The 72,089-nt window shown below is 39.1% G+C and overlaps 2 protein-coding genes across 2 annotated transcripts; one reads left to right on the top strand and one right to left on the bottom strand.

Annotated features, from left to right (window-relative positions):
• The first annotated feature begins 20,518 nt into the window (after positions 1 to 20,518).
• LOC133105221 (lithostathine-like) lies at positions 20,519 to 22,747 on the top strand. Its single transcript, XM_061211198.1, has 5 exons — positions 20,519 to 20,594; positions 21,170 to 21,288; positions 21,501 to 21,638; positions 22,279 to 22,405; positions 22,680 to 22,747. The coding sequence occupies exons 1-5, from the start codon at positions 20,519 to 20,521 to the stop codon at positions 22,745 to 22,747; spliced, it is 528 nt and encodes a 175-aa protein (XP_061067181.1).
• Positions 22,748 to 28,006: 5,259 nt separating this feature from the next.
• LOC133105224 (lithostathine-like) lies at positions 28,007 to 30,235 on the bottom strand. Its single transcript, XM_061211200.1, has 5 exons — positions 30,160 to 30,235; positions 29,466 to 29,584; positions 29,116 to 29,253; positions 28,349 to 28,475; positions 28,007 to 28,074 (listed from the first exon to the last, which is right to left on the bottom strand). Exons 1-5 carry the CDS (start codon positions 30,233 to 30,235, stop codon positions 28,007 to 28,009), a joined length of 528 nt encoding a protein of 175 aa, XP_061067183.1.
• Between the last annotated feature and the right edge of the window lie 41,854 nt (positions 30,236 to 72,089).

The following is a 72,089-nucleotide window of genomic DNA, read 5'->3' on the forward strand; positions in this document are numbered from 1 at the left end:
CCATGCCTCAAACATGTTGGATGTAAACATCTGCATTTTAGTAGAGAGAAGTCTGAAGTGGTGAAGTAAGCAGAGGGTGAATTTTGTATCTGGAGTCCTTACCCTTTCGTAATCTCCTAGACCTGGTCCAATACCCTGGAAGGAACGGACACACACTGAGGACTTTCTATGGCTCTTCTACCTTGTTATATATACGGTATAGTGTCCTATGGCAGCTGTAACAAATTTCCAAAAACCTGGCAGTTTAAGATGAGAGAAATTTATTCTGGAATGTTATGGGGGCCAGAAATCTGATATTAGTATCACTGGGACAAAATCAAGATGTTGGCAGGGCCGAGCTCTCTCCAGATGTTCTAGTGGAGCCCCCTCTTGCATATTATGTGCACAATGGGATAGTAATATTACTTGCTTCATAAGGTTGGAATGATGAAAAAATAAGTCAATATAAGTAGAAGCTATATAAATTTCTGGTAGGTGAGCAAAACCTAATATGTAGGTAATAACAATATTATTTGGATAAGAGCAGTGTCCATTCTGAAGTAATATCCAAATGAATACACTTTTCATAAATTACTGTCAAGTGTGTCCAAAGCCTAAAACAATCCATGGGACATTCAGTTCCGAGGATAAGTGCATCATAGTAAAAGCACAACTATTGAGGCAGAACTTAAAATTTATGCCAGTTGTGCTCTGTCCATAGGAGAGGCCTCAGGATACTTTTTGTGAATAATTACCTGAGTGGGTTTCTTTAGTCACATTTTCCCAAGAAATGTAGTCACACACCAGGGAAGGAAGGAAGGAAAAATAAAAAGGAGGGGGGTAGACAAAATACCAGTATTATAAGTCCTATGCATTTCATTGATTTAACCAACTCTGGTCCTGAAAGACAGAATTTAAGGGAGGAGTGGGGCCAATATTCACTTAGGATTTCGGGACCTTCTGGAGGAGAGAGTCTCAAGACCCCAGAAACTTCTTCCCTGAGAGTGAATCGAAAATAGTTTGTGAAAGACCATCTGAAGGGCAGGCTCTGCTGGTGGGTCACTCAGTAACCAGAGTCAAAGTTGATCCTTGGTGTCTCTGTTTTCCTAAAAGATGGGTTGCAGCACTACCTTTGGAAATCAGTGCTTTGAATCCTCTGGATTCAGTGGAATTTTCTTGGGAAGATTTCCTTAGCCTAAGCCACCCGCCAATTGCTTCCAGGCCTGCTCCCTCATGCCGGGACTCCTTTTGCCAGAGATAAGATTTTTTTACTCTTATTCCAAGACAGGAAGGCTAAGCTGAAGTCTGTGATAGTGGGGGGGAGTAAAGTGAGGGAACGAGAACAATGTCATGAAAACTCTGGAACCTTTATAGAATCATGAAGGGGCAAAGCAGCCAATGGCTTTTGTTCAGTAGAGGAACCAGTTTTCTAACCTGAGAGAATCTGCAGGTTTCCACAGATCTTAGAAACTTGGCAGCTGCATGTGAATACATTTAGATCTGGGAGAGAAAAGTCAGCCTGTGTTGATTTGAAACACTTCCAATGGTTGCTTCTTCCCTGTCATAAGACAGCTTATTTGGAGCCCGATGGTGTGGGGAGCCGTCAGCCTGAAGCTGGCAAGAGTTAGCTACCAGCTGTTTTCACTTCATGCCAAGATCCGGAGAGTGGCTAGGATCTACTGAAAAGATTTCACACTTCCCTTTCTTGGTGAGCATTCCTGAGTTTCTCCTCAAGGGACAGCTGGCACTGCTGGGATGGAAAAGCAGATTGTCTCTGTGATTTGCCGAGCTCAGATGATGTTGGTGGGTGGGGGTGGAGGAGTGTCCCAGGTGCCAGGAGTCTAAGTGGTGACATGCCACATTTAGTAAGCTGCCAGCATGTGCATATTTTGTTTAATCAGCAGTTTTGTAAGTCACAGCATATGCTTTGTCACTTCTTGTTGTTTTATTGGTAAGTTACTCTGTTCTTTAGTGAAATCTTACGTCTTCTCTGAGCGAGATTTGCGTATCATCAGCAGCTCAGCACCACGTGTCATGCCCAGACTTTCCTGTACATGCCTCCCACCCCCTTGCTCCAGCACCTTGTCTCTTGCCATCCTGAAAATACAGATTCCTCTTTGAGCTTCCCTATGGGAATGGAGTAGGGGAATGTGCCAGAGAAAGCTTAGAGACCAAGAGTGAAAAACATTTATCCAGAATGAGGGATGCAGCCTGTTAAATTCTGGTAAGAATGGCAGTGGAAACCAGAGGCTCACAATGGAGTGGGTAACAAAGACAGCGAAATCTGGGGGCAAAATCTAGACAGAGACAGAGAACAGACCAAGGATGCCACCAGCAAGAATAGCACCTGATGCTGAATTGAAAAGTTTCTGAGTAGGGGTCCTTGTCTGTGCTCCTAGGTTGTCAGGTCCCCAGAAGTATTTGACCACCAAATGAGGTGACACTGCCCAGTTCACCAAAATGAGCTGTCATCCCACTTGACTCTTTGGAACCCAAGTTTTTATGAAGTTCCCTACTTGGCTTATTCTGGGGATTCCCAAGAACATGCCTGCATGTTCCCCAGGAGGGGTCTCCTGAATCTTCAAAAATATTCCAACCAATGCAAAGCTTTATGAAAGTCAGAGCTATCAGTAAAGGTTTCTTGTTTTTTTCTCTTCTGAATAATTTAGTCTAAGATGATACTGCGGCTTTCTCAAAGGGAGGAACATAAATGAAGAGGCAGAAGCTTGTCCTTTTTCTAACCTTCACTACAATCAAGATACTTAACTGTATCACAAGACTCTCTCTTGTTATCCCTGAAGAAACTCACCTACTCTTCTCCCTCATCCATAAACCTTTGCTATCACTGATCTGTTCTCTTTCACTATAATTGGGTTATTTCATGAATGATTTATAAATAGAATCAACTAGTATGTATCTTTTGATATTGGATTTTTCACTTGCATTAATTCCTAGAGGTTTTCCAAATTATTGTCTTTATCAATGTTTGCTCCCTTTTCTTGCTGAATAGTGCTTGTGGTGTGGACAAAAGGTAGTTTGTTAAACCATTCACATACTGAAGGGCATTTGGGTGGTATCCAGTTTTGTGCTATTACAAATAAACCTGCTATAAACTTTTCTTTACAAGTTTCTATGTGAAAATACATATTTTTTAATTTCTCTAGGATATTTGTTTAGCAGTGCTCAGGGGGAAGCTACAGCATTAAATACCTACATTAGAGAAGAAGATAGATCTCAAATCAACAATCAATGTTGTTACCTAAAATCTAAACTAAACCCAATAGCAGGAGAATAAAGGAAATTATCCAGATAAGAGCGAAAATCAGTAATTAACGTTCTGATAGAAACGCAGCTTAAAAGACTTTGATAAACTCCTACACCTCTCAAGAGAGGAATACACATTCTTTTCAAGTGCACATACACATGTACCAATATCAACCATATTCTGAACCATAAAACAAATCTCAATAAATTTAAGTATTCAAATCATACAAAATATGTTTTCTGACCTGAGTTGCAAGCAGAACAGTAATTGAAGCCATAAAACCCAAAGATAGCTCTTTAAGATGGTCCATAAAATTGACAAAACCTCTAACCTAACTGAAGAAAAAGAGTGAGATCCCAATGGCTAATACTAATAATGGGAACAGAGACATTACTGCAAATCCAACGAAACTTAAATGGCACTGGAAATGTTATAGGTATCTTCACATCAACAAATATGGCAAATTTATATGAAATAGACAAGTTCCTTGAAAGACACAAACCAAAAAGCTCATTCAAGCCTTCCCATAAAGAAAACTTTGCAAAGAAATTACTTCACTAGTGAATGCTACCAGATAGTTAAGGAAGAATTAATGTCAATTCTATGTAAATTCTTTCATTAAATGGAAGATAAAAGAACATTTTATAAAGTCAGCATTATCCTGATATGAAAACCAGAAAAAATATATGAAAAAACTAAGCAAAAATACTCATCATGAACAAAACTATAAAATGTCCGACAAAATTTTAGTATATTGAATAAAGAAATATATTAAAGAATAAACCATGACCAAGGATTATTTACCTCAGAAATATGGGTTGTTTTATCACTCAAAAGCATCACTATAATTCACCATACTAATAGAATATAAAAGAAAAATACATCTGGATATTATTCTTTTAAAGGAGCAAATACTCCAACTGTAATCCAGAATTACAAGGTTCTCTCTAGAATTCCTCCTTATCTTATTTGTAATTCATTCTCCCACAGACAGAAAACTGGCTCTGATTACCTACAGTATATTTACTTATGTATTTACCCAACTCCAGTATCTATATAGTGTATTTTCAGATTGTTATTCTAGATCCTTGTGAGAAACAAACTTACCTACTAGAGTACAGTGTGTGCAGTTCTTTTTTGTCATTAGTGTGTATAAGTATCTGGCCAAAATATTGTTTTCCAAAGTCACTTAAATCAGCTCATTTTCCCCACCCTCCTAGTATGGTTATTTGGTTTATTGTAAAGGAAGTTAGGTCCATTTGCTTTCATCTGCATTCTATCCTGGGTTCCTTACAATTTTATCAAAACATCATGTTGTATATCTTAAATATATAACATTTTTATTTGTCAAATACATGTCAATAAAGCTAAGGGAAAAAACAACAGAAAAAATGGCCATACAATGGGTAGTCTTTTGAGAAATGGTGTGAGAAACAATTTGATGTCCACATGCAAAATAAATTGTCTGACCAAGACTCACATCTTATTCAAAAATGAACTCAAAATGGATTTCAGACCTAAACACAAAGTATAAAATTATAATAATTGAAAAAGAAAATATAGGAGATAATCTTGTAAGTTAAGCAAAGATTGAAAAAAGAATACAAACTACATAAGAACAGAAATAGATAAGTTGTACTTGATAAAATGGAAAGCTTTTGCTCTTCATGGGTCCCTGTTTAGAATATGAAAGGCAAGCTACCAACTGGGAGAAAGTATTTCCAAAACATATATCCACAAAGAAATTTTATCTAGAATATATAAAGAACTCTTATGACTTGATAATAAGACAAACAACCCAATACAAAATGGGCAAAAGATTTAAATAATTATTTCCCTGAAAAGATATGCAGATGGAAAATTAGCACATGAAAACTTTCTCAACATCATTCATTTTAAAGATAGGCAGATTAAATCACAATGAGAAGTAACTATGTGCTTATAAGAATGGCTAAAATTAGAAAGCTTGACCATACTGAGAATGCAAAACAGCTGGAACTCTCAAACACTGCTGGTGGTGATGTAAATAATATTATGACTTTAGAAAATGTGTGGCAGGTTTTAAAATATTAGCGATATGCCTGTTGTGCAACACAGGTATTCCACTCCTAGCTATCTACCCAGGATAGATGAAAGCATTTGTCTCTACATAAATTTGTACACTAACATTCACAGCAGCTCTATTTATAATACACAAAACTGAAAATCACCCAACTGTCTATCAATAGAAGAATAAATTGTGCCATATCAACACAATAGAATTTACTCAACAATGAAAATAAATGAAGTGTTGAAACAAGCAATAATATGAATGAATCTTGAAATAAAATTGCTTAGTATAAGAAACCAGGGAGGAAAGCATGCCATGTATTATTCTACTTATATACAATTCAAGAAAATGCAAGTTAAACTTATCTATAGTGTCTGAAAACAGATCAGTGGTTACCTTGGATTGAGGGGATTGGAGAAGTTGAGGGTGAGAAGTAGGGGTGGGAGAGGAAACCTTCATGGTGATGGCTATGTTTATTATAGGGGTTACTTTGATGGTTTCATTGGGTGCATCTGTATGTCAAGACATCAATATTTAAATGCACTTTAAATATGTACCCATGACTGCATCTCAGAAATACCTTGAAAAATCTGAAAAGTAAAAACAAACAAAACATAAAGGTTATTCATTGGATCAAAGTTTCACTGGGAGGCTGGAGCACCAGGTCCGGACAGCAAGAAAGGAACCAGGAAAGTCTGGCGGCTAAAAGCAAGATCATGTAGTTAGAGCAAGTTGATGATGAAGTTCTGTGTGAGCCACAACCACTGAACCCTCACTGCCAGCACTGCAGGGCCCCCAGCTCCATACCCACTGGGAATGATCTCTAATTGCTTCTTCCTCTTTGTGCCACTACCTGGTTGGGTGTCCCATTGTCATGCCTCCATCACAATGAAGGATATCCTAGCCTCCAGAGAACTGGAAGGTGGAGGATATCTGTCACCTTTGCTTCTGTACTGGGACCTGTGACCCTGCCTCTTGCCATGACCCACACCAAGGGGTGTCCCTCGACACAAAGGAAGCACTCTCATTCTGAGTAGCCAAGAGGGGAAAAAGACAAATGGCTCCCTGAGCATTCACATCAGTCATCGTTTCTGAAGGATCAGGAGCCCTCGAATCCCAGGTCTCTCTCTGACGCACTCCTGTGTATACAGCATTCTGCATCACACACAAGAGGTAAAGCCTGCCTCTTTACTTGCTTAGAGACACAGCTCAGCTACCCAATTCTGACCCTTGTGTTATTACAACCCTGCATTTTCATTTGCGAGATGTGTTTCCTCTGTCCCCTGCGATGTGCAACTGTGGCAGTCATTTAATCTTAGAGGATGCAGGAGTAGATTAAACTTTATTTTTTCTCCTGATGCCTTTTTCTAATCCACTCTGTATTTAGAAGCAGCTTGCTCCTGCTTCGAGTTTTCCCCAACACTAAACCGTGTGCTCAGCCAACTCACCCCCTACTGGTAGTTTGTTTAATCCACCCATAGTTACCTAAAAGCCTATTCTTTAGAATAGTGGGTTTTTGTTTGCTTGTCTTGTTTTGTTTTTGTTTTTGTTGTTTCTGATGTTGTTGTTGTTGTAGAGCCTCTAGTTTATTATGAAAGGGTTCTTCCAGTATGTACACAGGAACGAAACTTATCAGTTTATCCTTCCCACCCCGACTCCCAAAGCCATACCAGCAACAACAGAGTTCCTTCGTGTTACCTAGAAGAACCGCAAAACTGCTGGGGTAAAAACGTTATCTATGCACCCTGTGTTTATGACTTTACATACTCTGGGGCAGTGTGATAAAGCTCTCAACACAGCGGTCTATCCAGGTAAGGTCATCAACCAAATGCATTCTCCCAGGGCTAAGAGAGAATCTCACTACACATGAGGGTACTGAGACCCAAACTCCAAGAGCCAGAGCTAGGGTCCAGGGCACTGGTTCTTCTACGGCACCAGCGGGACACATCAGAATGCCTGGGAGGCTTTCAACACTACACCTATAGGACCCCACTCGGAGTCAGAGGGTTTGAGGACACCCGGGCAGTCAGATGGCTCTGCCCCGTGATCTGTGCAGAAGAATGAGTGCTCAGAGAGCAGGGACACAGGACATCGTTGTCATTCCTTGTCTTCCTTTCTTCCCAGTTGTATATAACCAGATATATACGAAAACATACAGTTAGCTTTTATTTATAATCAAATGGGTTCTATACTTTCAAGTGCCTAATTCCCACTTTAAAACTTCGTACTGGATGCTGTTGGCAAGCCGAGATATTAGTTTTCTATGCATTAAATCCCACACTGGGCTTCAGGAGATAGATTATAAGAGAAAATAACTCACTATCATCCCCCTTTGCCATGAGACCAGTAGCTCTGGTCTGCCAGGTATTGATAAAATAAGAGAAGGCAGCAAATCAGTGGACCAAAATCTTATGGGAGAGACGCCTGGCTGAAATACCGGACCACACCCCAGAGGAAGACTGGCGATATTCAAAAGTTTGGCTGCTATTTACAGTAAGAAATGTATTTTATATTTCAGCACTTTTAAATCATATGTATGCTGAAAATCAAAATTAAAATTTCACAAAACACTGTTTACCCGCTTTATGTAATATACTGTGGAATTTTCTATTCTATTCTCCTTGTGTTTACAAAGAATATGTTAGTTATTACCCACTAAATTGATTTAATAATTTCAGACACCAGTAAGTTGCAAGCCATGATTTGAAAAGCAGTGCTTTCAACTATTAAAAAAACTGAAGTCACGTAGGAATACACAAACATGCCCACAAAAACCTATGACCAAATGCCTGATGAGCTGCAAACCCTATTACTTTCCTTCATTTTTGTGCATTTGCACACAGAGTCTGAGAATAGCCCTGAGTAAAGAAACTTGCTTAACTTTGCATAACAGTGTTTCCTGAACTTAACCATGGAACAAGCATTTCCAAAATATTTGCAGACAGCAAAATGAAACAAATCTAGGGCTAGCTCTTGAAAGAGTGTTTGAAGGAATGAGATTCGGGGGAATTCTGCTTTAGACATGAAGTAGAAATTCATAAATAAATCCAAGTACCAAACATGCTTATAAATTGTAGCACAGACCTATGCAGCTGGGGTGCAATGGTCCTCCCGAGGTGCACTCTAAAAACTACTTGGGAAGAGTAGACAAATGTGGTTTGGTGGTGTCACCGGGTTGACGTGCGTTGTAACAAAATAGCTTCAACGGAGGAGGTCAACGGAAGACCCGGACCAGCGATCTCAGTCCCACCGTAGTAAGCAAAGAATCGCCAACTACCACTTTAAGCTTAAGCACATAGCAAAGTTTATTTAAGCATAGGTACACTATAAAAGAGGGAGTGAGAGAAAGAGAGAGAGCGAGAGCGGGCTGTTTCTGAGAGCGGCCTGTTTCAGCGAAGTGAAGAAAGCCCAGAGCAAAGTTTATCTAAGCAAACTTACACTCTCAAAGGGAGAGAGCGGGCTGTTTCTGCGAACTGAAAGCAGCATTCCTGTACAGGTTTAAGGGCGCCTTTAAGGAGCATTCTGCAGGGAGGCGGGGGTGAGTGACAGGGGGTCATTATTTGATTGAAGGTCCTGATCCATGTAACAAGTTTACTGCTGCGCATGCTCTCAGCCTTAAATTGCTAAGAAATGCCCACGGGGTGGTGGGGGGGGCGGGGCAAAACCACATGGAGATTTTATTATAATGATGGTATAATGAGTTTGGGTTTACTATAGGTCATACACCTGTCTGGTCTGGGCATGCGCAGCCCAGAGAAGTTCCCTTGTGTTACTGTGTCCCTCTATATCAGGATAAGCTGCCCACCACACGACCCTAGTTTCGCCCGTTCTGGGCGGGGTCAGGGGAGAGTCCTCGGATGGTTGGGTGCGACTCGATGACTTCTTGTCTTTCTTGCCACTGTCACCTCCTTGCTGCTAATGTCTGACTAACTACCTAACATTGGTAGGAGGTTTGGAGGTAGAGAGAGAAGAACGCTGTTAAAAGTAAAAGGGGTGAATCACTAAGGTACATTCAGGGATATTAGGATACTAGAGTCACTTGGTTTACAGGTCTCTTATCCAGATGTTCTCTGTGTCTGCGATTGCTATCAACTTCTTTTGTCTCCTGAACTCTAGATGGAAGGTAAAATCAATGATAGAGGCACCACCAGAGACCCAGGAACCTGTGGGGGTGTACTGATCCAACTGCAGAAAAGGTTTTGTTCTCTTCTTTGCCTCCCAGTGACTGGCAGATATCCACATCAGGACAGGTTAAATACATCATTCTTGACGCAGAGGAGGACTGAATACATACCATAAGAGCAGTGAATACAACAGCCAGCTGGACAACTCCTGCAAGTCTGGAGGACAGTCCAAGGTCAGAAGCAGATGTGGTGTGTGGGGCAACATCCAAGGAAGGAATCTAGGTCTGAAAACAAGCCAAGGTCAAAACAAGAGGCTGAGACAATTAAGTCTTGTTTGCTGCAGTAAACTTCTGTTGGGGTGCCTTTCTGGCTCCCTTCTCTAAGAACTAGGTCTCATCCACAGGTCCTACTTAAGTGGTGAGTGCAGTTCCCAGAATAACACCAAGTGACTCAAATTCCTTGCCCCAGTTGATTGGCCTGGTGTGAATAACCAGGCCTAGCTAGATGAATCAGATAGTCTCCTGAAAATGAATTTGTTCACCAAGAACATAGTTAACCTTTTGAGTCCCTGCAGTGAAGGTTTGGAAGAACTCTAATGAGTTAACCATGTTTGATCATGCTGCATGTATCCGAAAGACAAGGAAACTGACTGGATCAAAGAGAATGACCCAAACCCAGTGAAATAAAGAAAGAAAATGAAGGAGAGCGTAACTTCACTTTCTGACATTTTTCTTCCTTTTTCTAGGCCTTTGTGAGACTTGGTGGTGCCCTAAAGTTGGGTGCATTGAGATAAGCCCATATCCTTCTAAAAACATCCCCTTTTGCTTGAGTGAGTAGCAATGTATGTCAGCATCTTATATGCGAATAGCCTAAACTTATATGCAAATAAGCCAACCTAAAAGAAGCCTGTGCCCTATCTCAGTCAAGGCCCCTTTGAGCCATTAGTGACCCAATAGAGTATGAACTGTGGAAGAGGAAATTGTGGGGAACTCAGGAATTGGATATGACACAAAGTTTCTCATACAAATTTCATGCATCGGGGGATCACACACAAATTGGAGAACCCCCACCTTATTACACCCAAACTGAGATGGAATAGTTTCTAGAGAGAGAATATAAGAGCTAACAATTATTAGGAGGGAGCGACTTTTTTATCAAGTGTTTCAGGAGAAGAAGAGCTCTGGTCAGCTTGAAAGGCACTAAATTATGGAGGGTTCAGTGGGATAGAATGGAACCAGGGGGAGGAAGGATAGAAACAGCTTTCGTACCTCTGTTCTAGACTTCTAGACGGAAAGCTTCATGAGAGTTTACCAGGGGAAGAAAATTTATGACGTGGTTCAGGACACAAACTGGTCAGCCATAAAGACTATGAATTTAGCAAATGATCCTCTGTGATCAGTATCTCGGGAACTTAAGTATGACCATAGGTACAGTAGACAATGTTAATTGACTTGACAACAGCTATTCTTATATATAGTGGTGTATATCTATTAATCCCATACTCCTAATTTATCCCACCCCCCCTTCCCCTTTGGTAACCAAAAGTGTGTTTTCTGTGTCTGTGAATCTGTTTCTGTTTTGTAAATAAATTTATTTGTATTTTTTTTTTAGATTTCACATATAAATGATATATTATGTGTCTTTCTCTGCCTACTTCACTTGGTATGATAATCTCTTGATCTATCCATGTTGTTACAAATGGCAATATTTCATTCTTTTTATGGATGATTAATATTCTGTTGTGCATGTGTGTGTGTGTGTGTGTATGTATATTTATATGTGTATATATATATATATATATATATATATATATATGTATATATATGTATATATATATATATGACACCTTCCTTATTCATTCATCTCTTGATGGACACTTAGGTTTCTTCCATGTCTTGGCTATTGTAAACAGTGCTGCTATGAACATTGGTGTGCATGTGTCTTTTCATATTAGAGTTTTTGTCTTTTCCAGACAGATGTCCAAGAGTAGGATTGTTAGATCATATGGCAACTCTATTTTTAGTTTTTTAAGGACCTCTATATTGTTCTCCATAGTGGCTGCACCAATTTACATTCCCACCAACAGCGTAGGAGGGTTCCCTTTTCTCCACACCCTCTCCAGCATTTATTATTTGTAAACTCTTTAATGACAGCCATCCTGACCAGTGTGAGGCGCTACTTCACTGTAGTTTTGATTTGCATTTCTCTAATAGTTAGCAATGGTGATCATCTTTTCATGTGCCTATTGGCCACCTGAATGTCTTCTTTGGAGGAATGTCTATGTATGTCTTCTGCCCATTTTTTATTGGGCTGTTTGGTTTTTTGTTATTCGGTTGACTGTGCTGTTCATATATTTTGGAAATTAAGCCCTCGTGGGTCGCATCATTTGCAAATGTTTCCTCCTAGTCCATAGGTTGCTTTTTCATTTTGTTGATGGTATCCTTTGTTGTGCAAAAGATTATAAGTTTGATTAGGTCCAATTTGTTTATTTTTGCTTTTATTTTTCTTGCCTTATTTTTCTTACTGACCTAAGAAAACATTGCTAAGATTCATGTCAGAGAATGTTTTTCCTAAGTTCTCTTCTAACAGTTTTCTGGTGTCATATCTTATATTTAAGGCTTTAAGCCATTTTGAGTTTATTTTTGTGTATGGTTTGAGGGAGTGTTCTAACTTCATTGATTTACATGAGGCTGTCCAGCTTTCCCAGCACCACTTGCTAAAGAGACTGTCTTTTCTCCATTGTATATTCTTGCTTCCTTAGTTGAAGATTAATTGACTGTAGGTGTGTGGGTTTGTTTCTGGGCTCTCTATTCTGTTCCTTTGATCTATATGTCTATTTTTGTGCCAGTACTACACTGTTTTGATTGCTATAGATTTGTAGTATTGTCTGAAGTCTGGAGGGTTATGCCTCCAGCTTTGTTCTTTTTCCTCAGGATTGCTTTGGCAATTCTGGTTATTTTGTGGTTCCATACAAATTTTAAGGTTATGTGTTCTAGTTCTGTGGAAAATGTCATAGGTAATTTTATAGGTATCCCATTAAATCTGTAGATTACTTTCGGTAGTATGGCCATTTTAACAATATTAATTCTTCCAATCCATGAGCATGGAATATCTTTCCACTCTGAGTCATCTTCAGTTTCCTTTATCAATGTTTTATAGTTCTCAGCATACAGGTCTTCACCTCCTTGGTCACATTTATTCCTAAGTATTTTTTTGATGCATCTTAAAAGGAATTGTTTCTTTTCTTATTCTTTCTGATATTTCATTGTTAGTGTAAAGAAATGAAACACAGTTCTGTATGCTAATCACATATGCTGCTACCTTGCCGAATTCATTTATCAGTTCTAATAGTTTTTGGCTGGAGTCTTTTGTGTTTTCTATATAGAGTATCATGTCATCTGCATTTAATGACAATTTTACCTTTTCCCTTCCGATTTGGAAACATTTTATTTATTTTTCTTGTCTAATTGCTGTTGCCAGCACTTCCAATACTATGTTGAATAGAAGTGGTAAGAGTGGTCATCCTTGTCTTCTTCCAGATTTTAGAAGGAAAGCTTTCCACTTCTCATCATTGAGTATCATGTTGACTGTGGGTATATCATAACTAGCTTTTGTTATGTTGAGATGTGCTCCCTCTATATACACTTTGTTTAGAGTTTTTATCATGAGTGAATGCTGAATGTTTTTTAACATCCTTATTGGAGTATAACTGCTTTACAATGTTGTGTTAGTTTCTGCTGTATAACAAAGTGAATCAGTTATACGTATACATATACCCCCATATCCCCTCCCTCTTGCATCTCCCTCCCACCCTCCCTATCTCACCCTTCTAGGTGGTCACAAAGCACAGAGCTGATCTCCCTGTGCTATGTGGCTGCTTCCCACTAGCTATCTATTTTACATTTGGTAGTGCATATATGTCAATGTCACTCTCTCACTTCATCCCAGCTTACCCTTCCCCCTCCGCATGTCCTCAAGTCCATTCTCTATGTCTGCATCTTTATTCCTGTCCTGCCCCTAGATTCTTCAGAAACATTTTTTTTTTTTTTTAATTTTAGATTCTATAGGGATGCTGAATTTTATCACATGCTTTTTCTGCATCTATTGAAGTGATCATGTGTTATTTGGCCCCTCTTTTCTTGACGTTGTGTATCACATTGATTGATTTGCCTATGTTGAAACATCCTTGTGACCCTGGGATGAATTCAACTTGATCATGGTATATGATCTTTTTTATGTGTTCTTGGATTTGGTTTGCTAATATTTTGTTGAGAAGTTTTGCATGTATATTCATGAAAGATATTGGCTTGTAATTTCCTTTTTTGGTAGTGTCTTTGTCTGGTTTTTGTATCAGGGCGGGCAATTCTCCCTTTTTTTTTAATTTCTAAGGTGTAGGTTGTTATTTGTCCTCTTTTGTCTCTTATTTTTGTTAATTTAGATCCTCTCTCTTTTCTTCATGGTGAGACTGGGCCAAGATTTGTTAATTTTGTTTACCCTTTCAAAGAACCAGCTCTTGGTTTTACTGATTTTTTCCATTTTTTTTTTTTTTTTTAGTCTCCATTTTATTTATTTCATCTCTAATCTTATTATTTTCTTCCTTCTGCTGACTTTAGGCTTTTTTTGTTCTTCTTTTTCTAATTCTTTTAGATGGTAGTGTAGGTTGTGTATTTGAGATTTTTCTTGTTTTTTGAGGAAAGCCTGTAGCACTAGGAACCTCCCTCTATGAACTGCTTTTTCTGCATCCCATAGATTTGTATGATTGTGTTTTCATTGTCATTTGTCTCAAGCTATTTTTAAATTTCCTCTTTGACATCATAGTTGAGCCATTTGTTTCCTAGTAGCATGTTGTTTAGTCTCCATGTAATCAATTTTTCTCATTTCTCTTTATTTCGTTGATTTCTAGTTTCATGCTGTTGTGACCAGAAAAGAGGCTTGAAATAATTTCTACCCTCTTAAATTTGTTGATGATTGTTTTGTTTCCTAGTGTGTGGTCTATCCTAGAGAATGTTCCATGTGCACCTGAAAAGAATGTGTATACTGGGTGGTTTTGGATTTAATATCCTGATAAAATAAGTCTAACTGTTCTATTTTTGTCATTTAGGATCTCTGTTTCTTTATTGATTTTCCGTCTGGAAGATCTGTCTATCAATGTGAGTGGGGTGTTAAATTCTTCTACTATCATGGTATTCCCATCAATTTCTCCCTTTACATCTGTTAGTAGTTATTTTATGTACTTAGGTGCTCCTATATTGGGTGCATATATGTTAACAAATGTAATATCCTCTTCTTGTATTGATCCTTTTATCATTATATAGTGTCCTTCTTTGTCTTTCTTTATGGTCTTTGTTTTAAAGTCTATTTTGTCTGTTAGGAGTATTGCTACCCCTGCTTTCTTGTCATTTCCATTTGCATGAAATTTTTCCCACCACTTCAGTTTCAATCTATATGTATCGTTTGCCCTAAAGTGGTTTTCTTGTAGGCAGCATATTGTAGGTTCTTGTTTTATTAGCCAATCTGCCACACTATGCCTTTTGATTGGAGCATTTAGTCCATTGACTTTTAAGTTAATTATTGTTAGGTATGATTTTATTGCTATTTTAAACCTTGTTTTCCAGTAGATTTTGTACTTCTTCTTCGTTCCTTTCTTTTCCTTTTTGTTTTTCATTTTGTGGTTTGATGCTTTTCTTTTGTATTATACTTGTGTTCTCTTCTTTTTTTTGTTTTTGTGAATCTATTGTATGTTTTTGATTTGTGGTTACCTTGTTTTTCAAGTGTATTAACCAATTACTATGTCTACTTGCTTTAGACTTGTAGTCATATACACTCAAACACATTCTTTAAAAAATCTACATTTTCTTACCCCCCTCCCACCATTTTATGATTTTGATGTCCTCTTTTACATCTTCATGTTTATCCTTTTGCATTTCACTGTTGTTATCATTGTTTTCACAAATTTTTTTCTTATTTTTTTAAAAATCTGTGTACTGGCTTATTTAAGTGATTTACTTTACAATTTTGGTATTCTCTTTCCTCTAGATTCTTACTTCTTTTCTATAAAGAAAGACCTCTCAATATTTCTTTTAGGAATATTTAGTTTAGTATTGCTGTATTATTTTAGGTTTTGCTTTTCTGAGAAATCCTTTATCTCTCCTATACTGAAAAATTAGCTTTCTGGGTAGAGTATCCTAGGTTGCAGGTTTTCCCTTTCTGGATTTTAAGTATATCTTGCCACTTTCTTCTGGCCTACAACGTTTTTGTAGAGAAATCAGTTGATAGCCTTACGTGGGTTCCCTTATAATTGATTATTTATATTTCTCTGCTGCCTTTAGAATCCTCCCTTTATCTTTAAATTTTGTCATTTTAAGTATAATATGTTTTGATGTACATCTATTATGTTCATATTGTTTAGGACCCTCTGTGCATCCTGTACCTGGATATCTGTTTCCTTTTCTAGGTTTGGGAATTTTTCATCCATAATTTCTTCAATTATATTTTCAATCCCCTTTTCTCATTCTTCTCCTTTTGGGATCCCTATTATGCGTAGATTGGCATGCTTTATATTATGTCATAGGTCTCATATACTGCTTTCATTTTTTTTTTTTTTTTCATTTGTCTTTTTGTCTGCTGTTCTGATTGGGTGATTTCCATTGTTCTATTTTCCAGGTTACTCATTCATTCTTCTGCATTATTTAGTTTGCTATCTATTGCCTTTAGCTCAGCTTGGTCTTGGCAAGTGAGTTTTCTAATTTTAAGTGGTTTGTCTTTAAGTTTCTAGTTCCTTTTTACAGTGGTCTCCCTTTATACTGATTGCTTTTCTTAATTCCTTTAGTGTTTTTATTACCTCCTTTGTGAACTCAGGATCTAGTAGAATGGAAAAGTCTGTTTCACTGTTTGTTCTTTCAGGGGACTTCTCTTGTTCTTTTAATTGGGAGTGGTTCCTCTCCTTCTTCATTTTACTTATATTTCTCTGACTCTCTGAATTTAAGAGAAACAGTTATCTCCTGTGGTCTTGAACGGCTAATTTTAAGTGGGAGCATCCCTGTGTAGCCTGCATGAGTCTCATATTTTTGGTGCAAGGGCTGTTTTTTTATATGGATGCCTCCATATCTTTCCTCAGTGTGTGCTGGGCAGATCGCCCAGATAGGGGGTGTGATTGTGGTTGTGGTGACCAGAGCCTGCACTTGACATTGAGCAGGGTCTCCTCTTTGCTCTGTGGTTGTCACAGCCCTGTTGGGGCATGGTCTGCTCCCCAGTTGTTGGAGTAGAACCCCCCATATCCATTTCCAAGCTTTGGTGTGAGGTAGGCAGGACTGGAGCACTCCTGCTGGGAGGGGAGCCTACTTAGTATTCCTCTGCAGGAGCTGTCCACTGGGAAGTGTGGTCTGTGGTGTCACCTGTCACCCTTTGTGTGGCCTCACAAAGTACTGTTGATGGCATTGCCCTTGGCCCAGCCTCAACCATGGGAATGCAGGCAATCATCCCAGGTGTGCCTCAGGGCTTGTGCTCACAAAGCCACCAGCGCAGATCCACAGGCGCACATCCACTGAAATCTGGCTCTGGGACCACAGGAGTCACATCTAGAAACAAAAGACATGGTGATCCAAATACTGCTTAAAGACTTCTGGTGGACTACTAAGTCTGCTTAACTGAGCAAATAAGTGTAGGGTCATTTGTGGTATAGTCTGATGCTACTAGACAAATCATGACCCACTTGAATACTTCCTGGATCTGTAACTCAGAATGTTGATGTTTAATGCTTTGCCAAGCACTTTTTGTTTTATGTCATGTATTATAGAGTGTTAGAGCTAAGTGTCATTATAGATCATTTAACCCCAATGGGAAATCACATAAAACAGATACCAGGAAGAGAGTTCAAGGGTTTAGCTCACAGCAAAGATCTTGGGGCTAGTGGAAAATAGGAATGAAGTATTAATAAAGCTAAAGGTAGAAAAACATAGATGGCGGGAAGTGGTTTCAGTAACTGCCAGTGTTTGCAAATCACCTTCCTGGGCTGGAAAGGGCATTGATAGGCTGTCTCTCTTAAAAAACGAGGGGCAGCATAGACACATAGCTAAGAAGAGGTATAGCAGAAATTAAAATCCAGTTTACCAACTTCCAGTCCATTTCCTTTTCCACTTTATACCCATTGTTGAGCTAAAGCTGTACAAAGGATGGTAAAGGTCATAAATTGGTGAGTTACAAAATCAGACCAACCCTGGAAAGACCCCAAGGCTTCCCACATCAACCTGCTGATGTGATCAAAATCCCATCTGCTTGAGAACTTAAATCCTCTTGAAGCTGAAAGCCAAGAGTTTTCTCTCATGCTCAAGTCATTCAGCCCTCCTGGCAACACAGTGCTGAGAGATACCACTGGGAAAGGAGCTTATCTTCTTAAGGGAATGTTGTTTTTTCTTATTAAATCATTGAGTCCATCTTGTGGTTTTTAGGGGGAGGTTTGTTTACTTTTTGTCTTTGATTTTTGGTTTTTGTCATTTCTGAAATTTTGGTAGAAAAATGACACAAAGGACCCTTCCCTAGAGGGGACAATGTTTACCTGTTCCCCTTTCTGTCTTCTGGCTCTCCCATGAGCGTGACCCTCCCCTAGGGAATGTTATCACTTTTAATTTAGTTACAAGTAGTCGAATTGATAGTAGTTCGGTAGTTTTTCCTCTTTTCTTGTACTTAGGAAAAATATGTCAATTTTTGAAAAATAGGTCAAAAATTCAGCAATGCCCTCTTCTCATTCCTTCTAACCCCATGAATCCAGCCCTCTCCACCAATGTGAGTGACTTTAAAGACAATGGCTAATGGATACGTGTTTTGCTCTGACAGAGGAAGAAGAAAGGAACAGTGCATTTACTGACTATGGATCAGGCTGGGGCTGCTGCCATTGCCTTCATTCATCAAATTGGGGTGATATGCTACAGAGCCACCTTCACTCATTTAGTTTTCCCAGGATTGGGGAATACGGTCACTGACACAGCCCAGAGCCTTGGATGAGCTCTTATATTCCTTTGCAAGACACACCCATATTTAGAGCAAAGAGAGGGTTGGAAGTTTCAGTCACCCACCTTAAGGAGTTGGAGGGCAGGATGCCTGTCAATTTAACTATGACACTTTTGCCACAAGAAAGAAATGTGAAAATTCTGTCATTATCAAAAATGAGTTCATATTCATATTTCACAATTGTCCCCCAAAGGCATACTTTATTAATCAAGACCCTATTACAATTTACTCACTAGGATAGATTGTTATATCTTTTCAGAGTCTTTTAATCTAAATGGCATCTTTCCCCACAACACTGTGTTTCTCAGGAATTCAAGAAACATGGGCCATTCTGGGTTTCTGATTGCTATTATTTACTTTTTCTCAAATAATTGTTTTACTGTAGCAAGATTACTTCTCAACTCTTCCTATCTATCATATTTCCATGAAATATTGTTTTTCAAACTTGAATTTCCACTGAGCTCTAAATATAGTTATGCCTTTGCATTTAAATATTTTTTTGTGCAGTAAGTTCTTTTTCCTTTGTAACAAAAGTATCTGTTGGCTGTCCTTTTCCTTCCTGTTAGATTATTTGTGTGTTCTACTGACTTTTGGATTCTGAGGACACGAATCAAATACAAGCTCAGTTGCACTGACTCCATCGCACACAAGCTGACCTACAAAAACCACTTGAGAGTCAGGGTCTGCAGAGAATTCCAGCTTAACATATTCCCAGACTGACCAAAATAAACCTGAGCCACTTAGTATGTATCTCATACTTGCCAAAATTGCCAACTCAGAAGTAAACATGACTAAGGAACTTTTCTCAGTATCCCCACATGAAGCTGATCACCCTTCCAGGTAGAATGCAAAAAGAAATGACACTTCTTCTACAGCCAAATGACAGTTTGTGAGGCGGTTGTCAGCAGCCCAGGGGAGTGAGCACCTTGGTGAAGTAGAGCTCTAACTTACATGCAATGTAGGATCAGGTCTACAATTTCATCCAGCTCTTGCTCTTACCCTTCCTTAACCCTCTCTCATTCTTCCTTTGACTCTGCATCATTTGACTCTAGTCCTCCTAGGCTTGAAATTCCTCCATTGCCTCTTCTTATATCACATTATTATTATCCATCAAGGAAGTTCCATCTCTCAGAAGATCAGCAAGGCAAGTTTCCACATTTCATTTTCCTTAAGATTTTGGCTCACATATTGAGTTGTGAGATGATTCTGAAGTTGCTTTAAAACTAGCTACCATGTAGAAGAGGCAACCCTGAACCACCGTCTCCTCTTACTTTCATTTCCTTCTCTGACCTCACTTATCTGTGACACTTGTCATTCCCATACTCACCTCCACTTATCATCCAACATTTATTTAATTCTACTGAACAATTAGAAAGAAATACATGTGTATGCCTACAGGAGTGAGCACTTGAGACATCAACCAGAAGAAATACTCCAGTAGATGTGCCCCTTAAAAGTTAATACCACGTTTTCTGCCACAGTTGCCTATCAGGGAAGAGTCGGGGAAAGAATAAACTTCACCTGTTCCTGGAAAAGGTGCTGACCTGCTAATGAGAAACAGGCAATATCTGTGGCAATTCCCAGGCTTTGCTGGGAAGAGACTCCTCCCCATGGCGGGAATCTCCTTGAACCAAAGCCAGGCCCTTCCCATGACGTCCCGGCTCCATCGTCCTGTTATTCATTTCAGTGCCCCTCCCTCACATCCTCTTATAAAAACCCATTCTTTTCTGCCCCAGCAAACCAGTGCAGATCCCTTGCAAGAGAGGTGAGTGGGAGCTGAGACAAGATGAGACCCCTGACAGGGGTTTCACCTCACATATTTCAGGGAAGGTATACAAGGATCCCTGTCCTCAGAGAATGCAGGAGCTCTGAGACCAGGCAAAGGCAGTTCTGGGAGGCCTCGGGTGTAGGAGGATGTACAGATTTTCAAATTCTTTACAGAACTAAGGAAGGGGATGGATGCCATCAAGATGGATTTATTCCTAGGGAACTAGACAGAGGAAAAGACAAGAGGTACAACAGGGTGTTTCTCATATCTTCTCTCTGACCGCGCTTCCTTTAGTTCTCTGGTTGTCTCCGCACATCACAGACAAAATGATGTCTTCCATGGGCCTCCCCAGCCTGTCCTGGATGCTGCTCTCCTGCATGATGCTCCTGTCTCAAGTCCAAGGTGAGACTTCTCTGCCTCTAGCACTGGGTTCCCAGTGTTTGCTCAGGGCCAAGAAGAGGAGGAAAGCTCCTGTGTGCCTCCCGTGGTAATGGTACATCCCCACACAACAACACTGCCTGCAATTCCTGCATCATCGTCCTTCCTTCTGGGTGACTAGTGGTGGGAGGCACCTCAGTGGTCCAGTAACAGTGGGATGAGATGATTCTCAATTTTCAGTAGAGTGTAATTTATGTGGGTAGATTAAGGAGGGAAAGCATAGAGTGTCATTAATGAGATGAGTAGAAGGAGAATGACTGGAGGATCCAGTGTAGAAACAGTCAGCCAAGACGAGGAGAAGGCTTGGACTTTTGAATAAGGCAGATGAATAAAAAGAAAACAGACCATCTCCCAATTACTAGGTCTAGTTCATGATTAAGAAAAACTCCTGGAAATGTTGACATTGGTGACAGGCAGTCAGGAGTTTGGTGTCACTGCCCCGAGCCATGGCCCCACAGATATTCCCCGAGGTCACCTCCTCACTCCAATCCCCTCTCTCCATTTCACCCCATCCCTCTCCTTTATTTCTTCCTCCCCAGGGGAAGATTCCCAGAAGAAACTGCCCTCTGCACGGATCAGCTGTCCCAAAGGCTCCATGGCCTATGCGTCCTACTGCTATGCCTTGTTTACAACACCTAAAACCTGGATGGATGCAGACGTGAGTGCTGGGATTTGCAGTTAGGGCTGATAAGGAGAAGCAAATTAGAGACAGGGTTTGGGGGCTGGGAGTCTCCATTCTCTAGAGTTTCTTGAGGGTGAGAATGAGCACCTCATCTTTTGCAAACACAACCCCTCCTCACCTACCTTGTCTCTGCCCTTCCCTCAGTGAGGGTCTCAAGCTCCTCCTCAGTCTCTCCCTTCTCCACACAGATGACCTGCCAGAAGAGGCCCTCAGGCCACCTTGTGTCTGTGCTCAGTGGGGCTGAGGGATCCTTCGTGGCCTCCCTGGTCAAGAACAACTTGAAAACCCTCTCAGACGTCTGGATTGGGCTCCATGACCCCACAGAGGTACACTTACATCCTCTCTAGTCTGTTACCTCCCAGGATGCTATGGCCACCCAGGCCTGCTCGCTGTCCCCTGTGCCTGCCTAGGAAATAACGTAGAGATCCTTAGAGCTTGGAGATCAAGGGGGTAATTGGAGAATGGAGGGCCTTGAGACCAGCCGCAGAGCTGAATTCTGTGCAGGTCTCCAGTCTCCAGCTAAGGTTAATCTGCCTCTTGTCAAGCTTTTACACAATTCACACACCATGCCTTGATTCAGTTCTCTACGCTTCCCTGAGTCTGCACATGCTGCGCTTAGCAAGTGCTAAATGAATATTTAGGATTGATGCATTTTTCCCTTATAAAACATATGTTGTCTTGGAGGTTCAGAGGGTAATCACAAATGTACCACCAAGTGTAGTTCACACAGTGACAAGTTACTCTGAGGGGTTCTATTCGTCTTTGTGATTACTGACTTTTGAATTTGCCAATAGAAGCAAAGAGTTACGGAGTGTTTCCCAGAGGAGAGCTGTGGGGCATCACCTGGTAGAGCATAACTAATTCCGTGATGCTGGGGAGGGTATCAGGTGTTCCAGCTGAGGGAATCAGGCCAGGAGAACTCTAAAGGCCTTTCCACCTCACCTGACTCCATCCTCTGCTCTATAGGGCTCTGAGCCCAATGCCAGTGGATGGGAGTGGAGTAGCACTGATGTGCTCAATTACGTGGCCTGGGAGAGAAATCCAGCCACCATCTCAAACCCAGGCTACTGTGGGAGCCTGTCCAGAAGCTCAGGTAGGAAACAGAGGAGATCACTTCTGCCCAGCCTTTTCCATCCCCTCATCCCCTATTTCTGGGTCTGGTCTTCAGAGATTCCTCCTGGGCTGGACCTGCTTGTCTGTTCCCATCCCCTCTCACCTGTCCTTTCTTTCTCTCTCTTTCCCCTGGAGTGGGACCCTGGTGAAGATGAGGGAGAGCCTTTGAGTCCTAGGCCAGAATCTGGGATGCGTCCCCATTGGGTTCTCAAGCTCCACCAGCCCCATTCACTTGAGCTCTTCTGTCTCTTCAGGGTATCTGAGGTGGAGAGATTATAACTGTTATGTGAACTTACCCTATGTCTGCAAGTTCAAGGGCTAAGTCAGATGGGAAGTCAGTAGCCTGAGTCTGGTGTGCAGCTCCTCATGGACTTGGAACCAAGTATGAAGACCCATCCCGGAAAGGGAAATCCTCCCCACACCCCCAACCTGACCACCTCATTCTGGCCTTCCCTGTCTCTCAGCCTCATTTCAGGCATTTGTGTGTGTGTGTGTGTGTGTGTGCATGCCATGAGGCATGCCTCAGGCATGGCCTGAGGTCTTGAAGAACAGTAATAAATATCCTATTCCAAAGTTACCTGCTTTTGTGCTCTTGTCTTATAACAAGACTCTGAGGAAGAAGTTTGTATGGGAAGAATCTAGGGGTGACCTCTGTCAAGTTTCATCCAGTTTCCTTGGAAAATGACTGAATGTACATTCCCACCAGTGTATTTGTGATGAGTATGTAGGCCCTGTACCCTTAGGAATTGGGTTGTGTTATACAAAGGCATTGCTTCCCCACACACTGTACTGTCCATTCCTCCTGATGGTATGGCACAAGCAGCCTTAGTGGGGTCCCATGCTATTTATTATAGAATGCACTTCTGAAATCATTTGCTGTGAAGGATCATGAAGGATCTATTCTTTTTCTTTAATGTGCAATCCACCTTGGATCATGACTTTTATAAAATATAGTCAAGAAGAAATTACTTGGACTGACATGCAGATCATTGGATGTTGTCACTCTGTTTTCAGAAAGGAGCAAACTGTAGGTGTGGCACTCCGTGATCCCAAACTTCACTACAAAGCAACAGTAATAAAAACAATATTGTACTCGAACAAAAATAGACATATAGGTCAATTGAACAGAATAGAAAGCCTTAAAGTAAATCCATGCTTATATGGTCAATTAATCTTCAACAATGAAGTCCAGAATATACGATGGGAAAAAGACCATCTCTTCAATAATGGTATTTGGAAACTGCCAGCTTCATGCAAAAGAATCAAACAGGACTGCTTTCTCACACATATACAAAATTGAACTCAATATGGATAAAAACTTGCATTTAATACCTGAAACAATAAAACTACTAGTAGAAAAACATAGGCAGTATTGTCTGTGACATCCTTCTTAGCAATATATTTATGGATCTGTCTCCTCACACAAGTGAAACAAAAGCAAAAATAATCAAATGTGACTAAGGCAAAATAAAAAGCTTTTCCACAGTGAAGGAAACTATCAACAAAACAGTAAAACAGCCTTCTTACTGGGAGAAAATATTTGCAGTAGGGGATCAATGTCCAACATATTCGAAGAACTCATGCAACTCAACATCAACAAAAATCAAGTACTCTGATTAAAAAACAGACAGAGGACCTGAGTAGATACTTTTCCAAAGAAGATGGCCAATAGGCATATGAAAAGATGCTCAGCGTCACTAACCTTCATGGAAATGCAAATCTAAACCACAGTGAGGCACCACCTCACAGCTGGCATAATGGGTATCATCAAAAAGACAACAAATCACAAGTGTTGGTGAGGATGTGGAGAAAAGAGAGCGCTCATGCACTGTTGGTGAGCATGTAAATTGGTACAGCCACTATGGAAAACATTTCTTCACAAAATTAAAACTAGAACTGCCATGTAATCCAGCAAATTCACCTCTGGGTATTTACCTGAAGAAAAGAAAAACACTAATTTGAAAAGATAGGTACACTCCAATGTTCATTGTTGCATTATTTACAATGGCTAATGTACAGAATAAACCTAACTATTCATTAACATATCAATGGATAAAGAAGATGAGGAATATATATTTTATATGTATAAAATATATATAATGGAATATTACTCAGCCATGAAAAAAACTGAAAGATTTTGTGACAATATGCATAAATCTAGAGGGTATTGTGCCAAGTGAATTAAATCAGACAGAGAAAGACAAATACCATATAACCTTACTTATATGTGAATTCTAAAATATAAAACAAACAAATGAAAAGAAATAAAATCATTCATAGATACAGAGAACAAACAGGAAGTTGCCAGTGGGAAGGGGTGTGAAATATGGGAAGGGGATTAAGAGGTGCAAACCTCCATTTATAAAATAAATAAGCCATGGGGATGCAATATATAGGAATATGGTCAATAATATTGTAATAACTTTGTATGGGAACAGATGATTACTAGACTTATCATGCTGATCATTTTATAATGTATGCAAATGTCCAATCGTTATGTAGTACAGCTGAAACTAACGTAATATTGTGTGTCAACAATATTTCAATTAGAAATATCAGTAATAATGTATCAGTATGGTTCATCAGTTGTATCAAGTGGTAAGTCCCTGTATTACCATTTCAATAATTCCATACATCTAAAACTATTCTAAGAATTAAAGCCTTTTTAAAAAATGAATTACTAAAATTGAAATATAAAAAAGAGTTACATATGTTAAGAACCCATTTATAAAATTTTAGATTTCATAGACAAAACTAATCTGCCAAATTGCTATAAAAACTTCTAAGATTTTACTCTGGATTTCTGTAGTTATCTTGCACAGGTACGGCAACAAACAGTTTGAGGACTAGCACCATCTCATGGACCACACAATTAGCTCCTTATCCCTATAGTTGCTGAATGGTATCACTTTCCTGAGTACTTGCAAGAAAAGCCCAGTGGGTTTTCTGTCCTGTGTACTGGAAACATGCTCTGGCCTCAGTCGGGACTAGAGTTGGGAAGGCTTAATATCCTGCGGGGTTTCTACTAATATTTCTTGAATAAATAAAAAAGTGAATAAATGATGATTTATTTGAAAAGAACCACTTACATGAGTGAAGACGGTTGAAATTTTCATTGAACCTAAATATTTTTAGACCATTATACTACTCACTACCTCATTTCCGACACATTCTCAGCCTCATATCTTGTGTAAAAATATTTGGCCAATTGCCTCATCTGAAAGGGGGATGTCACCTTGATCAAAATCTTCTATGTGAGCCAAGAGCCACTCAGCATTGCTACATAGGTATGTTTGCCAGATAAAATAGAGGACTCCTAGCTAAATTTGAATTTCAGATAAGCCACAAATTGTTTCTTGGTATTAGTGTATATTCAAATATTACATCTTTGCTCAATTTGACAGATATTACATATTTGCCAAATCTGGTGATACTACATATGGAGGTTTTCATTCTCAAATAAATAGATCAGATGAATTGACAGTGTCTACTTTCCTTAATTGACATTTGGCAAGTTTCCTATAGCCTTTTAAGATAGGCAATCTTTCTTCAAAGAGAGAGAATCACCCATTACGTCTGAAACTAGGTAAAAGCATATCTTTTCCTTTCCGTAGAGGATTTTTTCTATTATTATCTGTCAGAGTTAGGAAGTATTTTCCCTTTATTCTCTACAAGCCTGTATATAAGATTTAAAATATGTGTTTTGGGGTAGTTTGGTGGGACTCTTCCAAAAACACTCTAGACCTAAATATTTCTTTGTAAGAAGATATTTTTAACATAGATTAATTTTTTTAAGATGGATATAGTAGATTTTAAGATTTTCTTGATTTCCCCTAGAAGAATTCAGAATTTTTCAACCTAGATATTGAAAAAAAAAAAAAAAAGCTCATTTAGGGATGGCATGATCAAAAAAACAATAATGACAATGATTCCTGGCACTCTGTATTAAATCCAGGATCTCAGCAGTAGTGGTGCTCCATAGTTCCTGGATTGTGTTCCACTTTTATTACAGCTTTATTGAGGAATAGTTGGTAAACACAAAAATCTGCACATAATGTATATAATTTGGATAATTTGGACATATGTATACACATGTGTTACTATCACTGCAACCTAGGTAGTAAATATATCCATCACCTTTGAAAGTTTCCTTGTGTCCCGCTTCTTTGTTTGTTTCTTTGTTCCTGTGGTAACAACACTTAACATGAGAAATACACTCTTAATAGTTTTTTTCTTTTTTTTAAACAGTTTTTTAAGTGCACAATATCTTATTGCTAACTATAGCCACTGTGTTGTACCACAGATTCTGTAAGCTTTTTCTACATCTATTGATGATTGTGTGCTATTTACCCTTTATTCTATTAATGTGGTGTACACTGTTGATTGATTTGCATATGTTGAACCATACTTGCATCCGAGGAATAAGAACCACTTGGTAAGGGTGTATTATACTTTCAATGTTCTGTTGAAATCGAGTTGCTGATATTTTGTTGAGGATTTTTGCAACCATGTATGTCAAGAATATTGACCTGAAGAGTTCCTTTTTTATGGTGTCTTTATCTGAACATATTTCAGAATGGTTACTTATCTCTTCACCACAAGAATCTGGTGGGTTTCCAGAAAGAAAAAACCATGAAAGAGTGGAGACTCCCTAGACAGGGGTCTCCAGGAGTCTCTCACTCATAAAGCCAATCCACACTCAGCATCCAACAAGTAGTCAAAATTGCAATTTCATGTTTCTAAAGTTTATAGATCTAGCAGTTCTGATCCAGCTAAGCAGAAATGAGAAGGTATCTGTGTAATACGGTGCCTGTGCAGATTCCCCAGGAAAAGGAGATTACCCCAGGAAAAGTTGTTGGTGCTAAAATTATTCAGACTTTTTCCTGTTTTAAGAAAGAGAGTGACAACTTCCAATGATCTGCATGTCAGTCCAAGTAATTTCTTCTTGACTATATTTTATAAAAGTCATAATCCAAGGTGGATTGCACATTAAAGAAAAAGAATAGATCCTTCATGATCCTTCACAGCAAATGATTTCAGAAGTGCATTCTATAATAAATAGCATGGGACCCCACTAAGGCTGCTTGTGCCATACCATCAGGAGGAATGGACAGTACAGTGTGTGGGGAAGCAATGCCTTTGTATAACACAACCCAATTCCTAAGGGTACAGGGCCTACATACTCATCACAAATACACTGGTGGGAATGTACATTCAGTCATTTTCCAAGGAAACTGGATGAAACTTGACAGAGGTCACCCCTAGATTCTTCCCATACAAACTTCTTCCTCAGAGTCTTGTTATAAGACAAGAGCACAAAAGCAGGTAACTTTGGAATAGGATATTTATTACTGTTCTTCAAGACCTCAGGCCATGCCTGAGGCATGCCTCATGGCATGCACACACACACACACACACACACAAATGCCTGAAATGAGGCTGAGAGACAGGGAAGGCCAGAATGAGGTGGTCAGGTTGGGGGTGTGGGGAGGATTTCCCTTTCCGGGATGGGTCTTCATACTTGGTTCCAAGTCCATGAGGAGCTGCACACCAGACTCAGGCTACTGACTTCCCATCTGACTTAGCCCTTGAACTTGCAGACATAGGGTAAGTTCACATAACAGTTATAATCTCTCCACCTCAGATACCCTGAAGAGACAGAAGAGCTCAAGTGAATGGGGCTGGTGGAGCTTGAGAACCCAATGGGGACGCATCCCAGATTCTGGCCTAGGACTCAAAGGCTCTCCCTCATCTTCACCAGGGTCCCACTCCAGGGGAAAGAGAGAGAAAGAAAGGACAGGTGAGAGGGGATGGGAACAGACAAGCAGGTCCAGCCCAGGAGGAATCTCTGAAGACCAGACCCAGAAATAGGGGATGAGGGGATGGAAAAGGCTGGGCAGAAGTGATCTCCTCTGTTTCCTACCTGAGCTTCTGGACAGGCTCCCACAGTAGCCTGGGTTTGAGATGGTGGCTGGATTTCTCTCCCAGGCCACGTAATTGAGCACATCAGTGCTACTCCACTCCCATCCACTGGCATTGGGCTCAGAGCCCTATAGAGCAGAGGATGGAGTCAGGTGAGGTGGAAAGGCCTTTAGAGTTCTCCTGGCCTGATTCCCTCAGCTGGAACACCTGATACCCTCCCCAGCATCACGGAATTAGTTATGCTCTACCAGGTGATGCCCCACAGCTCTCCTCTGGGAAACACTCCGTAACTCTTTGCTTCTATTGGCAAATTCAAAAGTCAGTAATCACAAAGACGAATAGAACCCCTCAGAGTAACTTGTCACTGTGTGAACTACACTTGGTGGTACATTTGTGATTACCCTCTGAACCTCCAAGACAACATATGTTTTATAAGGGAAAAATGCATCAATCCTAAATATTCATTTAGCACTTGCTAAGCGCAGCATGTGCAGACTCAGGGAAGCGTAGAGAACTGAATCAAGGCATGGTGTGTGAATTGTGTAAAAGCTTGACAAGAGGCAGATTAACCTTAGCTGGAGACTGGAGACCTGCACAGAATTCAGCTCTGCGGCTGGTCTCAAGGCCCTCCATTCTCCAATTACCCCCTTGATCTCCAAGCTCTAAGGATCTCTACGTTATTTCCTAGGCAGGCACAGGGGACAGCGAGCAGGCCTGGGTGGCCATAGCATCCTGGGAGGTAACAGACTAGAGAGGATGTAAGTGTACCTCTGTGGGGTCATGGAGCCCAATCCAGACGTCTGAGAGGGTTTTCAAGTTGTTCTTGACCAGGGAGGCCACGAAGGATCCCTCAGCCCCACTGAGCACAGACACAAGGTGGCCTGAGGGCCTCTTCTGGCAGGTCATCTGTGTGGAGAAGGGAGAGACTGAGGAGGAGCTTGAGACCCTCACTGAGGGAAGGGCAGAGACAAGGTAGGTGAGGAGGGGTTGTGTTTGCAAAAGATGAGGTGCTCATTCTCACCCTCAAGAAACTCTAGAGAATGGAGACTCCCAGCCCCCAAACCCTGTCTCTAATTTGCTTCTCCTTATCAGCCCTAACTGCAAATCCCAGCACTCACGTCTGCATCCATCCAGGTTTTAGGTGTTGTAAACAAGGCATAGCAGTAGGACGCATAGGCCATGGAGCCTTTGGGACAGCTGATCCGTGCAGAGGGCAGTTTCTTCTGGGAATCTTCCCCTGGGGAGGAAGAAATAAAGGAGAGGGATGGGGTGAAATGGAGAGAGGGGATTGGAGTGAGGAGGTGACCTCGGGGAATATCTGTGGGGCCATGGCTCGGGGCAGTGACACCAAACTCCTGACTGCCTGTCACCAATGTCAACATTTCCAGGAGTTTTTCTTAATCATGAACTAGACCTAGTAATTGGGAGATGGTCTGTTTTCTTTTTATTCATCTGCCTTATTCAAAAGTCCAAGCCTTCTCCTCGTCTTGGCTGACTGTTTCTACACTGGATCCTCCAGTCATTCTCCTTCTACTCATCTCATTAATGACACTCTATGCTTTCCCTCCTTAATCTACCCACATAAATTACACTCTACTGAAAATTGAGAATCATCTCATCCCACTGTTACTGGACCACTGAGGTGCCTCCCACCACTAGTCACCCAGAAGGAAGGACGATGATGCAGGAATTGCAGGCAGTGTTGTTGTGTGGGGATGTACCATTACCACGGGAGGCACACAGGAGCTTTCCTCCTCTTCTTGGCCCTGAGCAAACACTGGGAACCCAGTGCTAGAGGCAGAGAAGTCTCACCTTGGACTTGAGACAGGAGCATCATGCAGGAGAGCAGCATCCAGGACAGGCTGGGGAGGCCCATGGAAGACATCATTTTGTCTGTGATGTGCGGAGACAACCAGAGAACTAAAGGAAGCGCGGTCAGAGAGAAGATATGAGAAACACCCTGTTGTACCTCTTGTCTTTTCCTCTGTCTAGTTCCCTAGGAATAAATCCATCTTGATGGCATCCATCCCCTTCCTTAGTTCTGTAAAGAATTTGAAAATCTGTACATCCTCCTACACCCGAGGCCTCCCAGAACTGCCTTTGCCTGGTCTCAGAGCTCCTGCATTCTCTGAGGACAGGGATCCTTGTATACCTTCCCTGAAATATGTGAGGTGAAACCCCTGTCAGGGGTCTCATCTTGTCTCAGCTCCCACTCACCTCTCTTGCAAGGGATCTGCACTGGTTTGCTGGGGCAGAAAAGAATGGGTTTTTATAAGAGGATGTGAGGGAGGGGCACTGAAATGAATAACAGGACGATGGAGCCGGGACGTCATGGGAAGGGCCTGGCTTTGGTTCAAGGAGATTCCCGCCATGGGGAGGAGTCTCTTCCCAGCAAAGCCTGGGAATTGCCACAGATATTGCCTGTTTCTCATTAGCAGGTCAGCACCTTTTCCAGGAACAGGTGAAGTTTATTCTTTCCCCGACTCTTCCCTGATAGGCAACTGTGGCAGAAAACGTGGTATTAACTTTTAAGGGGCACATCTACTGGAGTATTTCTTCTGGTTGATGTCTCAAGTGCTCACTCCTGTAGGCATACACATGTATTTCTTTCTAATTGTTCAGTAGAATTAAATAAATGTTGGATGATAAGTGGAGGTGAGTATGGGAATGACAAGTGTCACAGATAAGTGAGGTCAGAGAAGGAAATGAAAGTAAGAGGAGACGGTGGTTCAGGGTTGCCTCTTCTACATGGTAGCTAGTTTTAAAGCAACTTCAGAATCATCTCACAACTCAATATGTGAGCCAAAATCTTAAGGAAAATGAAATGTGGAAACTTGCCTTGCTGATCTTCTGAGAGATGGAACTTCCTTGATGGATAATAATAATGTGATATAAGAAGAGGCAATGGAGGAATTTCAAGCCTAGGAGGACTAGAGTCAAATGATGCAGAGTCAAAGGAAGAATGAGAGAGGGTTAAGGAAGGGTAAGAGCAAGAGCTGGATGAAATTGTAGACCTGATCCTACATTGCATGTAAGTTAGAGCTCTACTTCACCAAGGTGCTCACTCCCCTGGGCTGCTGACAACCGCCTCACAAACTGTCATTTGGCTGTAGAAGAAGTGTCATTTCTTTTTGCATTCTACCTGGAAGGGTGATCAGCTTCATGTGGGGATACTGAGAAAAGTTCCTTAGTCATGTTTACTTCTGAGTTGGCAATTTTGGCAAGTATGAGATACATACTAAGTGGCTCAGGTTTATTTTGGTCAGTCTGGGAATATGTTAAGCTGGAATTCTCTGCAGACCCTGACTCTCAAGTGGTTTTTGTAGGTCAGCTTGTGTGCGATGGAGTCAGTGCAACTGAGCTTGTATTTGATTCGTGTCCTCAGAATCCAAAAGTCAGTAGAACACACAAATAATCTAACAGGAAGGAAAAGGACAGCCAACAGATACTTTTGTTACAAAGGAAAAAGAACTTACTGCACAAAAAAATATTTAAATGCAAAGGCATAACTATATTTAGAGCTCAGTGGAAATTCAAGTTTGAAAAACAATATTTCATGGAAATATGATAGATAGGAAGAGTTGAGAAGTAATCTTGCTACAGTAAAACAATTATTTGAGAAAAAGTAAATAATAGCAATCAGAAACCCAGAATGGCCCATGTTTCTTGAATTCCTGAGAAACACAGTGTTGTGGGGAAAGATGCCATTTAGATTAAAAGACTCTGAAAAGATATAACAATCTATCCTAGTGAGTAAATTGTAATAGGGTCTTGATTAATAAAGTATGCCTTTGGGGGACAATTGTGAAATATGAATATGAACTCATTTTTGATAATGACAGAATTTTCACATTTCTTTCTTGTGGCAAAAGTGTCATAGTTAAATTGACAGGCATCCTGCCCTCCAACTCCTTAAGGTGGGTGACTGAAACTTCCAACCCTCTCTTTGCTCTAAATATGGGTGTGTCTTGCAAAGGAATATAAGAGCTCATCCAAGGCTCTGGGCTGTGTCAGTGACCGTATTCCCCAATCCTGGGAAAACTAAATGAGTGAAGGTGGCTCTGTAGCATATCACCCCAATTTGATGAATGAAGGCAATGGCAGCAGCCCCAGCCTGATCCATAGTCAGTAAATGCACTGTTCCTTTCTTCTTCCTCTGTCAGAGCAAAACACGTATCCATTAGCCATTGTCTTTAAAGTCACTCACATTGGTGGAGAGGGCTGGATTCATGGGGTTAGAAGGAATGAGAAGAGGGCATTGCTGAATTTTTGACCTATTTTTCAAAAATTGACATATTTTTCCTAAGTACAAGAAAAGAGGAAAAACTACCGAACTACTATCAATTCGACTACTTGTAACTAAATTAAAAGTGATAACATTCCCTAGGGGAGGGTCACGCTCATGGGAGAGCCAGAAGACAGAAAGGGGAACAGGTAAACATTGTCCCCTCTAGGGAAGGGTCCTTTGTGTCATTTTTCTACCAAAATTTCAGAAATGACAAAAACCAAAAATCAAAGACAAAAAGTAAACAAACCTCCCCCTAAAAACCACAAGATGGACTCAATGATTTAATAAGAAAAAACAACATTCCCTTAAGAAGATAAGCTCCTTTCCCAGTGGTATCTCTCAGCACTGTGTTGCCAGGAGGGCTGAATGACTTGAGCATGAGAGAAAACTCTTGGCTTTCAGCTTCAAGAGGATTTAAGTTCTCAAGCAGATGGGATTTTGATCACATCAGCAGGTTGATGTGGGAAGCCTTGGGGTCTTTCCAGGGTTGGTCTGATTTTGTAACTCACCAATTTATGACCTTTACCATCCTTTGTACAGCTTTAGCTCAACAATGGGTATAAAGTGGAAAAGGAAATGGACTGGAAGTTGGTAAACTGGATTTTAATTTCTGCTATACCTCTTCTTAGCTATGTGTCTATGCTGCCCCTCGTTTTTTAAGAGAGACAGCCTATCAATGCCCTTTCCAGCCCAGGAAGGTGATTTGCAAACACTGGCAGTTACTGAAACCACTTCCCGCCATCTATGTTTTTCTACCTTTAGCTTTATTAATACTTCATTCCTATTTTCCACTAGCCCCAAGATCTTTGCTGTGAGCTAAACCCTTGAACTCTCTTCCTGGTATCTGTTTTATGTGATTTCCCATTGGGGTTAAATGATCTATAATGACACTTAGCTCTAACACTCTATAATACATGACATAAAACAAAAAGTGCTTGGCAAAGCATTAAACATCAACATTCTGAGTTACAGATCCAGGAAGTATTCAAGTGGGTCATGATTTGTCTAGTAGCATCAGACTATACCACAAATGACCCTACACTTATTTGCTCAGTTAAGCAGACTTAGTAGTCCACCAGAAGTCTTTAAGCAGTATTTGGATCACCATGTCTTTTGTTTCTAGATGTGACTCCTGTGGTCCCAGAGCCAGATTTCAGTGGATGTGCGCCTGTGGATCTGCGCTGGTGGCTTTGTGAGCACAAGCCCTGAGGCACACCTGGGATGATTGCCTGCATTCCCATGGTTGAGGCTGGGCCAAGGGCAATGCCATCAACAGTACTTTGTGAGGCCACACAAAGGGTGACAGGTGACACCACAGACCACACTTCCCAGTGGACAGCTCCTGCAGAGGAATACTAAGTAGGCTCCCCTCCCAGCAGGAGTGCTCCAGTCCTGCCTACCTCACACCAAAGCTTGGAAATGGATATGGGGGGTTCTACTCCAACAACTGGGGAGCAGACCATGCCCCAACAGGGCTGTGACAACCACAGAGCAAAGAGGAGACCCTGCTCAATGTCAAGTGCAGGCTCTGGTCACCACAACCACAATCACACCCCCTATCTGGGCGATCTGCCCAGCACACACTGAGGAAAGATATGGAGGCATCCATATAAAAAAACAGCCCTTGCACCAAAAATATGAGACTCATGCAGGCTACACAGGGATGCTCCCACTTAAAATTAGCCGTTCAAGACCACAGGAGATAACTGTTTCTCTTAAATTCAGAGAGTCAGAGAAATATAAGTAAAATGAAGAAGGAGAGGAACCACTCCCAATTAAAAGAACAAGAGAAGTCCCCTGAAAGAACAAACAGTGAAACAGACTTTTCCATTCTACTAGATCCTGAGTTCACAAAGGAGGTAATAAAAACACTAAAGGAATTAAGAAAAGCAATCAGTATAAAGGGAGACCACTGTAAAAAGGAACTAGAAACTTAAAGACAAACCACTTAAAATTAGAAAACTCACTTGCCAAGACCAAGCTGAGCTAAAGGCAATAGATAGCAAACTAAATAATGCAGAAGAATGAATGAGTAACCTGGAAAATAGAACAATGGAAATCACCCAATCAGAACAGCAGACAAAAAGACAAATGAAAAAAAAAAAAAAATGAAAGCAGTATATGAGACCTATGACATAATATAAAGCATGCCAATCTACGCATAATAGGGATCCCAAAAGGAGAAGAATGAGAAAAGGGGATTGAAAATATAATTGAAGAAATTATGGATGAAAAATTCCCAAACCTAGAAAAGGAAACAGATATCCAGGTACAGGATGCACAGAGGGTCCTAAACAATATGAACATAATAGATGTACATCAAAACATATTATACTTAAAATGACAAAATTTAAAGATAAAGGGAGGATTCTAAAGGCAGCAGAGAAATATAAATAATCAATTATAAGGGAACCCATGTAAGGCTATCAACTGATTTCTCTACAAAAACGTTGTAGGCCAGAAGAAAGTGGCAAGATATACTTAAAATCCAGAAAGGGAAAACCTGCAACCTAGGATACTCTACCCAGAAAGCTAATTTTTCAGTATAGGAGAGATAAAGGATTTCTCAGAAAAGCAAAACCTAAAATAATACAGCAATACTAAACTAAATATTCCTAAAAGAAATATTGAGAGGTCTTTCTTTATAGAAAAGAAGTAAGAATCTAGAGGAAAGAGAATACCAAAATTGTAAAGTAAATCACTTAAATAAGCCAGTACACAGATTTTTAAAAAAATAAGAAAAAAATTTGTGAAAACAATGATAACAACAGTGAAATGCAAAAGGATAAACATGAAGATGTAAAAGAGGACATCAAAATCATAAAATGGTGGGAGGGGGGTAAGAAAATGTAGATTTTTTAAAGAATGTGTTTGAGTGTATATGACTACAAGTCTAAAGCAAGTAGACATAGTAATTGGTTAATACACTTGAAAAACAAGGTAACCACAAATCAAAAACATACAATAGATTCACAAAAACAAAAAAAAGAAGAGAACACAAGTATAATACAAAAGAAAAGCATCAAACCACAAAATGAAAAACAAAAAGGAAAAGAAAGGAACGAAGAAGAAGTACAAAATCTACTGGAAAACAAGGTTTAAAATAGCAATAAAATCATACCTAACAATAATTAACTTAAAAGTCAATGGACTAAATGCTCCAATCAAAAGGCATAGTGTGGCAGATTGGCTAATAAAACAAGAACCTACAATATGCTGCCTACAAGAAAACCACTTTAGGGCAAACGATACATATAGATTGAAACTGAAGTGGTGGGAAAAATTTCATGCAAATGGAAATGACAAGAAAGCAGGGGTAGCAATACTCCTAACAGACAAAATAGACTTTAAAACAAAGACCATAAAGAAAGACAAAGAAGGACACTATATAATGATAAAAGGATCAATACAAGAAGAGGATATTACATTTGTTAACATATATGCACCCAATATAGGAGCACCTAAGTACATAAAATAACTACTAACAGATGTAAAGGGAGAAATTGATGGGAATACCATGATAGTAGAAGAATTTAACACCCCACTCACATTGATAGACAGATCTTCCAGACGGAAAATCAATAAAGAAACAGAGATCCTAAATGACAAAAATAGAACAGTTAGACTTATTTTATCAGGATATTAAATCCAAAACCACCCAGTATACACATTCTTTTCAGGTGCACATGGAACATTCTCTAGGATAGACCACACACTAGGAAACAAAACAATCATCAACAAATTTAAGAGGGTAGAAATTATTTCAAGCCTCTTTTCTGGTCACAACAGCATGAAACTAGAAATCAACGAAATAAAGAGAAATGAGAAAAATTGATTACATGGAGACTAAACAACATGCTACTAGGAAACAAATGGCTCAACTATGATGTCAAAGAGGAAATTTAAAAATAGCTTGAGACAAATGACAATGAAAACACAATCATACAAATCTATGGGATGCAGAAAAAGCAGTTCATAGAGGGAGGTTCCTAGTGCTACAGGCTTTCCTCAAAAAACAAGAAAAATCTCAAATACACAACCTACACTACCATCTAAAAGAATTAGAAAAAGAAGAACAAAAAAAGCCTAAAGTCAGCAGAAGGAAGAAAATAATAAGATTAGAGATGAAATAAATAAAATGGAGACTAAAAAAAAAAAAAAAAATGGAAAAAATCAGTAAAACCAAGAGCTGGTTCTTTGAAAGGGTAAACAAAATTAACAAATCTTGGCCCAGTCTCACCATGAAGAAAAGAGAGAGGATCTAAATTAACAAAAATAAGAGACAAAAGAGGACAAATAACAACCTACACCTTAGAAATTAAAAAAAAAGGGAGAATTGCCCGCCCTGATACAAAAACCAGACAAAGACACTACCAAAAAAGGAAATTACAAGCCAATATCTTTCATGAATATACATGCAAAACTTCTCAACAAAATATTAGCAAACCAAATCCAAGAACACATAAAAAAGATCATATACCATGATCAAGTTGAATTCATCCCAGGGTCACAAGGATGTTTCAACATAGGCAAATCAATCAATGTGATACACAACGTCAAGAAAAGAGGGGCCAAATAACACATGATCACTTCAATAGATGCAGAAAAAGCATGTGATAAAATTCAGCATCCCTATAGAATCTAAAATTAAAAAAAAAAAAAAATGTTTCTGAAGAATCTAGGGGCAGGACAGGAATAAAGATGCAGACATAGAGAATGGACTTGAGGACATGCGGAGGGGGAAGGGTAAGCTGGGATGAAGTGAGAGAGTGACATTGACATATATGCACTACCAAATGTAAAATAGATAGCTAGTGGGAAGCAGCCACATAGCACAGGGAGATCAGCTCTGTGCTTTGTGACCACCTAGAAGGGTGAGATAGGGAGGGTGGGAGGGAGATGCAAGAGGGAGGGGATATGGGGGTATATGTATACGTATAACTGATTCACTTTGTTATACAGCAGAAACTAACACAACATTGTAAAGCAGTTATACTCCAATAAGGATGTTAAAAAACATTCAGCATTCACTCATGATAAAAACTCTAAACAAAGTGTATATAGAGGGAGCACATCTCAACATAACAAAAGCTAGTTATGATATACCCACAGTCAACATGATACTCAATGATGAGAAGTGGAAAGCTTTCCTTCTAAAATCTGGAAGAAGACAAGGATGACCACTCTTACCACTTCTATTCAACATAGTATTGGAAGTGCTGGCAACAGCAATTAGACAAGAAAAATAAATAAAATGTTTCCAAATCGGAAGGGAAAAGGTAAAATTGTCATTAAATGCAGATGACATGATACTCTATATAGAAAACACAAAAGACTCCAGCCAAAAACTATTAGAACTGATAAATGAATTCGGCAAGGTAGCAGCATATGTGATTAGCATACAGAACTGTGTTTCATTTCTTTACACTAACAATGAAATATCAGAAAGAATAAGAAAAGAAACAATTCCTTTTAAGATGCATCAAAAAAATACTTAGGAATAAATGTGACCAAGGAGGTGAAGACCTGTATGCTGAGAACTATAAAACATTGATAAAGGAAACTGAAGATGACTCAGAGTGGAAAGATATTCCATGCTCATGGATTGGAAGAATTAATATTGTTAAAATGGCCATACTACCGAAAGTAATCTACAGATTTAATGGGATACCTATAAAATTACCTATGACATTTTCCACAGAACTAGAACACATAACCTTAAAATTTGTATGGAACCACAAAATAACCAGAATTGCCAAAGCAATCCTGAGGAAAAAGAACAAAGCTGGAGGCATAACCCTCCAGACTTCAGACAATACTACAAATCTATAGCAATCAAAACAGTGTAGTACTGGCACAAAAATAGACATATAGATCAAAGGAACAGAATAGAGAGCCCAGAAACAAACCCACACACCTACAGTCAATTAATCTTCAACTAAGGAAGCAAGAATATACAATGGAGAAAAGACAGTCTCTTCAGCAAGTGGTGCTGGGAAAGCTGGACAGCCTCATGTAAATCAATGAAGTTAGAACACTCCCTCAAACCATACACAAAAATAAACTCAAAATGGCTTAAAGCCTTAAATATAAGATATGACACCAGAAAACTGTTAGAAGAGAACTTAGGAAAAACATTCTCTGACATGAATCTTAGCAATGTTTTCTTAGGTCAGTAAGAAAAATAAGGCAAGAAAAATAAAAGCAAAAATAAACAAATTGGACCTAATCAAACTTATAATCTTTTGCACAACAAAGGATACCATCAACAAAATGAAAAAGCAACCTATGGACTAGGAGGAAACATTTGCAAATGATGCGACCCACGAGGGCTTAATTTCCAAAATATATGAACAGCACAGTCAACTGAATAACAAAAAACCAAACAGCCCAATAAAAAATGGGCAGAAGACATACATAGACATTCCTCCAAAGAAGACATTCAGGTGGCCAATAGGCACATGAAAAGATGATCACCATTGCTAACTATTAGAGAAATGCAAATCAAAACTACAGTGAAGTAGCGCCTCACACTGGTCAGGATGGCTGTCATTAAAGAGTTTACAAATAATAAATGCTGGAGAGGGTGTGGAGAAAAGGGAACCCTCCTACGCTGTTGGTGGGAATGTAAATTGGTGCAGCCACTATGGAGAACAATATAGAGGTCCTTAAAAAACTAAAAATAGAGTTACCATATGATCTAACAATCCTACTCTTGGACATCTGTCTGGAAAAGACAAAAACTCTAATATGAAAAGACACATGCACACCAATGTTCATAGCAGCACTGTTTACAATAGCCAAGACATGGAAGAAACCTAAGTGTCCATCAAGAGATGAATGAATAAGGAAGGTGTCATATATATATATATATACATATATATATATATATATATATATACACATATAAATACACACACACACACACACACACACACACACACACACATGCACAACGGAATATTAATCATCCATAAAAAGAATGAAATATTGCCATTTGTAACAACATGGATAGATCAAGAGATTATCATACCAAGTGAAGTAGGCAGAGAAAGACACATAATATATCATTTATATGTGAAATCTAAAAAAAAATACAAATAAATTTATTTACAAAACAGAAACAGATTCACAGACACAGAAAACACACCTTTGGTTACCAAAGGGGAAGGGGGGGTGGGATAAATTAGGAGTATGGGATTAATAGATATACACCACTATATATAAGAATAGCTGTTGTCAAGTCAATTAACATTGTCTACTGTACCTACGGTCATACTTAAGTTCCCGAGATACTGATCACAGAGGATCATTTGCTAAATTCATAGTCTTTATGGCTGACCAGTTTGTGTCCTGAACCACGTCATAAATTTTCTTCCCCTGGTAAACTCTCATGAAGCTTTCCATCTAGAAGTCTAGAACAGAGGTACGAAAGCTGTTTCTATCCTTCCTCCCCCTGGTTCCATTCTACCCCACTGAACCCTCCGTAATTTAGTGCCTTTCAAGCTGACCAGAGCTCTTCTTCTCCTGAAACACTTGATAAAAAAGTCGCTCCCTCCTAATAATTGTTAGCTCTTATATTCTCTCTCTAGAAACTATTCCATCTCAGTTTGGGTGTAATAAGGTGGGGGTTCTCCAATTTGTGTGTGATCCCCCAATGCATGAAATTTGTATGAGAAACTTTGTGTCATATCCAATTCCTGAGTTCCCCACAATTTCCTCTTCCACAGTTCATACTCTATTGGGTCACTAATAGCTCAAAGGGGCCTTGACTGAGATAGGGCACAGGCTTCTTTTAGGTTGGCTTATTTGCATATAAGTTTAGGCTATTCGCATATAAGATGCTGACATACGTTGCTACTCACTCAAGCAAAAGGGGATGTTTTTAGAAGGATATGGGCTTATCTCAATGCACCCAACTTTAGGGCACAACCAAGTCTCACAAAGGCCTAGAAAAAGGAAGGAAAATGTCAGAAAGTGAAGTTACGCTCTCCTTCATTTTCTTTCTTTATTTCACTGGGTTTGGGTCATTCTCTTTGATCCAGTCAGTTTCCTTGCCTTTCGGATACATGCAGCATGATCAAACATGGTTAACTCATTAGAGTTCTTCCAAACCTTCACTGCAGGGACTCAAAAGGTTAACTATATTCTTGGTGAACAAATTCATTTTCAGGAGACTATCTGATTCATCTAGCTAGGCCTGGTTATTCACACCAGGCCAATCAACTGGGGCAAGGAATTTGAGTCACTTGGTGTTATTCTGGGAACTGCACTCACCACTTAAGTAGGACCTGTGGATGAGACCTAGTTCTTAGAGAAGGGAGCCAGAAAGGCACCCCAACAGAAGTTTACTGCAGCAAACAAGACTTAATTGTCTCAGCCTCTTGTTTTGACCTTGGCTTGTTTTCAGACCTAGATTCCTTCCTTGGATGTTGCCCCACACACCACATCTGCTTCTGACCTTGGACTGTCCTCCAGACTTGCAGGAGTTGTCCAGCTGGCTGTTGTATTCACTGCTCTTATGGTATGTATTCAGTCCTCCTCTGCGTCAAGAATGATGTACTTAACCTGTCCTGATGTGGATATCTGCCAGTCACTGGGAGGCAAAGAAGAGAACAAAACCTTTTCTGCAGTTGGATCAGTACACCCCCACAGGTTCCTGGGTCTCTGGTGGTGCCTCTATCATTGATTTTACCTTCCATCTAGAGTTCAGGAGACAAAAGAAGTTGATAGCAATCGCAGACACAGAGAACATCTGGATAAGAGACCTGTAAACCAAGTGACTCTAGTATCCTAATATCCCTGAATGTACCTTAGTGATTCACCCCTTTTACTTTTAACAGCGTTCTTCTCTCTCTACCTCCAAACCTCCTACCAATGTTAGGTAGTTAGTCAGACATTAGCAGCAAGGAGGTGACAGTGGCAAGAAAGACAAGAAGTCATCGAGTCGCACCCAACCATCCGAGGACTCTCCCCTGACCCCGCCCAGAACGGGCGAAACTAGGGTCGTGTGGTGGGCAGCTTATCCTGATATAGAGGGACACAGTAACACAAGGGAACTTCTCTGGGCTGCGCATGCCCAGACCAGACAGGTGTATGACCTATAGTAAACCCAAACTCATTATACCATCATTATAATAAAATCTCCATGTGGTTTTGCCCCGCCCCCCCCACCACCCCGTGGGCATTTCTTAGCAATTTAAGGCTGAGAGCATGCGCAGCAGTAAACTTGTTACATGGATCAGGACCTTCAATCAAATAATGACCCCCTGTCACTCACCCCCGCCTCCCTGCAGAATGCTCCTTAAAGGCGCCCTTAAACCTGTACAGGAATGCTGCTTTCAGTTCGCAGAAACAGCCCGCTCTCTCCCTTTGAGAGTGTAAGTTTGCTTAGATAAACTTTGCTCTGGGCTTTCTTCACTTCGCTGAAACAGGCCGCTCTCAGAAACAGCCCGCTCTCGCTCTCTCTCTTTCTCTCACTCCCTCTTTTATAGTGTACCTATGCTTAAATAAACTTTGCTATGTGCTTAAGCTTAAAGTGGTAGTTGGCGATTCTTTGCTTACTACGGTGGGACTGAGATCGCTGGTCCGGGTCTTCCGTTGACCTCCTCCGTTGAAGCTATTTTGTTACAACGCACGTCAACCCGGTGACACCACCAAACCACATTTGTCTACTCTTCCCAAGTAGTTTTTAGAGTGCACCTCGGGAGGACCATTGCACCCCAGCTGCATAGGTCTGTGCTACAATTTATAAGCATGTTTGGTACTTGGATTTATTTATGAATTTCTACTTCATGTCTAAAGCAGAATTCCCCCGAATCTCATTCCTTCAAACACTCTTTCAAGAGCTAGCCCTAGATTTGTTTCATTTTGCTGTCTGCAAATATTTTGGAAATGCTTGTTCCATGGTTAAGTTCAGGAAACACTGTTATGCAAAGTTAAGCAAGTTTCTTTACTCAGGGCTATTCTCAGACTCTGTGTGCAAATGCACAAAAATGAAGGAAAGTAATAGGGTTTGCAGCTCATCAGGCATTTGGTCATAGGTTTTTGTGGGCATGTTTGTGTATTCCTACGTGACTTCAGTTTTTTTAATAGTTGAAAGCACTGCTTTTCAAATCATGGCTTGCAACTTACTGGTGTCTGAAATTATTAAATCAATTTAGTGGGTAATAACTAACATATTCTTTGTAAACACAAGGAGAATAGAATAGAAAATTCCACAGTATATTACATAAAGTGGGTAAACAGTGTTTTGTGAAATTTTAATTTTGATTTTCAGCATACATATGATTTAAAAGTGCTGAAATATAAAATACATTTCTTACTGTAAATAGCAGCCAAACTTTTGAATATCGCCAGTCTTCCTCTGGGGTGTGGTCCGGTATTTCAGCCAGGCGTCTCTCCCATAAGATTTTGGTCCACTGATTTGCTGCCTTCTCTTATTTTATCAATACCTGGCAGACCAGAGCTACTGGTCTCATGGCAAAGGGGGATGATAGTGAGTTATTTTCTCTTATAATCTATCTCCTGAAGCCCAGTGTGGGATTTAATGCATAGAAAACTAATATCTCGGCTTGCCAACAGCATCCAGTACGAAGTTTTAAAGTGGGAATTAGGCACTTGAAAGTATAGAACCCATTTGATTATAAATAAAAGCGAACTGTATGTTTTCGTATATATCTGGTTATATACAACTGGGAAGAAAGGAAGACAAGGAATGACAACGACGTCCTGTGTCCCTGCTCTCTGAGCACTCATTCTTCTGCACAGATCACGGGGCAGAGCCATCTGACTGCCCGGGTGTCCTCAAACCCTCTGACTCCGAGTGGGGTCCTATAGGTGTAGTGTTGAAAGCCTCCCAGGCATTCTGATGTGTCCCGCTGGTGCCGTAGAAGAACCAGTGCCCTGGACCCTAGCTCTGGCTCTTGGAGTTTGGGTCTCAGTACCCTCATGTGTAGTGAGATTCTCTCTTAGCCCTGGGAGAATGCATTTGGTTGATGACCTTACCTGGATAGACCGCTGTGTTGAGAGCTTTATCACACTGCCCCAGAGTATGTAAAGTCATAAACACAGGGTGCATAGATAATGTTTTTACCCCAGCAGTTTTGCGGTTCTTCTAGGTAACACGAAGGAACTCTGTTGTTGCTGGTATGGCTTTGGGAGTCGGGGTGGGAAGGATAAACTGATAAGTTTCGTTCCTGTGTACATACTGGAAGAACCCTTTCATAATAAACTAGAGGCTCTACAACAACAACAACATCAGAAACAACAAAAACAAAAACAAAACAAGACAAGCAAACAAAAACCCACTATTCTAAAGAATAGGCTTTTAGGTAACTATGGGTGGATTAAACAAACTACCAGTAGGGGGTGAGTTGGCTGAGCACACGGTTTAGTGTTGGGGAAAACTCGAAGCAGGAGCAAGCTGCTTCTAAATACAGAGTGGATTAGAAAAAGGCATCAGGAGAAAAAATAAAGTTTAATCTACTCCTGCATCCTCTAAGATTAAATGACTGCCACAGTTGCACATCGCAGGGGACAGAGGAAACACATCTCGCAAATGAAAATGCAGGGTTGTAATAACACAAGGGTCAGAATTGGGTAGCTGAGCTGTGTCTCTAAGCAAGTAAAGAGGCAGGCTTTACCTCTTGTGTGTGATGCAGAATGCTGTATACACAGGAGTGCGTCAGAGAGAGACCTGGGATTCGAGGGCTCCTGATCCTTCAGAAACGATGACTGATGTGAATGCTCAGGGAGCCATTTGTCTTTTTCCCCTCTTGGCTACTCAGAATGAGAGTGCTTCCTTTGTGTCGAGGGACACCCCTTGGTGTGGGTCATGGCAAGAGGCAGGGTCACAGGTCCCAGTACAGAAGCAAAGGTGACAGATATCCTCCACCTTCCAGTTCTCTGGAGGCTAGGATATCCTTCATTGTGATGGAGGCATGACAATGGGACACCCAACCAGGTAGTGGCACAAAGAGGAAGAAGCAATTAGAGATCATTCCCAGTGGGTATGGAGCTGGGGGCCCTGCAGTGCTGGCAGTGAGGGTTCAGTGGTTGTGGCTCACACAGAACTTCATCATCAACTTGCTCTAACTACATGATCTTGCTTTTAGCCGCCAGACTTTCCTGGTTCCTTTCTTGCTGTCCGGACCTGGTGCTCCAGCCTCCCAGTGAAACTTTGATCCAATGAATAACCTTTATGTTTTGTTTGTTTTTACTTTTCAGATTTTTCAAGGTATTTCTGAGATGCAGTCATGGGTACATATTTAAAGTGCATTTAAATATTGATGTCTTGACATACAGATGCACCCAATGAAACCATCAAAGTAACCCCTATAATAAACATAGCCATCACCATGAAGGTTTCCTCTCCCACCCCTACTTCTCACCCTCAACTTCTCCAATCCCCTCAATCCAAGGTAACCACTGATCTGTTTTCAGACACTATAGATAAGTTTAACTTGCATTTTCTTGAATTGTATATAAGTAGAATAATACATGGCATGCTTTCCTCCCTGGTTTCTTATACTAAGCAATTTTATTTCAAGATTCATTCATATTATTGCTTGTTTCAACACTTCATTTATTTTCATTGTTGAGTAAATTCTATTGTGTTGATATGGCACAATTTATTCTTCTATTGATAGACAGTTGGGTGATTTTCAGTTTTGTGTATTATAAATAGAGCTGCTGTGAATGTTAGTGTACAAATTTATGTAGAGACAAATGCTTTCATCTATCCTGGGTAGATAGCTAGGAGTGGAATACCTGTGTTGCACAACAGGCATATCGCTAATATTTTAAAACCTGCCACACATTTTCTAAAGTCATAATATTATTTACATCACCACCAGCAGTGTTTGAGAGTTCCAGCTGTTTTGCATTCTCAGTATGGTCAAGCTTTCTAATTTTAGCCATTCTTATAAGCACATAGTTACTTCTCATTGTGATTTAATCTGCCTATCTTTAAAATGAATGATGTTGAGAAAGTTTTCATGTGCTAATTTTCCATCTGCATATCTTTTCAGGGAAATAATTATTTAAATCTTTTGCCCATTTTGTATTGGGTTGTTTGTCTTATTATCAAGTCATAAGAGTTCTTTATATATTCTAGATAAAATTTCTTTGTGGATATATGTTTTGGAAATACTTTCTCCCAGTTGGTAGCTTGCCTTTCATATTCTAAACAGGGACCCATGAAGAGCAAAAGCTTTCCATTTTATCAAGTACAACTTATCTATTTCTGTTCTTATGTAGTTTGTATTCTTTTTTCAATCTTTGCTTAACTTACAAGATTATCTCCTATATTTTCTTTTTCAATTATTATAATTTTATACTTTGTGTTTAGGTCTGAAATCCATTTTGAGTTCATTTTTGAATAAGATGTGAGTCTTGGTCAGACAATTTATTTTGCATGTGGACATCAAATTGTTTCTCACACCATTTCTCAAAAGACTACCCATTGTATGGCCATTTTTTCTGTTGTTTTTTCCCTTAGCTTTATTGACATGTATTTGACAAATAAAAATGTTATATATTTAAGATATACAACATGATGTTTTGATAAAATTGTAAGGAACCCAGGATAGAATGCAGATGAAAGCAAATGGACCTAACTTCCTTTACAATAAACCAAATAACCATACTAGGAGGGTGGGGAAAATGAGCTGATTTAAGTGACTTTGGAAAACAATATTTTGGCCAGATACTTATACACACTAATGACAAAAAAGAACTGCACACACTGTACTCTAGTAGGTAAGTTTGTTTCTCACAAGGATCTAGAATAACAATCTGAAAATACACTATATAGATACTGGAGTTGGGTAAATACATAAGTAAATATACTGTAGGTAATCAGAGCCAGTTTTCTGTCTGTGGGAGAATGAATTACAAATAAGATAAGGAGGAATTCTAGAGAGAACCTTGTAATTCTGGATTACAGTTGGAGTATTTGCTCCTTTAAAAGAATAATATCCAGATGTATTTTTCTTTTATATTCTATTAGTATGGTGAATTATAGTGATGCTTTTGAGTGATAAAACAACCCATATTTCTGAGGTAAATAATCCTTGGTCATGGTTTATTCTTTAATATATTTCTTTATTCAATATACTAAAATTTTGTCGGACATTTTATAGTTTTGTTCATGATGAGTATTTTTGCTTAGTTTTTTCATATATTTTTTCTGGTTTTCATATCAGGATAATGCTGACTTTATAAAATGTTCTTTTATCTTCCATTTAATGAAAGAATTTACATAGAATTGACATTAATTCTTCCTTAACTATCTGGTAGCATTCACTAGTGAAGTAATTTCTTTGCAAAGTTTTCTTTATGGGAAGGCTTGAATGAGCTTTTTGGTTTGTGTCTTTCAAGGAACTTGTCTATTTCATATAAATTTGCCATATTTGTTGATGTGAAGATACCTATAACATTTCCAGTGCCATTTAAGTTTCGTTGGATTTGCAGTAATGTCTCTGTTCCCATTATTAGTATTAGCCATTGGGATCTCACTCTTTTTCTTCAGTTAGGTTAGAGGTTTTGTCAATTTTATGGACCATCTTAAAGAGCTATCTTTGGGTTTTATGGCTTCAATTACTGTTCTGCTTGCAACTCAGGTCAGAAAACATATTTTGTATGATTTGAATACTTAAATTTATTGAGATTTGTTTTATGGTTCAGAATATGGTTGATATTGGTACATGTGTATGTGCACTTGAAAAGAATGTGTATTCCTCTCTTGAGAGGTGTAGGAGTTTATCAAAGTCTTTTAAGCTGCGTTTCTATCAGAACGTTAATTACTGATTTTCGCTCTTATCTGGATAATTTCCTTTATTCTCCTGCTATTGGGTTTAGTTTAGATTTTAGGTAACAACATTGATTGTTGATTTGAGATCTATCTTCTTCTCTAATGTAGGTATTTAATGCTGTAGCTTCCCCCTGAGCACTGCTAAACAAATATCCAAGAGAAATTAAAAAATATGTATTTTCACATAGAAACTTGTAAAGAAAAGTTTATAGCAGGTTTATTTGTAATAGCACAAAACTGGATACCACCCAAATGCCCTTCAGTATGTGAATGGTTTAACAAACTACCTTTTGTCCACACCACAAGCACTATTCAGCAAGAAAAGGGAGCAAACATTGATAAAGACAATAATTTGGAAAACCTCTAGGAATTAATGCAAGTGAAAAATCCAATATCAAAAGATACATACTAGTTGATTCTATTTATAAATCATTCATGAAATAACCCAATTATAGTGAAAGAGAACAGATCAGTGATAGCAAAGGTTTATGGATGAGGGAGAAGAGTAGGTGAGTTTCTTCAGGGATAACAAGAGAGAGTCTTGTGATACAGTTAAGTATCTTGATTGTAGTGAAGGTTAGAAAAAGGACAAGCTTCTGCCTCTTCATTTATGTTCCTCCCTTTGAGAAAGCCGCAGTATCATCTTAGACTAAATTATTCAGAAGAGAAAAAAACAAGAAACCTTTACTGATAGCTCTGACTTTCATAAAGCTTTGCATTGGTTGGAATATTTTTGAAGATTCAGGAGACCCCTCCTGGGGAACATGCAGGCATGTTCTTGGGAATCCCCAGAATAAGCCAAGTAGGGAACTTCATAAAAACTTGGGTTCCAAAGAGTCAAGTGGGATGACAGCTCATTTTGGTGAACTGGGCAGTGTCACCTCATTTGGTGGTCAAATACTTCTGGGGACCTGACAACCTAGGAGCACAGACAAGGACCCCTACTCAGAAACTTTTCAATTCAGCATCAGGTGCTATTCTTGCTGGTGGCATCCTTGGTCTGTTCTCTGTCTCTGTCTAGATTTTGCCCCCAGATTTCGCTGTCTTTGTTACCCACTCCATTGTGAGCCTCTGGTTTCCACTGCCATTCTTACCAGAATTTAACAGGCTGCATCCCTCATTCTGGATAAATGTTTTTCACTCTTGGTCTCTAAGCTTTCTCTGGCACATTCCCCTACTCCATTCCCATAGGGAAGCTCAAAGAGGAATCTGTATTTTCAGGATGGCAAGAGACAAGGTGCTGGAGCAAGGGGGTGGGAGGCATGTACAGGAAAGTCTGGGCATGACACGTGGTGCTGAGCTGCTGATGATACGCAAATCTCGCTCAGAGAAGACGTAAGATTTCACTAAAGAACAGAGTAACTTACCAATAAAACAACAAGAAGTGACAAAGCATATGCTGTGACTTACAAAACTGCTGATTAAACAAAATATGCACATGCTGGCAGCTTACTAAATGTGGCATGTCACCACTTAGACTCCTGGCACCTGGGACACTCCTCCACCCCCACCCACCAACATCATCTGAGCTCGGCAAATCACAGAGACAATCTGCTTTTCCATCCCAGCAGTGCCAGCTGTCCCTTGAGGAGAAACTCAGGAATGCTCACCAAGAAAGGGAAGTGTGAAATCTTTTCAGTAGATCCTAGCCACTCTCCGGATCTTGGCATGAAGTGAAAACAGCTGGTAGCTAACTCTTGCCAGCTTCAGGCTGACGGCTCCCCACACCATCGGGCTCCAAATAAGCTGTCTTATGACAGGGAAGAAGCAACCATTGGAAGTGTTTCAAATCAACACAGGCTGACTTTTCTCTCCCAGATCTAAATGTATTCACATGCAGCTGCCAAGTTTCTAAGATCTGTGGAAACCTGCAGATTCTCTCAGGTTAGAAAACTGGTTCCTCTACTGAACAAAAGCCATTGGCTGCTTTGCCCCTTCATGATTCTATAAAGGTTCCAGAGTTTTCATGACATTGTTCTCGTTCCCTCACTTTACTCCCCCCCACTATCACAGACTTCAGCTTAGCCTTCCTGTCTTGGAATAAGAGTAAAAAAATCTTATCTCTGGCAAAAGGAGTCCCGGCATGAGGGAGCAGGCCTGGAAGCAATTGGCGGGTGGCTTAGGCTAAGGAAATCTTCCCAAGAAAATTCCACTGAATCCAGAGGATTCAAAGCACTGATTTCCAAAGGTAGTGCTGCAACCCATCTTTTAGGAAAACAGAGACACCAAGGATCAACTTTGACTCTGGTTACTGAGTGACCCACCAGCAGAGCCTGCCCTTCAGATGGTCTTTCACAAACTATTTTCGATTCACTCTCAGGGAAGAAGTTTCTGGGGTCTTGAGACTCTCTCCTCCAGAAGGTCCCGAAATCCTAAGTGAATATTGGCCCCACTCCTCCCTTAAATTCTGTCTTTCAGGACCAGAGTTGGTTAAATCAATGAAATGCATAGGACTTATAATACTGGTATTTTGTCTACCCCCCTCCTTTTTATTTTTCCTTCCTTCCTTCCCTGGTGTGTGACTACATTTCTTGGGAAAATGTGACTAAAGAAACCCACTCAGGTAATTATTCACAAAAAGTATCCTGAGGCCTCTCCTATGGACAGAGCACAACTGGCATAAATTTTAAGTTCTGCCTCAATAGTTGTGCTTTTACTATGATGCACTTATCCTCGGAACTGAATGTCCCATGGATTGTTTTAGGCTTTGGACACACTTGACAGTAATTTATGAAAAGTGTATTCATTTGGATATTACTTCAGAATGGACACTGCTCTTATCCAAATAATATTGTTATTACCTACATATTAGGTTTTGCTCACCTACCAGAAATTTTATATAGCTTCTACTTATATTGACTTATTTTTTCATCATTCCAACCTTATGAAGCAAGTAATATTACTATCCCATTGTGCACATAATATGCAAGAGGGGGCTCCACTAGAACATCTGGAGAGAGCTCGGCCCTGCCAACATCTTGATTTTGTCCCAGTGATACTAATATCAGATTTCCGGCCCCCATAACATTCCAGAATAAATTTCTCTCATCTTAAACTGCCAGGTTTTTGGAAATTTGTTACAGCTGCCATAGGACACTATACCGTATATATAACAAGGTAGAAGAGCCATAGAAAGTCCTCAGTGTGTGTCCGTTCCTTCCAGGGTATTGGACCAGGTCTAGGAGATTACGAAAGGGTAAGGACTCCAGATACAAAATTCACCCTCTGCTTACTTCACCACTTCAGACTTCTCTCTACTAAAATGCAGATGTTTACATCCAACATGTTTGAGGCATGGCCTCACAGTGTTTCTGCACCTATGAACACATGCATTCCTCTACAAAGACCACTTCACAGACAGGAGGAGACTCCCATGAAGGAAACACAGTTTTCATTCTGAAAGATGGCAGCTCATCTTTGAAAAGTGTGAGAATAAATGACTCTCAAGTTGGTGGCTGAATTTGCAGAGGGAATTTTAGAAGCCTTTACCACCAACAGCATTCTTCAGTATAAATCACACAGTTGGTGTTGTTTGTACAAAAAGAAAGTGGCTGAATCTTGGTAAGGTGATTCTATCAAGGACTGGTTGCTTATGATTCAATGCATTGCTTATGGCACAGGACGTGGCTCCCTAGACCAAGATGATGCTAAGATTTCATTCAAAGGTGTCTTCCTCCTTAATATACCCCCCTTCCTCCAATAGTAAATTGTCAGGTTTCCTCCTACTCTCTGTAAATATGGAGTCCTGTCTTTGATGTCAGGCATGGGTAGGGGTGGTAAGGAGATGGCCAGACCCAAATGGCTAAGCACAACTTCTGGTGGCTTTAGGAGGTTCTTCCATTTCTCTTAGGGCACAGAATCTCTCAAGACCCACTTCAGGAGCCAAACATTTCAAAATGTTTAATATGTTTAACCATAAGTAGCTGCTATCACTCAAAATATCCAAGCAGGTGGGAACTGTAGGGAGCTGATAATTAAGGAAGGTCAAAATAGCTGGAGAGGAGGCTGGCTTTCTAGGGTCACTGAAGTTGTTGGTTTGAGGTCAATTGTCCCTGAGATGCTGTGGTGAAACTGAATACTTATAAGAATAACTGAGGAATATCCATTTGGAATCTAAAGAACACAAGTGAATACAGAATGAAAATTTAGGAAGAAAGAAATTGAACAAAATGTCCACAGAAAGAAGGATATGTATATCGAGAAAGATGGATAAATAAAATATAACGGAATGTTAAACAACAGTTCAGTCAAATAATCTAAATCTTAACATAATTTTGAATGAAAAATAGAATGCCAGTTGCAGGAAGAATGCAAACTACTTGATAAAATGCATATGTGTTTCTAAATGACATAGCTTAATACTATATGTTATGTATTGATTGACTCCCATGTAGTTTACAAAATAATGAAAGAATAGAGAGAAATTTATTGTAGTATTTGCCCGGAGAATTTATAATGAGTTTTTTTTTTTTCTTTTTATAGAGACTGAAGATTGTAAACAAAGAATTGAAATGATGATATTTTTTTCTGAATGGTAGGTTCATATGTGTTTGTTTAATTAGTACAATTTCTTTCTACATTTAATAAAAATAGGTATGCTTTCTTAAGAGTTAGTAACCAAGGAAAGATACCTCTATTTTTCAAGAAATAAGGGATTCGGTCATATTCTTCAGAGTTATCGAAAGATGAAGATGGGTCGTGTCCAGTATACTTGGTGCTATTGGGGCCCAGAGTAGGACACCCCAAAATGTGTCTTAGTGACATATTGATTATTTTGAATTAAAGTTACTTAAGAAGTGGCCAAAGAAGAGGGACACTCTGACCTTCCTTTCTGTCTCCCTGGAAGCAGGAAATACATCTCATGTGAAAGGTGTCCTCCTTGCATCTGGAGGTAGATGGACACCTTATGGCAGAGACAGGGAATTCAGGCTGAGAAGCATATATAAACGAACCTTGTTACTTAATTTACTACTCCAAACCCAAACTCTATTCTTCACTAATTAGGTACCCAAAGCCTAAGTTTCTTTATTCTGTCAATTTCTCACAAATTTATTTCTTCTTTCTCTCAAAGTATAAAAACTGTCTGCTTTAGTCACTTCTTAGGTTCCATTTCTATGAGACCTCCATGTATGTGAATTAAAATTTCTTTCTTTTTCTCCTGCTACTCTGTCTTGTGTCAATTTTATTCTGAGTCCAGTCACAGAATTCAAAAGTAGTTGAGAGGAAATTTCATCCTCCCAGACAGCTGGTGAGACAGGCAGGAGGCTGGCTGTTCCCTGCTTCCCTCCCTAAGTCTTCTGCAGGTGAGAGATCCTGGGACAGCTGATGAAGGCTTGCAGAAGGTAAGAGTTCTTTCTTTCCATGTGAGCCTCCCGGATATCTGCCTGCCAAGTCTGCTGGAAGGGAAAGTGTTAAGAGCCCATTTTATCTCTCTCAAATTTAGATAAGCAGGAGAAGATATTATTGGAGCTAGTTCCTTAGATGAGCAACTCTTGGGAATCCTTTACCTCCCAGAGATGGTCACTGTTTTCCTTTGTCTCTGTCTCTTGTGTCGTTTGCCATAAGGAGCAAGACCATAAGGCAGAACACAGGCATAGGTCCTCTAAGTCTGCCCTTGGAGCCAATCTCACAGACAGGTGAGTTAACGGTTCTTACCAAACTGGCATCACTTAGACAAACTTTATCGTGGGTACTTTATGAACAGATGAAGTTTTTCCTTCTGTCTTCTTTTATATCCTGAGAGCTTAACTTTCTGTCCTGTGAAAACATTCTCGGTGGTCTCTGCCTTCAGGAAGGTGCATTTACTGGGGTGCATCTGGTGGCCAAAGGAATTGGCTGGGTTTCCAAGACATGAAGTAAGTCATGAAGTCATAAGCAGTACTCCATTTGTCTGGCTGTACCAGCAATTAGGGAAGTTTGTCATAAGGGATCTCAGTCCTTATGGGGCCTTTATCATCTCAAACTTCATTGCTTGTTAGACTACTATTAGAAGTGAACTTTCTAGATCTTGGGAAGGCTATACACTAACTTGTGAGACTTCTCCTGCTTCTTTGGTTAAGCCATAATAAAATGCTTATTGAGCTGAGTCACTATTTGAAATTAATATATGATCCTACTCATCAATGGCCACAGTATGGATCCTTTAAATTGGCTATATTTAAAAGGAAACAAATTTTTCAGAGCTCTCATCATAACAGGTGTCATATTGGTACTTATGAAAAATCACATTCATGACTAGTCTTAAAGAATCCTTTATTAAATAAAAGAAATTCGACAAAAATTCAACATAAATTCCCTTTCTTAAAAGTCGCCCCATCACCTCAGCAATTCCCGAGGAGCTCCTACAAATAAGCAAGAAAGAAATCTGCTAGAGACCAATATTCAAGTGCTCACAGAAACAAGTGTCTTTTTCTTGCAAATCTTTTTCACACCGGGATAACAAGTCTAGAAACAAGTCAAGGCCCACCTATCTTTACCAGTCTCAAGCCTCAGCTATTCCTCTCAAAATGTTTGTAGATATTGTAAAAGATCATGATACTGGAGCAATATTGCCCCATATTTAAGAAAAGGTTAACAGTAATTACCCTAAGACTTATGATCATATGCAAATATATCCTAAAATTCCCAGGAGAAAAATTCCGTTTTTTTCTCTGTTCCTTAAAGTTATAAATCTTACCATGTATTTAAAATGTAAACACAGCCTGCATAGCCTGAGACTGGGCCTGGATTAACTCAATGTGTAGAACACTAAACTAACTAGAAAAAAAGAAAAAAAGAGGGAAACAGACCTTTAAAACACAAACTGCCAAAAAGTCTCTCTTGCTCAAACTCTACTAAATTACAGTCTACTTAAAATTGCTTGTCAAGGACAAATACAGATCTTAAAAGTCTTGTCCACATATAATAAAAAACTTTAGCCATCTGAGTGAATAATCTGTGATTTATAAATAGTGAGTTTTTTACTGTACCTGATTCATGACTAAAGTTTTAAAATGAAAATTATGAGATCTCTGGTTGTTTCTCTCTATATGTCTATATGTGTATGTTACCTTTGGGTGGGATTGCCAAAATTAACTTGTCAAAGAGCTCTACTTATTGGCTTTAACAATCAAGCACCTATATAAGAATTCTCAAAAATGTAATAAAAACTAAACCAAATATTTTTCAAGTCACAAGATCTAAGATAATCTTTAGTAAATAAAAACATATTTTAAGCTTCTTTGTTCAATAAATACAGGTATGTCTTCAGAATTAACATTAAATATAATGTCAAGAAACAACTTTTGTTCTACCTTGTTTGCTTATCAATGGGGTTAATTTTGTCTCTGTTGCAGTTTGTCAGAAAAACAAACAAAGAAACAAAATAATCACTAATTTCTTTAATGTCTCAGGAAATGTTTATGAGTAATCTAAGTATAATTATTAAGAACAAATAGATTAAAGAGATGTAAGAGATAAGAGTTTTTAGGTAAACTATTAAAAATAACTGTCTTAGCAATGTCAATCTGGAAGGCAACCTAGAAGAAATGGACAGTTTGGGAAACATACAGCCCACCAAAACTGAATCAAGAAGAAATACATAATTTGAACAGACCAATGACTAGAAGTGAAATAGAATCTCTAATGGAAAAAAAAAAATCCCTGCAAACAAAATTCCAGTACTGGAAGATTTCACTGTGGAAATCTACCAAACATACAAAGAAGAACTTACACCAAACCTTCTCAAATTCTTCCAAAAGTCTGAAGAAGGGGAAACACTCTTAACGTCATTCTATGAAGCCTCCATCACCCTGATACCAAAACCAGATGAAGACACTATCAAAAAAGGAAATTATAGGTCAATATCTTTGATGACTATAGATGCAAAAAACCTCAACAAAATATTGCAAACCAAATCCAATGACACAAAAAAGGGATCATAAACCATAACCAGATTGGATTCATGCCAGGGTCACAAGGTTGTTTCAACATAGGCAAATCAAACAATGTGATACATCACATCAACAAAGGAATGGACAAAAACCACATGATTATCTCAATAGATGCAGAAAAGGCATTTGATAAAATTGAACATCCATTCATGATACAAACTCTCACCAGAGTGAGTATAGAGGGAACATATCTCAACATAATAAAAGCTATCTATGATAAACACACAGCCAACATAATATTCACTGGTGAAAAGCTGAAAGCCTTCCTGCTAAAATCTGGAACAACACAAGAATGCCTGTTCTCACTACTTCTATTCAACATAGTATTGGAAGTACTAGCCACAGCAATCGGACATGAAAAAGAAAGAAAAGTTATCCAAATTGAAAGGGAAGAGGTAAATTGTCATTTTATGCAGATGACATGATACTTTATAGAGAAAACCCTAAAGACTCCACACAAAACTATTAGAACTGAAAAACAAATTCAGCAAGGTAGCAGGATACAAGATTAACACACAGAAATGTGTTTCATTTCTTTACACTCACAATGAAGTATCAGGAAGAGAAAGAAAAAAAAATCTCTTTTAAAACATGTCAAAAAAATACATAGGAATAAACCTGACCAAGGAAGAGAAAGACATATATGCTGAGAACTATAAAACATTGTTGGAGGAAATTGAAGATGATTCAAAGAAATGGAAAGATATCCCATGTTTTTGGATTGGAAGAATTAATGTTGTTAAAATGGCCATGCTATCTAAAACCATCTACAGATTTAATGGGATACATATAAAATTACCCATGACCTTTTCCACAGAACTAGAACAAATAAACCTAAAATTTATATGGAACCACAAAAGACACAGAATTGCCAAAGCAATCCTGAGGACAAAGATTAAAGCTGGAGGCATAACTCTCCCAAGCTTCAGACAATACTACAACGTTATAGCAATCAAAACAGTGTGGTATTGGCACAAAAACAGACATATAGATCAAAGGAACAGAAGAGCAAACCAAGAAAAAAACCCACACACCTATGGTAAATTAATCTTTGACAAAGGGGGCAAGAATATACAATGGAGAATAGATAGTCTCTACAGCAAGTGGAGGTGGGAAAGCTGAAAGTTAGAACACTCCCTCAAACTACACACAAAAACTCAAAATGGCTTAAAGACTTAATATGACATGGCACTGTAAAACTGTTAGGAGAGAACATAGGCAAAACATTCTCTGATGTAAATCATAGCAATGTTTTGTTAAGTCAGTCTCCCAAGGCAAAAGAAATAAAAGCAAAAGTAAACAGATGGGATCTAGTCAAACTTATAAGCTTTTGCACAGCAAAGGAAACCATAAACTAAATAAAAATACAACCTACGATCTGGGAGAAAACATTTGCAAATGATGTGACTTACAAGGGCTTAATTTCCAAATTATACAAACAGCTCATACAACTCAATATCAGGAAAAGAAGCTACCCAATCAAAAAATGGGAAGAAGACCTACATAGACATTTCTCCAAAGAAGACAATACATATAGCCAATAGGCACATGAAAAGATGCTCAACATCACTAACAATCAGAGAACTGCAAATCAAAACTACAGTGACACCTCACACCTGTCAGAACGGCCATCATCAAAAAGTCTACAATTAATAAATGCTAGAGAGGGTGTGGGGAAAAGGGAAACCTCCTACACTGTTGGTGGGAATGTAAATAGGTACAGCCACTATGTGGAACAGTATGGAGGTTCCTTAAAAAACTAAAAATTGGGTTATCATATGATCCAGCAATCCCACTCCTCGGCATGTATCTGGAAAAGAGGAAAACTCTAATTTGAAAAGATACATACACCCCAATGCTCATAGCAGCACTATTCATGATAGCCAAGACATGGAGGCAACCTAAATGTCCGACAGATGAATGGATAAAGAAGATGTGGTACATGTATACAATGGAATATTACTCCTCCATAAAAAGGAATGAAATAATGCCATTTGCAGCAACATGGATGGACCTAGAGATTATCATACTAAGTGAAGTAATTCAGACAGAGAAAGACGAATGTCACAGAATATCACTTATTTGTAGAATCTAAATAATGATACAAATGAACTTACTTACAAAATAGAAACAGGCTCACAGATATAGAAAACAATCTTATGGTTAGCAAAGGGAAGGTCTGGGAGGGGGTATAAGTTAGGGGTGTGGGATTAACAGACACACACTACTATATATAAAATAGAGAAACAACATTATAGCACAGGGAACTATGTTCAATATCTTGCAGCAACCTATAATGGAAAAGAACCTGAAAAAGAACACGTATATGCATAACTGAATCACTTTGCTGTATACCTGAAATTAAGACAGTATTGTAAATCAACTGTACTTAAATTTAAAAAAGAAAAAAAGAAAAAAAAATGTCTACTTGAGTAGTTTCCTAAATCTCTTTGGTAATTGACATTCTTAGAGGTTTGCTAAGTTAAATTAAATGATGGGAATTCATTGAATGCCCTTTCCTAATGAGATAAATTCCTAAAACATTAATTGCTAAATAAGTCTAAGTTTCTACCTACATTTGACCTCTTAGTACAGAGAAACTAACTATGTTTGGGTCTATTAGTAAATAAATTTTGTGCTTTATTGAAAGTTTGTACTTTGAAGTAGCTTATGTTTCTAAATATTATATAATGTATGTGTAAGTCAAGCCACAAAATTTTAATGCAGTTTACAATTGTTTACTTCTTTATTTTCACTGAACAAAATATGATTTCAAATAATTAAGAATTCTAATTAATATATGTGGTTAAAGCTACTAGGTATAATAATTGGGGAAGGATGCATATGGGGATAAGAAAAGGTTTAAAGTATAGAGATATTTTTGTTTAGAAAAAAGAAAATGATTTTGTCCAAAAGCTAGTTATTTCTAAGTGGGAAAGAAAACCAGGGACAAACTAAAATGGATATAGAAAATTGTAAAACATTTGTAAATAAAGGAATATTTGGAAAGAAATTTTATGTGTGGTCAGGACTGGGTAAGATTGGAATGAATTTCATTAAGTAAATTAGTTTTAATATCAAAATTAAACTGATATAAAATTGGAATTTACTTTTCTCTCTTTATTGAAAGGACAAAGTTTGTTTTGTTTTTGTTTTGTTTTTGGTCTGCTCTTGATAATAAGAGATTCTGAAAGGTTCTTCTTTATCTTTAAAAATTACCTAGAGGGGGGTCTGGGAAAGATGGCGGAAGAGTAAGACGCGGAGATCACCTTCCTTCCCACAGATACAGTAGAAATACATCTACACGTGGAACAGCTCCTACAGAACACCCACTGAACGCTGCCAGAAGACGTCAGACCTCCCAAAAGGCAAGAAACTCCCCATGTACTTGGGTAGGGCAAAAGAAAAAAAAAGAAAGAAATAACAGAGACAAAAGAATAGGGACGGGGCCTGCACCAGTGGGAGGGAGCTGTGAAGGAGGAAAGGTTTCCACACACTAGGAAGCCCCTTCGCGGGCGGAGACTGTGGGTGGCAGAGGGGGGAAGCTTTGGAGCCACGGAGGACAGCGCAGCCACAAGGGTGCGGAGGGCAAAGCGGAGAGATTCCCGCACAGAGGATCTGTGCCGACCAGCACTCACCAGCCCTAGAGGCTTGTCTGCTCACCCGCCGGGGCGGGCGGGGGCTGGGAGCTGAGGCTCGGGCTTCGGTCGGATCGCAGGGAGAGGACTGGGGTTGGCGGTGTGAACACAGCCTGAAGGGGTTAGCGCACCACAGCTAGCTGGGAGGGAGTCCGTGAAAAGGTCTGGAGCTGCCAAACAGGCAAGAGACTTTTTCTTGCCTCTTTGTTTCGCGGCGCGCAAGGAGAGGGGATTCAGAGCGCCGCCTAAACGAATTCCAGAGACGGACGCGAGCCGCGGCTATCAGCGTGGACCCCAGAGACGGGCGCGAGCCACGGTTATCAGCGCGGACCCCAGAGATGGGCATGAGACGCTAAGGCTGCTGCTGCTGCCACCAAGAAGCCTGTGTGTGAGCACAGGTCACTCTCCACACCTCCCCTCCCTGGAGCCGGTGCAGCCCGCCACGGCCAGGCTCCCGTGATCCGGGGACAACTTCCCCGGGAGAACGCATGGCGCGCCTCAGGCTGCTGCAACGTCACGCCGGCCTCTGCCGCCGCAGGCTCGCCCCGCATCTGTACCCCTCCCTCCCCCCGGCCTGAGTGAGCCAGAGTCCCCGAAGCAGCGACTCCTTTAACCCCGTTCTGTCTGGGCAGGGAACAGACGCCCTCAGGCGACCTACATGCAGAGGCGGGTCCAAATCCAAAGCTGAACCCCGGGAGCTGTAAGAACAAAGAAGAGAAAGGGAAATCTCTCCCAGCAGCCTCAGAAGCAGCGGATTAAAGCTCCACAAACAACTTAATGTGCCTGCATCTGTTGAATACCTGAATAGACAACGAATCATCCCAAATTCAGGAGGTGGACTTTGGGAGCAGGATATATTAATTTTTCCCCTTTTCCTTTTTTTGTGAGTGTATATGTGTATGCTTCTGGGTGAGATTTTGTCTGTATAGCTTTGCTTTCACCATTAGTCCTAGGGTTAGGTCCATCCGTTTTTGTTTTTGTTTTTTTTTTTTTACTTAAAAAAATTTTTTTTTCCTAATCAATGTTTTCTTCATAAATTTTCATTATTTTCTATTTTTAAAAATTAAAAAAAATTTTTAATAAGTTTTTTGTATTTTTTATTTTAAAAAATTAAAATTTTTTTCTTAATAAATTTTTTTCTTAATAATTTTTTTCTTATTTTTATTATAAAAAATTAATAAATCTATTTTTAAAAATTAAAAAAACTTTTTCTTAATAAATTTATTCTTAATAATTTTTTTCTTATTTTTTATTATAATAGCTTTATTTTATTTTATTTTATCCTCTTTCTTTCTTTCTTTCTTTCTATTTTTTCTACCTTTTATTCTGAGCCGTGTGGATGAAGGGCTCTTGGTGCTCCAGCCAGGCATCAGGGCTGTGCCTCTGATGTGGGAGAGCCAACTTCAGGACACTGGTCCACAAGAGACCTCCCAGCTCCACGTAATACCAAATGGCGAAAATCTCTCAGAGATCTCCATCTCAACATCAAGACCCAGCTACATTCAACGACCAGCAAGCTACAGTGCTGGACAACCTATGCCAAACAACTAGCAAGACAGGAACACAGCCCCATCCATTAGCAGTGAGGCTGCCTAAAATCATAATAAGGTCACAGACACCCCAAAACACACCACCAGACGTGGACGTGCCCACCAGAAAGACAAGATCCAACCTCATCCACCAGAACACAGGCACTAGTCCCCTCAACCAGGAAGCCTACACAACCCACTGAACCAACCTTAGCCACTGGGGACAGATACCAAAAACAATGGGAACTACGAACCTGCAGCCTGTGAAAAGGAGACCCAAAACACAGTAAGATAAGCAAAATGAGAAGACAAAAAAACACACGGCAGGTGAAGGAGCAGGGTCAAAACACACCAGACCTAACAAATGAAGAGGAAATAGGCAGTCTACCTGAAAAAGAATTCAGAATAATGATAGTAAAGATGATCTAAAATCTTGGAAATAGAATAGACAAAATGAAAGAAACATTTAACAAGGACGTAGAAGAACTAAAGAGGAACCAAGCAACAATGAAAAACACAATAAATGAAATTAAAAATACTCTAGACGGGATCAATAGCAGAATAACTGAGGCAGAAGAAAGGATAAGTGACCTGGAAGATAAAAGAGTGGAAATAACTACTGCAGAGCAGAATAAATAAAAAAGAATGAAAAGAACTGAGGACAGTCTCACAGACCTCTGGGACAACATTAAAGACACCAACATTCGAATTATAGGGGTCCCAGAAGAAGAAGAGAAAAAGAAAGGGACTGAGAAAATATTTGAAGAGATTATAGTTGAAAACTTCCCTTATATGGGAAAGGAAATAGTTAATCAAGTCCTGGAAGCACAGAGAGTCCCATACAGGATAAATCCAAGGAGAAACATGCCAAGACACATATTAATCAAACTATCAAAAATTAAATATAAAGAAAACATATTAAAAGCAGCAAGGGAAAAAACAACAAATAACACACGAGGGAATCCCCATAAGGTTAACAGCTGATCTGTCAGCAGAAACTCTGCAAGCCATAAGGGAGTGGCAGGATATACTTAAAGTGATGAAGGAGAAAAATCTACAACCAAAATTATTCTACCCAGCAAGGATCTCATTCAGATTTGATGGAGAAATTAAAACCTTTACAGACAAGCAAAAGCTGAGAGAGTTCAGCACCACCAACCCAGCTTTACAACAAATGCTAAAGGAACTTCTCTAGGCAAGAAACACAAGAGAAGGAAAACACCTACAATAACAAACCCAAAATATTTAAGAAAATGGGAATAGGAACATACATATCGATAATTACCTTAAATGTAAATGGATTAAATGCTCCCACCAAAAGACACAGACTGGCTGAACGGATACAAAAACAAGACCCATATATATGCTGTCTACAAGAGACTCACTTCAGACCTAGAGACACATACAGACTGAAAGTGAGGGGGTGGAAAAAGATATTCCAGGCAAATGGAAATCAAAAGAAACGTGGAGTAGCAATTCTCATATCAGACAAAATAGACTTTAAAATAAAGACTATCACAAGAGACAAAGAAGGACACTATATAATGATCAAGGAATCGATCCAAGAGGAAGGTATAACAATTGTAAATATTTATGCACCCAACATAGGAGCACCTCAATACATAAGGCAAATACTAACAGCCATAAAAGGGGAAATTGACAGTAACACAATCATAATAGGGGACTTTAACACCCCACTTTGACCAATGGACAGATCATCCAAAATGAAAATGAATAAGGAAACACAAGCTTTAAATGATACATTAAACAAGATGGACTTAATTGATATTTATAGGACATTCCACCCAAAAACAACAGAATAAACATTTTTCTCAAGTGCTCATGGAACATTCTACAGGATAGGTCATATCTTGGGTCACAAATCAAGCCTTGGTAAACTTAAGAAAATTGAAATCATATCAAGTATCTTTTCCGACCACAATGCTATGAGACTAGATATCAATTACAGGAAAAGATCTGTAAAAAATACAAACACATGGAGGGTACACAATACACTACTTAATAACGAAGTGATCACTGAAGAAATCAAAGGGGAAATCAAAAAATACCTAGAAAAAAATGTCAATGGAGACACGATGACCCAAAACCTATGGGATGCAGCAAAAGCAGTGCTAAGAGGGAAGTTTATAGCAATACAAGCCTACATCAAGAAAGAGGAAACATCTCGAATAAACAACCTAACCTTGCACCTAAAGCAATTAGAGAAAAAAGAACAAAAAACCCCCAAAGCTAGCAAAAGGAAAGAAATCATAAAGATCAGATCAGAAATAAATGAAAAAGAAATGAAGGAAACAATAGCAAAAATCAATGAAACTAAAAGCTGGTTCTTCGAGAACATAAAAAATTGATAAACCATTAGCCAGACTCATCAAGAGAAAAAGGGAGAAGACTCAAATCAATAGAATTAGAAATGAAAAAGGAGAAGTAACCACTGACACTGCAGAAATACAAACGATCATGAGAGATTACAACATGCAACTCTATGCCAATAAAATGGACAACCTGGAAGAAATGGACAGATTCTTAGAAATGCACAACCTGCCGAGACTGAACCAGGAAGAAATAGAAAATATGAACAGACCAATCACAAGCACTGACATTGAAACTGTGATTAAAAATCTTCCAACACACAAAAGCCCAGGACCAGATGGCTTCACAGGCGAATTCTATCAAACATTTAGAGAAGAGCTAACACCTGTCCTTCTCAAACTCTTCCATAATATTGCAGAGGGAGGAACACTCCCCAACTCATCCTACGAGGCCACCATCACCCAGATACCATAACCAGACAAAGATGTCACAAAGAAAGAAAACTACAGGCCAATATCACTGATGAAAATAGATGCAAAAATCCTCAACAAAATACTAGTAAACAGAATCCAACAGCACATTAAAAGGATTATACACTATGATCAGTTGGAGTTTATTCCAGGAATGCAAGGATTCTTCAATATACGCAAATCAATCAACGTGATACATCATATTAACAAATTGAAGGAGAAAAACCATATGATCATCCCAATAGATGCAGAGAAACCTTTTGACAATATTCAACACCCATTTATGATAAAAGCCCTGCAGAAAGTAGGCATAGAGGGAACTTTCCTCAACATAATAAAGGCCATATATGACAAACCCACAGCCAACATTGTCCTCAATGGTGAAAGACTGAAACCATTCCACTAAGATCAGGAACAAGACAAGGTTGCCCACTCTCACCACTATTATTCAACATAGATTTGGAAGTGTTAGCCATAGCAATCAGAGAAGAAAAATAAATAAAAGGAATCCAAATTGGAAAAGAAGAAGTAAAGCTGTCACTGTTTGCAGATGACATGATACTATACATAGAGAATCCTAAAGATGCTTTCAGAAAACTACTAGAGCTAATCAATGAATTTGGTAAAGTAGCAGGATACAAAATTAATGCACAGAAATCTCTTCCATTCCTATATACTAATGATGAAAAATCTGAAAGTGAAATTAAGAAAACACTCCCGTTTACCATTGCAACAAAAAGAATAAAATATCTAGGAATAAACCTACCTAAGGAGACAAAAGACCTGTATGCAGAAAATTATAAGACACTGATGAAAGAAATTAAAGATGATACAAATAAATGGAGAGATATACCATGTTCTTGGATTGGAAGAATCAACATTGTGAAAATGACCCTACTACCCAAAGCAATCTACAGATTCAATGCAATCCCTATCAAACTACCACTGGCATTTTTCAGAGAACTAGAACAAAAAATTTCACAATTTGTATGGAAACACAAAAGACCCCGAATAGCCAAAGCAATCTTGAGAACGAAAAATGGAGCTGGAGGAATCAGGCTCCCTGACTTCAGACTATATTACAAAGCTACAGTAATCAAGACAGTTTTGTACTGGCACAAAAACAGAAATATAGATCAATGGAAAAGGATAGAAAGCCCAGAGATAAACCCACGCACATATGGTCACCTTATCTTTGATAAAGGAGGCAAGCATATACAGTGGAGAAAAGACAGCCTCTTCAATAAGTGGTGCTGGGAAAATTAGACAGGTACATGTAAAAGTATGAAATTAGAACACTCCCTGACACCATACACAAAAATAAACTCAAAATGGATTAAAGACCAAAATGTAAGGCCAGGCACTATAAAACTCTTAGAGGAAAACATAGGCAGAACACTCTATGACATAAATCACAGCAAGATCCTTTTTGACCCAGCTCCTAGAGAAATGGAAATAAAAACACAAATAAACAAATGGGATCTAATGAAACTTAAAAGCTTTTGCACAGCAAAGGAAACCATAAACAAGACCAAAAGACAACCCTCAGAATGGGAGAAAATATTTGCAAATGAAGCAACTGACAAAGGATTAATCTCCAAGATTTACAAGGAACTCATGCAGCTCAATAACAAAAAAACTAACAACCCAATCCAAAAATGGGCAGAAGACCTAAATAGACATTTCTCCAAAGAAGATATACAGATTGCCAACAGACACATGAAAGAAGGCTCAACATCATTAATCATTAGAGAAATGCAAATCAAAACTACAATGAGGTATCATCTCACACCGGTCAGAATGGCCATCATGAAAAAATCTAGAAACAATAAATGCTGGAGAGGGTGTGGAGAAAAGGGAACACTCTTGCACTGTTGGTGGGAATGTAAATTGATACAGCCACTATGGAGAACAGTATGGAGGTTCCTTAAAAAACTAAAAATAGAACTACCATACGACCCAGCAATCCCACTACTGGGCATATACCCTGAGAAAACCATAATTCAAAAAGAGTCATGCACCAAAATGTTCATTGCAGCTCTATTTACAATAGCCAGGACTTGGAAGCAACCTAAGTGTCCATCATCGGATGAATGGATAAAGAAGATGTGGCACATATATACAGTGGAATATTATTCAGCCATAAAAAGAAATGAAATGGAGCTATTTGTAATGAGGTGGATGGAGTTAGAGTCTGTCATATAGAGTGAAGTAAGTCAGAAAGAGAAAAACAAATACAGTATGCTAACACATATATATGGAATCTAAGGAAAAAAAAAAAAGGTCACGAAGAACCTATGGCAAGACGGGAATAAAGCCACAGACCTACTAGAGAATGGACTTGAGGATACGGGGAGGGGGAGGGGTGAGATATGACAGGGTGAGAGAGTGTCATGGACATATATACACTACCAAATGTAAAATAGCTAGTGGGAAGCAGCCGCATAGCACAGGGAGATCAGCTCGGTGGTTTGTGACCACCTAGAGTGGTGGGATAGGGAGGGTGGGAGGGAGGGAGTTGCAAGAGGGAAGAGATATGGGAACATATGTAGATGTATAACTGATTCACTTTATTATAAAGCAGAAACTAACACACCATTGTAAAGCAATTATACTTCAATAAAGATGTTTAAAAAAAAATTACCTAGAAAAAATATCTTATGTCTTGTCAAAATAATCACTTATGTTATATGTTATCTTTATCAGGTCTTTGATTACTTATGTAAGTCCTCTCAATTTTAAAAGAGCTAAGTTTTGCTTAGAATTTTATTCTATATATTCTATATTTGCCTATGAAGTCTTTAATTGTTATTTTGGTTAAATTGATGACTATGATTTGTTTCACAGTCACCTATTGGACTATTTTTAATTTTTTTGATAGTTTTTACAAAATTCCCAAAAATCTAATTCTAAATGAAGTCTTGTGACTTAGAACTAACTCTGAGATATGAAATATTTTAGACGGTCACTGAAATATTAAAAAAATGTGTTCTCTCTCTTTATGAAAAGAGAGATATCAAACTAATTAAGTATATTTGATATGTAAAATTACATGGAACGCATTGTCAAATAAGAAGTAACATTAAGCCTTCTTTATGTTGTGTCTGTATAGATATGTATTATAGGTGTTCTCAGAAATTATGTAAAATTCCTGGAAGTCATATATGTTCTGGCATAAAATGTTATTTGTCATTCAAACTTAGACTCACACTAAAGGGATTGTATCCTAGTATCAGAGAAATGCTCTAACTGACTTTCATGAAAAAGCACCAGCAACGGAATCTGTAAATTTTGTGGCAAATGTGGATGAAGTCCATTCTGCTCCTGAAAAAAAAAAAAAAAAAATTTACCCCTTATTGCCAGACTTTTGCCATCCTAATGTGCTTGTAACATGGCAACAGTCTGCTCCTGAATCAAAGAAATTAAGATGGATAAACAATAGCTGTAAATTAATCAGCCAGCCAGGGCTATAGGAAACCTAGACGACCACTTGGTTCCTCCTGGTTTTCTGGCAAACCTCATTTTTTTTTTTTTGTTTTTTTTGTTGTTGTTGTTTAGTTTTTCTTGTATTTCTTCACCCACCATAGTGCAGTTACAATTACTTAAGGCATAAATAGACATTGGCAGGAGGATTTCTATAAAATAGTGAAAACAGTCTACCTGAAATGTCCTACCTGTTGGGTTCATAACCCTGGGAAAAAATATTTCTGTCCTCAGTGGCTTCACACCTCCTTTCTCTGGACCCTTCCAATACCTGTAACCGGTAGTTCATTCAACTACCACTTAATATGGGCTATCAAGATGTTCTTGTTATTGTATGTATGTTTTCTGGATGGGTTGAGTCCTTCCTTTGCTGCAAAGCTGATGCACCCACAATCGTAAAGAAACTGTTAAAAAGGAAATGTGTTTTCCACTTGGGGCCTACCTTCCACAGTCTCCAGTGATCAAGGCACTCAATTCACTGGGCAAATTCTATGAGCCTTAACAACAAACTTGCAAACTTCTGGGGATTATCACTGTCCCTGTCACCCTCAATTATCAGGCAAGGTCAACAGGACTAATGGAAAACTGGACTAATAAAGAACAAGAGTTAATCACATGGGATCGAATGAACTGGTGAATGGGATGATAATTTTATATGACTTTTTGTCTAAAACACTACTTATTTTTTAATCCTTTGTTTCCCAGATACAAGGACAGTTTTTTAAAGATTTACAGTAGTTTAGGACTTCTCTCATTGCACAGTGGTTAAGAATCTGCGTGCCAATGCAGGGGACATGGGTTCGAGCCCTTGGTCCAGGAAGATCCCACATGTCCCAGAGCTACTAAGCCCATGTGCCACAACTACTGAGCCTGCGCTCTAGAGCCCGTGAGCCACAACTACTGAGCCCACATGCCACATCTACTGAAGCCCTTGTGCTTAGAGCCCATACTCTGCAACAAGAGAAGCCACGGCAATGAGAGGTCCATGCGTGGCAAGGAAGAGTAGCCCCCACTCGCCGCAACTAGAGAAAGCCCACACACAGCAATGAAGACCCAACATAGTCAACAATAAATAAATAAATAAATAAATAAATAAATAAATAAATATAAATTTATTAAAAAAAAGATTTACAGTAGTTTAGTACATTATACTGTTGTATGCAGGAGTGAAACAGTTCTGTTTTTCACCCTACCTAATCCTTCTAGAATTCAGAAACTCTCAATGAGCATTCTTATTTTCTTGGCAATATAGTTATTTGCATAAGTTCAATAAGAACCTGTTATCCTTGTAACAGGACACAATTAAAAACATTCATTTTATTACCAAGGCTTTGACTGGAATGTCATATTTGAGAGAGACATGCATCGAGAGATATCACCAGACACCTTGAAGGAACTAAGGTTGACTTTATGGACCCAGTATATCCCCTTAGAGAAACAGCCTCACGCCCTGTTTACAGGGTTCCCAGCAGCCTTACCTGGAACCTCAGGCTATTTTGGGGACCTCAAGAGGAGAGGAATTTGCCAAAATCTATAGGTATTACAGGCAAACCTGATGGCAAATCTTTAGTGTGACTTTCTGGCCCTGAAAGGCTATTAAAAGTTGAATCTGAAGATTCCTTACAAAAAGTTCCAGCAAAACATATTTACAAATGCCTATATGGTCAAATCACTATTTTAGCTGAACGTTGGCCAAGATTTGGAACCTAGACACTTTGCAAACAAATTAGTCTTAATTTGGTTATCTTTGGTAGAAATGAGGGTGATTTTAGAGAGAAAAAATATGTTTAATTAAACTATGATACATACTTGTGGATATTGGATTCTAGTGCTATTACTTTTCCCTGAAGTTTTGTTATTTACCTGAAAATTGGACTAGATACTAGTTTCTAGTTTTCTCCCATATCTGACTACAGCTCTCTAAACTAATGTTTCCAATTTTTTTCGACTCTTTTGAAAAACTTGGAATCACTGAGAACTAAAACTGCCCTTTTCCTGAAGCCCTGAAAACTGAAGCTAGACTACTTGATATAAACTTCAGGGAAATGGTCACAAGCTCGCTCATATTTAAACAATCCTCCTGTCTGTTGCTGTATGAGCCACTTCGAAAACTTACCTGCAAGCCTGATTACTTCATCGGAGATATTTCAAACTAGGAAAATCCTTCAACCCTACATCTAGGCTCAGAAAATGGTTTATAATCTGCTCCAATTATCAACCTTTGCTTTCTTTTGTTTCCATAGAAGTGACTCTCATTAAATTCCAGGTTGCTTGCACCTTAGGCCTGGCTTTAGGAGGCCATTTGCATCACCACCTCCTGAATTGAAATATAACAGTTTAACTGAACTGAACTGAAATGTTCTCAAAACTGAGAAGCTGGTTCAGTGAAATAGAGGACTCTACTAACCCGTTCTCTCTCTCTGCCATCACCAGCACAGTTTTTAATATTAAAAACTTCTAGGGAGGTTTTAGAAGAGGGAACTGTTGGGGTCCAGAGGAGGCTGTCCCAAAATGCGCCTCAATTGACATATTGATTACTTTGAATTAAAGTTACTTAAGAAATGGCAAAAGCAAGAGACATACTCTAACCCTCCTTCCTGTGTCTTTGAAAGCAGGAAGTGAATCTCTCATGTGAAAGGCACACTCCTTGCATCTGGAGGTCGAAGGACACCCTTATTGCAAAAGGTAGGAAATTCAAGCTAAGGAGCCTATATAAGAAGAAGAAGCCTATATATAAGAAGCCTATCTGTTCTCAGAACTCACTGTGATTTAATCTGCCTCTCGAAATAATGAAGGCTGTTGAGAAATGTTTCATGTCCTAATTTTCCATCTACATATAATTTTGGGGAAATATCTGTTTCAATCTTTTGCTCATTTTGTATTAGGCTGTTTCTATTGGGTTCTTTGTTATGATCAGGTTGTAAAACTTCTTTACATATTCTAGATAAAATTTGTTTGTGAATATACGTTTTGGAAATATTTTCTCTCATTTGGTGGCTTGCTCTTTCATATTTTTAATAGGGTCTCATGAAGAGCAAAATCTTTTCATTTTATCAAGTCCATCTTACCCATTTCTGTTGTTATGTAGTTTTTTTTTTTTTCACTCTTCACACCGTTTATTTTATTTATTTATTTTTAACATCTTTATTGGAGTATAATTGCTGTACATTGTTGTGTTAGTTTCTGCTATATAACATAGTGAAACAGCTATACATATACTTATATCCCCATATACCCTGCCTCGTGCCTCTCCCTCCCACCCCCCCTATCCCACCCCTCTAGGTGGTCACAAAGCACGGAGCTGATCTCCCTGTGCTGTGCGGCAGCCTCCCACTAGCTATCTATTTTACATTTGGTACTGTATATGTGTCAATGCCACTCTCTCACTTCATAGGAGCTTACCCTTCCCCCTCCCTGTGTCCTTACGTTCACTCTCTTACGTCTGAGTCTTTATTCCTGTCCTGCCCCTAGACTCTTCACAACCTTTTCGGGTTTTTTTAGATTCCATATATATGTGTTAGCATATGGTATTTCATTTTCTCTTTTTGACTTACTTCACTCTGTATAACAGACTCCCGGTCCATCCACCTCACTACAAATAACTCAGTTTCATTTCTTCTTATGCCTGAGTAATATTCCATTGTATATATGTGCCACATCTTCTTTATCCATTCTTCTGTTGATGGACATTTAGGTTGCTTCCATGACCTGGATATTGTAAATAGTGCTGCAGGAGCCTTGTGGTACATGGTTCTTTTTGAATAATGGTTTTTTTCAGGATATATGCCGAGTAGTGGGATTGCTGCGTCATATGGTAGTTCTATTTTTAGTTTTTAAAAGAACTTCTATATGTTCTCCATAGTGGTTGTATCAATTTACATTCCCACCAACAGTGTAGGAAGGTTCCCGTTTCTCCACACCCTCTCCAGCATTTATTCTTTGTAGATTTTTTTATAATTGCCATTCTGAGCGGTGTGTGTTGATACCTCATTGTAGTTTTGATTTGCATTTCTCTAATGATTAGTGATGTTAAGCATCCTTTCATCTGTTTGTTGGTGATCTGTATATCTTCTTTGGAGAAATGTGTATTTAGAGGTCTTCTGCCAATTTTTGGATTGGGTTGTTTGCTTTTTTGATATTGAGCTGCAAGAGCTGCTTGTATATTTTGGAGATTAATGGTTTGTCAGTTGCTTCCTTTGCAAATATTTTCTCTCATTCTGAGGGTTGTCTTTTCATCTTGTTTATGGTTTCCTTTGTTGTGGAAAATCTTTTAAGTTTCATTAGGTCCAATTTGTTTCTTTTTGTTTTGATTTCCATTTCTCTAGGAGGTGGGTCAAAATGGATCTTGCTGTGATTTATGTCACAGAGTGTTCTGCCTATGTTATCCTCTAACAGTTTTATAGTGCCTGGCCTTACATTTAGGTCTTTAATCCTTTTTTAGTTTATTTTTCTGTATGGTGTTAGGGAGTATTCTAATTTCATTCTTTTACATATAGCTGTCCAGTTTTCCCAGCACCACTTATTGAAGAGGCTGTCTTTTCTCCATTGTATATTCTTACCTCCTTTATCAAGTATAAGGTGACCATATGTGCATGGGTTTATCTCTGAGTATTCTATCCTTTTCCATTGATCTATATTTCTGTTTCTGTGCCAGTACCATACTGCTTTGATTACTGTAGCTTTGTAGTATCATCTGAAGCCAGGAAGCCTGATTCCTCCAGCTCCATTTTTCTATCTCAATATTGCTTTAGCTATTCTGGGTCTTTTTATACTTTCATACAAACTGTGAAATTTTTTCTTCTAGTTCTGTAAATAATGCCATTGATAGTTTGATAGGGATTGCATTGAATCTTTAGATTGCTTTGGGTAGTATAGTCATTTTCACAATGTTGATTCTTCCAATCCAAGGACATGGTATATCTCTCCATCTGTTTGTATCATCTTTCATTTCTTTCATCAGTGTCTTATAGTTTTCTGCACGCAGGTCTTTAGTCTCATATGATAGGTTTATTCCTAGGTATTTTATTCTTTTTGTTACAATGGTAAATTGGACTGTTTCCTTAATTTCTCTTTCACATTTTTCATCATTAGTGTATACGAATGCAAGAGATTTTTGTGCATTAATTTTGTAACCTGAAACCTTACCAAATTCATTGATTAGCTGTAGTAGTTTTCTGGTAGCATCTTTTAGATTCTCTATGTATAGTATCATGTCATCTGCAAACAGTGACAGCTTTACTTCTTCTTTTCCGATTTG

Source organism: Eubalaena glacialis, chromosome 14 (genome assembly GCF_028564815.1).
Source record: "Eubalaena glacialis isolate mEubGla1 chromosome 14, mEubGla1.1.hap2.+ XY, whole genome shotgun sequence".
Classification (NCBI taxonomy): domain Eukaryota; kingdom Metazoa; phylum Chordata; class Mammalia; order Artiodactyla; family Balaenidae; genus Eubalaena; species Eubalaena glacialis.

Excerpts from the sequence above, each read along its gene's own strand:
- LOC133105221 (XM_061211198.1), top strand. The coding sequence starts at position 20,519 with ATGATGTCTTCCATGGGCCTCCCCAGCCTGTCCTGGATGCTGCTCTCC. Across the intron at positions 20,595-21,169 it reads GCTCCTGTCTCAAGTCCAAG|GGGAAGATTCCCAGAAGAAA; the intron begins GTGAGACTTCTC and ends CTTCCTCCCCAG. Across the intron at positions 22,406-22,679 it reads GAGCCTGTCCAGAAGCTCAG|GGTATCTGAGGTGGAGAGAT; the intron begins GTAGGAAACAGA and ends CTGTCTCTTCAG.
- LOC133105224 (XM_061211200.1), bottom strand. The coding sequence starts at position 30,235 with ATGATGTCTTCCATGGGCCTCCCCAGCCTGTCCTGGATGCTGCTCTCC. Across the intron at positions 29,585-30,159 it reads GCTCCTGTCTCAAGTCCAAG|GGGAAGATTCCCAGAAGAAA; the intron begins GTGAGACTTCTC and ends CTTCCTCCCCAG. Across the intron at positions 29,254-29,465 it reads AAACCTGGATGGATGCAGAC|ATGACCTGCCAGAAGAGGCC; the intron begins GTGAGTGCTGGG and ends TTCTCCACACAG.